At 40.4% G+C, this 68,690-nt stretch overlaps 1 protein-coding gene across 1 annotated transcript; it reads left to right on the top strand.

Annotated features, from left to right (window-relative positions):
- Positions 1–13,536: 13,536 nt before the first annotated feature.
- On the top strand, positions 13,537–58,564 carry mtnr1bb (melatonin receptor 1Bb; the record flags this gene model as incomplete). The annotated part of the gene is made up of 4 exons (XM_080435526.1): positions 13,537–13,826; positions 52,217–52,335; positions 55,908–56,252; positions 58,142–58,564. Exons 1-4 carry the CDS (start codon positions 13,625–13,627, stop codon positions 58,562–58,564), a joined length of 1,089 nt encoding a protein of 362 aa, XP_080291652.1. The 5' UTR covers positions 13,537–13,624.
- Positions 58,565–68,690: the final 10,126 nt, after the last annotated feature.

The following is a 68,690-nucleotide window of genomic DNA, read 5'->3' as shown; positions in this document are numbered from 1 at the left end:
GCTTCAAACATTACACAATCCCCTATTTGTTGCTAAGAAGAGCCAGGCAATAACAGGGCTTGATTTTCTGTGCCTCGAGATGTAATCAGGAGTGAGAGTGTCTGTCGCTGATTGTAAACATACCTGTGTGTTTGTGTGTGTGTGTGTGTGTGTGTGTGTGTGTGTGTGTGTGTGTGTGTGTGTGTGTGTGTGTGTGTGTGTGTGTGTGTGTGTGTGTGTGTGTGTGTGTGTGTGTGTGTGTGTGTGTGTGTGTGTGTGACTGTGTGTGTGTGTGTGTGTGTGTGTGTGTGTGTGTGTGTGTGTGTGTGTGTGTGTGTGTGTGTGTGTGTGTGTGTGTGTGTGTTTGATTGATGTAGTTTATTTAGAAAGACATGAGAATAGTACAAGACAGTACATAACAGTACATGGAGTGTATGTGTGTGTGTGTGTGTGTGTGTGTGTGTGTGTGTGTGTGTGTGTGTGTGTGTGTGTGTGTGTGTGTGTGTGTGTGTGCGTACGTACGTGCAGTTACAAGCTCACAATGCATAGCGATGCAATGCGTTGTGAGCTTGTAGATTGGCTATTTTTGAATAGCAGAAATATGAAATACGGCTTAAGCGGTTAATGAAATCTAAATGTGCAAAGTAACTACTAAAGCTGTCAAATAGTTGTAACTTTGAGATAGTGGAGTAGAAGTGTAAAGTATTGAAAAATGAAAATACTAAAGTAAAAGGACCTAAAAGTTAAGTACAGTGCTTGAGTAAATATACTTTCCACCTTTTCCACTATACTGTCTACTTTCCACCACTGGACACAATGAGAAGGAGGAAGAGAGGGGCTAGTTCTACACAGTTTGGATACTCCGTTTGGACACACCAAGACTGCTGTTCCCAATGATGCAGACTGTGTCTTACTTCCCATTCTACTACACTGAGCGAGCATTAATACTGGTCAATTGGTTAATGCAAGCCAGGTGCGCCTCATCACCAGGTTGTCTGTATTCATGAATGGTCTGCATTTCTAGCACCAGCTGTGCCACCTTTATCCAAAAGGCTTTACATTCTCCCACTCTCGCTCTCTCTCTCTCTCTCTCTCTCTCTCTCACACACACACACACACACACACACACACACACACACACACGTACAGACCGATGATGGATGCTACCACGCAAGGTACCAACCTGCTCATCGGGAGTGTGTGTACGTGTGTGTCTATTCAGCTCCATGCTACGCAGATTAATCTACTGTAGGCATTCCTCAGTCACTAGCTGGCTTATTTAGTGTGCAAAATGCAAAAGGCAACTGTAACCAATCTGAATAGAATCTGAAAAAGCTGACAGATACATCTTGATCAAGTGACCACAGACATAATGTGTACCGATTTGTGTGAGTTATGGTTATGGAGTTACAACTTTGTGTGTAGACAGACAGACAGACAGACCTTTGGTGATCCCATTACCAAGGGAAATTCAGTTGCCATTGCAGTATTGCAGTAAGGATGAAACAAAATTGTGCGTGCGTGCGTGTGGTGCGAGCGTGTGTGTGCAGGCTTATGTGCATGATTCAGCATACAGTATGCTGTGGGTGTACTGAGTATGTAGCTGTACTGTATTGTATATCTATTTGGTCACGCCTGTCTGTGCCACTAACATGATGCGTGCAGCTGGATGACCTTGCATTCAGAAGTTGCCCTCATCCATCTGCTGGTACCCATAGCTTCATCCACAGCACTCATACCACACATTCTTCTGCTTTACTGCTCAAATTCATAAAAAACTGATCAACCAGTTTAATGAAGATTGACCACATCTCTGTAACATCCTGTGTTCGTTTCCTGCCTGAGGATATGTTCCATGTAATGTGTCCTCTCAGCCTCTCAGTCCTGTCGCTGTTTTCTGACCTGCCCCAGTAAAATGCTTAAAACCTCATTTTAAAATAATTGTAAAAAAAGTGCTGTTAATGGTTCCATCTAATATGTATGCTTTATACAGCCTTATCATAAACCAGTGGTAAAACAGCTGAGTAACTCAATGATGCTGATCTCAACTCAAACTCAAACTTTATTTATATAGCACATTTTACATGACCAGGTCAACCAAAGTGCTGTACAGGTTAAAGACAAAAAGAAAAACAATGCAATATAAACAGACATTAGCATACAATGAAATAAACACGAACAAACATTAGCTCCAGTAAGGGAAAACAGGGCTCCATCAGCTGTCACTGAAGGCCAGGGAGAATAAATTAGTCACCACTGATATTGACAGTATTGAGGACATAATGAAATCTACTGTATTTCTACTGTATCCAGAGCGTGGCTGCACTGCTGTGAGTGAACTCTGTCTTTGAACCTAAGTAATAATACACTTCATCAAACAATAAATGACACCCTTAGTTCAATGAATCTACTGCATCTAATAATAACACTACATTTATATAACAAAATTGTACGCACTGTAGGCTACAGTAAGCCAGTCAGTCTTCAACCCTCATCATCAAGTTGGTTACCATACTGGGAAATACATTTGAAGGGATAGTTCACCCCCAAAATGACTTTTTTTCCTATCGATTAGTCACCCCATGGAGACTTGAATTCATGCATATCTTTTTCTTTTGTTGCATTCCTAAGCCAATAATTTCATGACAGGCAGCGGTTCCGGTAGGAGACACAAAGAGTCTCCTTTGTGTCTCCTACCGGAAACGCTGCCTACTGGTCCACTGGTCATCAGATTATTGGCTTAGGAATGCGAAAAAAATAATAATCATGAATTCAACACTCCATGGGGTGAATAATCGATAGGAAAAAAAACTATCCCTTTAATTCAGGTGGTCATATTTGCTGTCTAGTGGTGGACTAGCCCTGGTTCAGAGCGTTAGTGAGTTCCCTCTAACGCCCTGGAAGACCCCTCGCTCTGCGCATGTACAAGGAATTCCACTGCCCTAAGAGCGCTCAAGAGTAGTGAAAATAAACAAAACCATTTCGCTACTCAGCGAAGCAAAGGCTGTTTTGTGTTGTTGAAAGACTATTCTCCGCACTGGGGAGCCTCTCAGCACCCCACCTACTCTGTAAAATACACTTTTTGGGAAGAAAATAAAATATGTCAGCGAGACGGAAATAAATTGTATTTACTCCACAGTGCCCTCTAGGTAGGTGGGGTGCTGAGAGGCTCCCCAGTGCGGAGAATAGACTTTCAACAACACAAAACAGCCTTTGCTTCGGTGAGTAGCGAAATGGTTTTGTTTATTTTCACTACTCTTGAGCGCTCTTAGGGCAGTGGAATTCCTTGTACGTGCGCAGGGCGAGGGGTCTTCCAGGGCGTTAGAGGGAACTCACTAACGCTCTGAACCAGGGCTAGTGGTGGACCTGCGATACCAGGTGAAATCAATTAGCCTAACCACAACCAACCAGGGCCTCTTAAGTGCTCCACTTACTCTGACAGAACAATCAAGCAATCGACAACCTGATGGAGTCATAAATTCTATACATAGATTCTATAGATGGGTTTCCTGTTTGTAAACATGAGAGGATGATGCGCGCGCAGTGGAGGGTTGAGCAGTAGAGGGCGCTATTACCCACAGCAGCTCTAGTCAAATGTACGTCCATAAAAGAAATGGTCTTCACCGGGTTTAATGAAAGTAGATTAAATGATGCAGTTTGTAATATCTTCTTTACTCAATAAAAATGATTTGTCGGAAGTTGGATCTGTTTGTATATAATAGCAGCATTATGCCTATTATGCCTAAAATAGCAGCATTATGCCTATCTAAATCCCGAAAATAACAACAGAGTGAATGGCGCTTCCGGTTCGTTCTACCACCCGCATGCGCAGATTGCGCACTCTGCTCTGTGATGACGTCGCGCGGAAACCCATCTATACAACACTGTGGTGGTTGAGACCTTTCCACTGCACAATCATTTTGCGTAAGTGTGAAATAATGGCTATTGGTGTGTCAGCGACTAATTATGTCTACTTGTTTTGTACTGACTGGTCTGTGAGGTCGGCTATATTAGCTGCCTGCCTATATACAGTAGAAGGCTATGACCAGACACTGGATTTAACTCCAGAAAGTGTACTGTACACATGTCATGATGGGTCAATTTGGTTCCATTTGTACACTCATTTGAATTAAATTAACTCTAAGACTTTTACCGTGTATGAATTCATAATTTTAATTGACTAAATGAAAACCACACCTGGTTGTTTATTAATGCAGTTAAGCTCCAAACAAAGTCCTAGGCCAATAAGGCCATATACTGTATGAGGTCAACATGTGCCAGTGCATTTCAATGCAATCCAAAAATATGCATATTAGCATAACAAGTTTGTCACAGACTGAAATAAATGACACAATAATATAAAACTTTTCCTCTGAAAAACACATTTCTATATGACTGGCCATTGAAAGCATCAGTCAGGAGGACTCACAACACAAAACATGTAGCTTCAAACTGAAAATATAATAAATAAATCAAAGGTGTGCATACAGCAACCAGATAAACAGCAAATAATAGGCCCATAGTAGGCATCCACAGAGCATGCTAACTAAGCCTACAGAATGTGTGTACTTTTCATAAAGTGCTTCATTTCCTTGTAAACAAAAATACATTCTGACAGAATGTAAGATTAAATGTAGTTAATGTAAACGTTTCCTGTAGGGAAAAAAATCATTCTGTATGACTGCTATTTAGTGCATCATGCAGGACACAAAACATTGCCCTTATCAGACAAAGACATCAAAAGTGTGTTTTGATTTCATGGGAGTCACAAGGAGTACCAATTCCCACAGTACCACCAAGGCTTGTCAAAATAGTAATGAGTTACTTTTGGAAAATAGTAACTGTAATATTTATTACTCAAAACTTGAAAGTAATTAGTTATATAGGCTACTAGTTACTGGAAAAAGCCAAGGTAATACTATTACATTTTTCGTTAAGTTACTTTAGTTACTTTCCAAAACTGTTCAGACTCAGAGGGAAGAAGGGGACCGGGGTATAATTAAACAGTGGTGGAAAAAGTACTCAATTTTTTTACCTAAGTAAAAGTATCAATACTGCAATGTAGAAATACTCTGTTACAGGTAAAAGTCCGGAATAAAAACTTGAGTAAAAGTTACTTGAGTAAAAGTTGAAGTTTTCAAATGTATAAAAATCGTTTGAAAATAGCAAATCTACAAGCTCACAATGCGTCGCATCGCAAAATTGTACTTAAGTACAGTATGAGTAAATGTACTTCATTACTTCACATGAGACTGACTGACCCACAGGTGGAATCTCCGAGAACTTGATGTTCAGTGTTGCCATATTTTGTGAGAGAAATAAGCAACCAGGTCTAAGAAAACAAGCCCAAAAGAAGCCACATGAGCACTTTAAACCTATTACGCATGAATCGGCATGATAACGCATCGGCTATTTAAAAATAGCCAATCTACAAGCTCACAACGCGCTTTTAGATCTGCTATTTCCAAAAACTCTTGCAATAAAATATGGAATATTTGGAATATTTTTGAAACATTCTAACACAAATGCTCCCTGTGGCACAAAACGTTTTTATGAAAATATTTGAGAACCACTGGTTTAAATAATAATATTTTCTTTTGTGGAAACAAGCCTAAATAGGCAAGTAGTACAAAGTACACTTTAGGAACAAGCCCAAAAAAACGCAACCCGCAACAACTACCAATTTTGACAAGCAACTTTACAGAAAAAGAAGCCCAAAGTCGCTTATAATATCCCGACATGGCAACACTGCTTGACGTTCAGCGTGTGCCCAAAGCGCGACGCACACAGCACCCGACCGTTGCCCTGCATCGCTGTGTTTTAATTCCAGGTTTGGCGAAATGTAAAACAGGGATCAGCTTAAAGGGAAGATATGATATGATATGATAGTCTGCATGGCAGGTTAACCGATAGTAACATTTTAAGTGTCCAACAGGTAACCGGAAGACTCACCCCAAGACACGCTCGCCCAGCTCCGTTCCGGTAGCAAATATAACACATCCGGTTTCTGAGCTAGCAAATATAAGGTTTCCGGTTGCCTTCAAAGTAAGAGCATCGAATTTAATGTTTTATGAAAGACATACATGCATTTCGAAAAAGACATTTATACAGTGGTGGAAAGTAACTAAGTACATGTAATCAATTACTGTACTATGCATTTTGAAAAATACACGTATACAGTGGTGGAAAGTAACTAAGTACTACTCCACTACATTTCAGAGGCAGATATTATACTAGTTACTTGTTACTTTGTATATTTTTGATTATAATTACAAGACCACTTCAGCCCTATTTAAACTTTGGAAATTTGAAAATAGCCGATCTACAAGCAAAATATTTTTATATTTATACAAGACCACTTCAGCCCTATTTAAACTTTGGCAATTTGAAAATAGCCGATCTACAAGCAAATATTTGTATATTTAATTACATTTTGATACCAGTACTTTTACTTAATTACATTTAGAATTCAGGACTTTTACTTTTGCAGAGTATTTCTACATTGCAGTATTGATACTTTTACTTAAGTAAAACATTTTAGTACTTTTTCCACCACTGCATTGATGGATGTATTTATAAGAATTAGCCTACGCCCTAACAGGTCGTTATTGAAATTGGCCTTTGATCCACATTCAATGGGCACTTAGCACATTTTCCATACACCCATGTTTAACCACTGTGATTAGACTGTAAACAGGTTTCAGATTTAAATTGGAATGCCAAAGATGGCAATCCCCTTTCTATAAATAATAATAGTAGCTTGTACAGGTGTAACATGTGGGGGGTTTATAAACATATTTAACAATACAATACAATACAGTGTGTGTGTGTGTGTGTGTGTGTGTGTGTGTGTGTGTGTGTGTGTGTGTGTGTGTGTGTGTGTGTGTGTGTGTGTGACTGTGTGTGTGTGTGTGTGTGTGTGTGTGTGTGTGTGTGTGTGTGTGTGTGTGTGTGTGTGTGTGTGTGTTTGATTGATGTAGTTTATTTAGAAAGACATGAGAATAGTACAAGACAGTACATAACAGTACATGGAGTGTATGTGTGTGTGTGTGTGTGTGTGTGTGTGTGTGTGTGTGTGTGTGTGTGTGTGTGTGTGTGTGTGTGTGTGTGTGTCAATGCAACAACTACAGTTGTTAAAAAACAGTTTTGTCTGAATCCAGCCACTGTAGTCCACACACTAAACCTATATTTTCTACAGAGGTTGTGAATATTTGATTGTTAGGTTAGTGCATCAATGATCTTGTTGTACAGTATGTTAAAATGTTTTGTTGAAATGTATATACAAAAAATCTGTTATTTCTAATTATGCTGCCGGTATCGTGTCTGTGATTATAATGAGCAGGGGATTTGAGCAGGTCACAGCTGATTAGAAGGTTGTAAAGTAAGGGTTTTTTTTAGGCAAACTTTGCAGCATTGGGTAAAGAGTAAATAATATATATATATGTGAGTGTGTGTGTGTGTGTGTGTGTGTGTGTGTGTGTGTGTGTGTGTGTGTGTGTGTGTGTGTGTGTGTGTGTGTGTGTGTGTGTGTGTGTGTGTGTGCGTGCGTGCGTGCGTGTGTGTGTGTGTGTAAAAAATTAAGCACATTAAAATGGAAATGGTCATTTTCACTAAATGTCACTACATTTCAAAGTAAAAATGTTAAATTATAAAGAAAAACATTACTTAGTGATGTGGTATTAGTAATTAGGGCACATATATATGTTTCTTAAAACAAAAGATGACTAATATATTTCAAGTGTGTGTATGTACACATATATATATATATATACAAATCACAATCACATCACAGAAATAGATCACCATTCCCCTGCACTTCTTGACGAAGACGAAGAGCCTTTTGTGGAAATAAATAACTCTCCTGCACTTCATGAGAGCCCTGTAGATGAAGTTCTTGTTGTGGAAATACCGGTAGATCACGCCTATGCACTTAGTGAGAGCCCTTTAGATGAACAGGATGACATACAAATGCAGACTCTAGATATTAGTACTGTTCAGAGTGTCATGGGACCTGGTGCAACATTAGGACCCTTCAAACACGATGCCCTTGAACCTGCTAGCTTTACTTTGCAGGCTTCTGATTGGAAAATGTTTCACTCCTACAGACCCAAAGGAAGTAAACATTTTACGAGGTTTGAATGGCAAGAGTTATTTGCCAGAAAGCTGAAGGAATCAAATCCTTACTGTATAATACGTTTTGCTAATCACAACTTTTCTATTGCTACCACCAGAAAAACATACAAGCCATGTCTCACGATCAATGGCTCCTGCCGGCATACTTCATGTGAGATGACTTTCAAAATACTTCTCCATTCAGTCGAAGAGGGCATATTTCATATAGTTTACACTGGCAACCTATATCACACAAAGGACAGATTGAGAAGTAGATATATTAGGGGCCAAGAACGTAAGGAGTTAGGGATATCAATGAAGGACAAATCGCCATATTGTGCTTACGTCGATGCAGTAGGAAAGGCAGATCCTAGGTCTTTAATAGCTGGTAATCGAAGTGGAGTGGGTAGAGACTCCGCTCCGTTTAGAAAGGTCAAACATGAACATCGCAAACTAAGCTGGATGAATGATGATGAGATTACAGCTCTGCGCCTACTGAAAGCTGACTGGGAAGATGAAGACACAGAAAGTGTAGTTGTAAAAGGATTCATTCAACTTATTAAAGTTAGTCCCCTTAAGGTTATATGTTTTAGTGAAGCAGGAGTGAGACTGTGGCACGATGTGATTAAGGACAGCGCTGCATCATGGGATGCCACTGGGGGAATCATTAAGAGTAAACTAACAAAGAAAAGGATTTTGTATTATGAGATTGTAGTAAGTTCATCCACTTCGTCCGCTTCAACTCCTGTAGCATTTATGATCAGTGAACAACACACCCAGACTGCTGTAGAGGAGCTCCTCACGGAATTGAGGTGCAAAGAGAAGGAGATATTTGGTGCCAACACAACACCCATGCAGATTAATAGTGATAGGTCCATAGTGCTTTTGAAAGCCAGTATGCATATCTTCAATGGAGATAGCATGAAAATGTACTTGTTACGCTGCTGGAGAATAGTGAATGGAAAGGCAGATAGCAAAGATTTGAATTTTTGTACCATAAGAGCATGTAAGAGTCATCTGATGAAACAGGCAAGTCACATTTGCAAACAACAGTACAATACTAGAGATTGTAGGTTTAAGTTGGCTATGTTCATCTTCAGCGCTTTAGTTAATGCCAAAACACTGAAACAAGCAGGTAATATAGTATCTGCTGCTTGTATTGTACTTGGTAGCAAAAGGAACTCCAGCGAGGTGGCAGCTAGTCTTGGCCGCATTGAGGATGAAACACAGAAGCTGCCAGGAATTGCAGGAATTATTGATAAAGAGCATGATCGACAAGACAATTCATATGACACTGCGGTTGATGATATATTTGACTTGACTGCTGATGTTTGTGAAGGTACATCTCCCTTCAAAGACTATTTTGAACAACTAAGGGCTACAGCCAATAATACAATTAAAACCAGCAATGACACAGGTGAAAATCAATACCATGGAGAAACTATTTTAAACAAACTGTTCTCAAACTTCCTCCCAACTATTCCAATATGGTCAGATCTACTCTCAGGTGATTTGCAGCGATTCTCTGGAGCCTATGCTGCACAAATAAACCATGGTAAGAAAAGCACAGCTATTAGTGAGGCCATGTTCAAAAACACAAAAGTGTTGCTTTTACGAAATGAGAAACACAGAATTGACGAATGTATACAGCGCATACGCTCACTATACAAGCAGTCAGCCATAGATTTCATTGCCAAAGTAGGCTACAGGATATCACAGGCATCACAGCGTCCACACCCACCACCTGTAGAAGAGTGGAACAAAAAGAGAACTCTGCCGCCACAGCTGAGACGCTCTTATCAAAATAAGCCACAAGCAAATTCAAAGATTTTCTTACAAAATGACAGCTCAGCAAGTGTGCCAGACAAAACAAAGGCACAAAACAGAGGCACAAATGAGGAAATATGCAATAGTATATGCAGGTTTGCAAATAATGAGAGTAATTGTTGGCTAAATGCAACCCTACAATCGATACTGCATCTGCAAGTAGTACAAGATAAATTGAAACAGTTGACACCTACTTATATGGTTGCGATGTCATCAATGCCAGGGAATTTAGCAGCTCTCATCCAAGCGTTTTTTCAAAATCCAGGGCACACATTTGATGCTAAAACAATCCATGGTGTCACTCAAGAATTAGTCAAGAGCATCCCAGCGTTGTCCTTGTCAATGCACAATGACCCACTAGATTTGATACACAAATTATTAATCTGGTTGCATGATTGTAGTGTCCAAACAACTGCTATGGCAAAACATACAGACATCTGTAAAAAATGTGCATCGAAAGTTGAAAGCATTTCATGCGCGCCTACTGTTTTTGCATTACCGCTGACACAGAAATGTGAGTCCCTCAATTCTCTTTTCGAACACACAATCATGGAAGGTGAAGGTCAACAGAGATGTACAGCATGTGGTTCAGAAATGAAGAGACAAATATGTTGGATTGATGCTCCTGATGTCATTACTCTTTCTGTGTCCCGTGTTGATAATGGTGGGACGGTGCTCCACACGCCTGTAGTCCCATCTGATATAATCGAAATTCCCATTCGTGACAGCAGTAAAATTAAGTATAAGTTGGGCTCAATCATTTGTCATGTAGGCTCAGTGGCCAAAGCCGGACACTTCTGGGCACATTTGCTTTATGACAATGTTGTAATTAGAGCAGATGATACAAATATAGACATCCTTCAACCAGCAAATGCATTGCAATTGGCAAAACCACATGGGTACATTTATTTCTATGTGAAATGTAATGATGCATCACTTAATGCTGTTATCACAATAGAGGACAATTTGGAAGATATTGGCCATGGTGTGGATGTGTTTTTTTGCAATGAAAGACCAAATCACAATATGTGTGAAGCCATACCATTACCAATACTAACATTTCTAAAACAGACATCTGCTTTCCAAAAATGTCACACACGGCTTGCAGCAGCAGCAGCAGCAGCGCAGTCCCCAGCATTGTTTAACTCTCTCAGTGCCACGCCCCGACATATCCCGAGTTTTTCCCGAGTACCCTCAGTGCCAGCACGAGAAATCCCGAGTTTTTACTTTTGACTGTGGTCGCGTTATTCTGTTTATTTTTCATGATCACTTTCGCTTCCTGACTCCTTCAGACTCACCCGGAACCGGATGTAAAAAAAAAAATCATTTCCGGGTCACGTTGTTTTTCTCCGGTGATTTTCGGCCAGAATAAGGAAAGCCACGGTTTTTCACACGGTATAAAAAGCGAACGGAGAGGTCCACGTCTACTCTCTTTGGTCTGGGTGACGATCAGTCATCGTAGTCGTGTATCGCATCGTAATTTAGCGCGATCAACGATTGTCGAAAATGTCAACATCCGGTTCTGACCGGATATGACGTGAGCCTGTTTGGGAGGGGGCGAGTGAGCCAGCGAGATCATCAATGTGTAAGAGTAATTAAAAGGTCTTTTTTTAAACTTTCAAAGCCTGTCTGTATTCTTTTATGGTGTGGGGTTGTGTGGCCACTTGTATACACTATTGGGTTAGGGTATGGCCACTTGTATACACTATTGTCTGAAAAGGGCCCTTTTCTGACCCCTGACCTCACTGGACGGCCCGCCACTTTTTTCTACACCTTAGTGCCGCTTAGCGGAGAGTGTGGCTGTGTAGAGGGGGTCTCCCCGAACGCGTGCGTACCTCAGAAGTTCCGGCACTAAGCACCGTCTCCTGTCCAGTGTCCAATTTGTATAGGCTATGCACTGAAAAGGGCCCTTTTCTGACCCTTGACCTCACTGGACGGCCCGCCACTTTTTTTTACACCTTAGTGCCGCTTAGCGGAGAGTGTGGCTGTGTAGAGGGGGTCTCCCCGAACGCGTGCGTACCTCAGAAGTTCCGGCACTAAGCACCGTCTCCTGTCCAGTGTCCAATTTGTATAGGCTATGCACTGAAAAGGGCCCTTTTCTGACCCTTGACCTCACTGGACGGCCCGCCACTTTTTTTTACACCTTAGTGCCGCTTAGCGGAGAGTGTGGCTGTGTAGAGGGGGTCTCCCCGAACGCGTGCGTACCTCAGAAGTTCCGGCACTAAGCACCGTCTCCTGTCCAGTGTCCAATTTGTATAGGCTATGCACTGAAAAGGGCCCTTTTCTGACCCTTGACCTCACTGGACGGCCCGCCACTTTTTTTTACACCTTAGTGCCGCTTAGCGGAGAGTGTGGCTGTGTAGAGGGGGTCTCCCCGAACGCGTGCGTACCTCAGAAGTTCCGGCACTAAGCACCGTCTCCTGTCCAGTGTCCAATTTGTATAGGCTATGCACTGAAAAGGGCCCTTTTCTGACCCTTGACCTCACTGGACGGCTAGCCACTTTTTTTTACACCTTAGTGCCGCTTAGCGGAGAGTGTGGCTGTGTAGAGGGGGTCTCCCCGAACGCGTGCGTACCTCAGAAGTTCCGGCACTAAGCACCGTCTCCTGTCCAGTGTCCAATTTGTATAGGCTATGCACTCCTTTGAACAGCATCTATCAATTTAGATAAATAATTAATGTTTTAAATCCGTTTTTGTTACACAGAAACATAATATGGGATATATAGCTTCGTTTAAATGCTTAATTTATAGTTTTAATGTGCAAATGAACCGTTTTTCAATGGTTTTCAATGGTTTCTTTTTACTCTAGAGGGTACTCTTATTCTGAAGAGATCGTCCACCGGAAGTCTTATATTTGCTCCGTTATATTTGCTGACTGAACACTGCTCGCTCGCCCCCATTTTTTGGTTCTTGTATTCGTTTTTACTGGGGATGAGGTTAGAAATAAGTTTAGGGTTAGGCATAGTTTTAACCGAGGTTATAGTTTAGGAATTAGGTTCGGTTTTGCCACCGTTTCACTGAGGCTATGTTCAGGAATAAGGTTAGGTTTAGGCATATAGTTTACGGAGTTATGTTTAGCAATACCAGGTGAATACCGCCGGATTTGTCCCGGGGCGACTGTGTTCTGGGGCGAGCGTTTTGGTTCAAAAAGCCAACAAAAAGTGTCAGCCACTCGGAGTGGACGAACAGCAGCATGCCCATCCATTGCATCGAAAACGTGCGCATCAAGACCGTCGCCGCTGACATCGGCAACTGTTACCAACGCGCAACAACCGCTGATTTGTCGGAGCTATAGAGGATGAATACGGAATATTAACAGTATAGGCTATGGACTAAATATTTAGAGAATCATTTATTCTCTTAAAAGATATCTCATCAACGTAAATATTTAACCTTTCCTCACGAAGTAGCCTAATATAGGCACTGGCCATGCGCTCGCGCGCTTTTGGTCCGCCTATGCCTGGCATTACTAGTTGGATGATATGGATGATGTGGGGAGTTAGATTAAAACAGGCAGGCTACGAGTTTAATTAAGGAACCTTAGGGTTCAAGTCAAATATTAACCATCAATAACACTTTGGCGCATTGATGTGCGCCAGGGAAGCACTGCTGGGGTGTCCCATGTTTGAGTGAGACGACACTGTTACCGGCGGTCTTTCTCCTGGGACCTATAACGTCTAGCCTATGCTGTTGGGTTTGGCCAGTAATGCCTGACCCATCTTCACTCTTAAAGAACCGGACTGAGCCTCACGGGCTGGAGCAGCTGCTGACAGAGGAGGGGAACCGCCGGCCTGCCTGGGTCATCGCTGTCCTGGCCAGCGTGCTGATCTTCACCACGGTGGTGGACGTGCTCGGTAACCTGCTGGTCATCGGCTCTGTGTTCAGGAACCGAAAGCTGAGGAACTCGGGTAAGAACTGATATGGTAAAAGCCTAATACCAGTGAGTTTTCAACCGTTTTCATATCAAGGTCCATTATTTATTGGGCATTTGAGCCATCCACCGTTTGATGAGATTTAACCTCTCAGACCCCAAGTCTTAAAATATTTTGTTATCGTTGTATAAGATGTTATCCTCAATTCCATGCTGTATTGACGTTGGTTCCATAGAGAGATATCTGTTATATAACAGCAGGCAAACGTTGATCAAAATAACAATTCTTCTACATTCTCTAATTGTGTAGACTTCTTGTAAATTAAGTCATCATGCAGATGTTTAACAATAACTTAACTCTTGAGAGCGTAAATTGAAATCGTTTTATGCTCTCAAGAGTTAAAGATCTATAAGGGTCCATTTGGTTACCAACTCTCCATCATGTATGCATATGCATACGCATATATGCATGCATATATATAATATATATATATATATATATATATATATATATATATATATATATATATATATATATATATATATATATATATATATATATATATATATATATATATGATTTTACCATGCTTGGTACATCATTATCAGACCTACATTTATCCTACTAGTTGTTGTTTAGGCCCAAAATTAGTGAAAATACAGGTTGTAGCAAGTTGTAGCATTTGTAGAAACGGGCCTTAAATGTACTGTAATTAAGAAATAAAGAGTATTGTATGTATCTGGGCCCTCATTTGTAAAACAAATGTAGGCTACATATAAAATAAAAGATAAATAAATAGTACAATAAAACAGTTGGGCAGTGTTGTCAGGGGCTGACTGTCTTTCATCACGGCTGGACTGGGACAAAACATTTGGCGCTGGCATTGAATTGCCTCAAATCAAGTATAGTCAGGGGCCAGGGCTGCACCTGGTAAATTGCTGAATGTAGGTGAAGTGAATGGGCTCTCCAAATCCGCTTTACGAATAAGAACTTATGTGGCGTGCTCTCCTAAATGTAGTTTAATTTGACTGAGACGCAGGCAGTCACTCGCACACACACACACACACACACACACACACACACACACACACACACACACACACACACACACACACACACACACACACACACCCCCCCCCCCCCACACACACACACACACACACACACACACACACACACACACACACACACACACACACACACACACACACACACACACACACAAACAAGCCAATGGCTTTCTTGGGTTTTTTAATTCCTATTAGCTGACCTTGTATTGAACTGTACTTTCATGTGCTTTTTCTGCAAACTTCTAATAAAGTGCTCGATCATTCAAACACACACACACACACACACACACACACACACACACACACACACACACACACACACACACACACACACACACACACACACACACACACACACACACACACACACACACACACACACACACACACACACACACACACACACACACACACGCTGTTACACCGTATTTGTTAAACGTCCTATTCTGTGACTTCCGTCATTGCAGTGATGGCAGGACGCAACCGACATGCACAGAATTCGATAGGTAACCTGGTGTAACGCGTGACCGGGCCTGCCGATCGCCGCCAAAAACTAATTATTTATTTCACAACAGCTCACAAATCATACTGCTGTGCTATATCCTACTTCACCAAGCAGATATACTGTAGATGTTTTCTGCAAGATGATTTCAAAATCTTTTTGTGTGTTTTGTAATCTGTGGGAAATGTCTCTGTCTTGGTACAGTTGGCAGGTAGTTAAAACATTTCAGCTTGGTTTCCACCTGTGGGTGCACAGTCTGTCTTCTCATGGGAGCCAGGTCTACCAGTGGTGGGCTCTCTCATGGGGAGACTGTGCTCACAGAGTCTGTACTTAGACTCAGGTATTCTCATTCTGCCACTGTGTATTCTCTGTTTAGGGCCAAATAGCATTCCAATTTGCTCAGGTTTTTGGTTGATGATGTCAGATAGTTTTATTTTAGTTTTCTGATTTGGTTTAGTGTAGTAGGGTTTCTGGCTGTACTTTTGTTTGTGAACAGTGTCCCAGAACTAGCTGGCCGAGGCGGTATCTCTTGAGTCTCTTTCATATTTTGATAATTAGCTAATCGTATCACACAATAGTTTTTTTTCTCTTTTGGGATGCAGGGAATGCATTTGCAGAACTGCATGCAGTCTCAATTTGACATTTGTCCCACTTTGTAAAGTGGCCCTCAGGCCTCTAACCATTAAGGGAATTGTGTTCAATAGTGGCGTCCAATATTTTGAGCCAAGTTGTCCAACTTGGGCTTCATTTTAATGGCATGCCTTACTCAAGACATCCACAGCTTTGTTCAAGTATTCTGTGGTGCTGATGCTGAGGTAGTTTTAGTAAATTATGTTCTAGGGCATATATAGAAATAATGTATATTTATGGTGCTGGAGGCAATCTATATTGTTGTGCTGTAGTCTCTCTTTCTCTCTCTCTCATCTCGGTCTCCACTTCTTGCGTTCAATAATGCTATTCAAGCAGAAAACTTTAACGGAAGCAAAACACTTGGACAATACTAACAGAAGCTAATTAGTTGTTTAACATCCGCAGGGGATTCCATTGGAAATGCTGATATATTGGTCTACTGCAATTTAAATGGCATGGGTGTGAATGTGTGACTTGGGCATCTTCATGTATAATTATTGACTGTATTTCATTAAATCTGGTGTGGACGTACTATAGGGGATGTGTAGCCTACTAAAGGTAAATGTTCTCAGGGAAGTGGTGACCAATTGGACCTTTCTGACCTAGCAGAATACATTAACTCATTGTGGTGGTGATATACTGTATATGTTATTCCAGAACCCCCAATAACTATCCCTGTTTTTATGAACTTTGGACAGTGAAAACATAAATGGATTTAAAATACTGAGCAGATAGGCCTATATTTCTGTCAAGTTATGAAACTTGACGATCAAAGAAGCTTTTCAGTCAACATACTGTGTAAAAACGTGTGAAAGGTAGTGCATTGTAACAAGCCTTGTCTCAGGTACAAGAATACTTGTATATAAAGCCCGCCCACAGAGTACAGTATTCTACTGTGATCACAAAAAAAGGAGAAAATGGGCTAGTAATCTTTATTGACACAGTTCATTCGCAGTCTGGGTACTAGCATGACAAATATGTATACTCTTTTATAGTATTTGTAAACATGTTTTATACGCATGTATTTATACTATTATGATTGTATAATAATAGGTGAGGTTCTCTATAAGCCCTATGGGCTTCTAACTTGTCTTGCACAGTATCTGTTCATGTATTGTTTTTATTTTGAAATTGCTGTGCTAATAAATAAAACTCAAATAAAACTCAAACAGTTGTATGTACAGTCACCCCACACAGATTGTCCAACCCCTTAGGGCAGTGTAATTTACCATTGCACTGCAACTAACACCAGAATTAAATCCCCTCAGAGCACAACACTTATTGCACTCCAAGAGTAATCGCTCTTCACCACAAATGTACCCATAACATAAGGGCACACATGTAACACCTGAGGATCTAGCCGGCTACCACCGCTGCTTTCCCCAACCCGGTACTATGGCCTTTTCATATTGGCCTATTATAGCGCCACCAGGAGGCCACAATAACCTACCTGACCTGGCGGAGACCTGTGCTCCGAGGAGCACGTTTTCTAGTTTATTATAATTTTTAGTGATGCATGCACCTTCTTATAGTTGATGATGCCCTTCTATAAATGTGCGAAATCTCTGGGTGTGTGCATGTCCCGTCCGTGTATATCGCAGAGGACACGAGGGAGTGCAGAACAGTAGGAAGTCAGTCAGATCGTGGTTGAACAGAACTAAACTGCCCTCAAAATTTTCGGAAACTTAACTTTGTCAATTATTTCTCCCATTCAGCTTGTAAGGATCGGACATTCGTGGAATGGGCAACACAGCTAAACGTGTGGGTCTGTAATCGCTCTCGTTTTGAGCAACCTGCCAGCACACACTTGCTGAGAGGTTTGTGCCAGTCACAGGTGTGTGACTGGCACAACCTTGGACCAAGTTCTGTGAGGCTGGTGAAGTCAAAGGAAGACAACGACCCAAGAAGACCGGGGGAACCATAGGTTTTCTTCCAGAGATTTACAGGCAAGATTTGCACAACAGTACCAAAGAGAGATGTCAAAGTTGCAGGACCCATGCTCAGGCGACTGGCACACACCTGTGACAGGCACACACCTGTGATTGGCACACACCTGCCTGCAAATGGTACCAGGGCTGACACCAAATAATGCGTAATCTGTGTAACGGAACACCAGCTTCACTTGCCCTATTGCACGGGCCTTATCCTGAACGGACAGACGTGCCATCTTTCCATGGGGGCAGTGTTGCTGCTTGGAGCATACACAAACTAAAAAAAAAATAAAAAAAAATTGCAGAACCCATGCTCAGGGGGTCACACACTTGTGACTGGCACACACCTCTCAGCAAGTGTGGGCTGGCAGGTCACTCAAAACAAGAGCGATTACCAACAGAAGCATATTGAGGGATTTTGGCAAATGTTTGGGGGGCACTACCCACACGTTTAGCTGTGTTGCTCATTCCAGGAATGCCCGATCCTTACAAGCTGTACCTTGTTGTAAAGGTGACTAATCAACGATAAAAATGATATAAAAGTCAATACCAATTGGTATTATTGAAGGGGAGAAATGATCGACTGAAGTTAAGTTTCCGAACTTTTTGTGGGCAGTTTTATATAGATCCACAAATCTCCATAAATGTGCGTCTGTGTCCATTTTTTGCCCATGGAGATCTCTATCTAATTATATGTCTGTCTGTGACATCTCTTCGTCCTGAGCCACTACATCTAGTGCAGTGGTCACTGGTCACCAACCCTAGTCTCCCTGTCCCTGTACTGTTGGTTTTCTAGCCTATATGGAAGTTAACTGCTCCGAACTTTCTTGTCATTTGCACTGTCCAGGGACTAATTAAACCTGGAGCATGAACAACCTGGTAGGATATAGACCAGCTGAACAAGTTGTCCCCGAGGGCCAGGGCCAGGGTCAGTGACCACTTATTTAGAGAGTAAAAGATGGGGTTCGGGGATAGGGGATTTGCAGTAAAGCACATTGAATTGTCTTGCTGTTTAAATGTGCTATACAAATAAACTTGCCTTGTCTTGTACTTAGAGCCATGATTGCTGACTTGAATGAGTGTTGTGTAAATTTAGAATTTGTTAGCATTAATAATAATATAATGACAATATTAAATAACACTATAATGAATGACAAAACACAAAAGTAAAGTGTGTTCAACCACTGATTAGTTCCGTTGTTTGAGACTTGTCAATAAACCAGAGGCGTCATTTCATTAAAAACTAGAGGGTGGCAAAAAAGTGACCACTTACACCGATTTCAAATATAGCAAAAATAGACAATCTAAAAGTTTGATGCGTGCAAAACGGGCCCCTCCCGCAAACTTTGAAAGCCAATTGTAGTCAAACAGAATGGAATCCGAAAAATCGGACAGATATATCTTGATCACATGACTACAGAGATATGGTGTACCAATTTGAGTAAGGTTTAGACAAAATCGGTAAAAAGAAAAAAATCACACCCTGTGTGAAGTGGGCGGTGTCTTGCTAGCTAATCACAATACTGAATGGAGTCAACCAATCATGTACAATACATAAATACATTTATTGAAACACTCTTTATGAAAGTCATGAAAGTCATATTCCGATGGAAGTGATGGAAGAAACCATAACTTAAAAAAAACAAATTTATGGGTTTTTTTAAGTTATGGTTTCTTATATAAGGCTATGCACATGTGTCATGTGACACTGGCCAATCACAGTCCTGAATAGACTGTGATTGGCCAATCACGGTGCAGGGTTAGGCGGGGTACATTTTTGGCCAATCACAGCGCAGGATTTGCTGTACAAATATCCAAACCTCACATATAGGGGCGGTTTCACCGCCCAAAAACGCAACATGGTGAAAGACTTGTCAGGTGGAAATGGACGTGGCTTATTTGGGTAGTTGCATAATGATCCAAGAGTCCAAGGGGAAAATAATTTTGATTGTATGACCTACGGTTCAAGAGTTATAGGTCAAAACGTGGATCTGCCTATAGCACCTTTTATAGCAAAGTGCAAAGTTTCACGCTAATCGGCTTTGGAAGCCAATCTTAGCCAATCAGGATGGAATATGAAAGATCGGACATATCCGTGTTTTCTATGGAGATAATGTATAGGAGTAATTTCTATACTATAACAGGCCGATGTGGGCAGAGGTCCTGTTCTGGCCTCCAGGGAGTGTGCATGCAGAGTTTCACGCCGATCGGTCCAACGGTGCCGGAGTTTAGCTGCTCACAGACGGACGGACGGACGGACAGGGGCGAAAACATGTCTCGGCCACGCCTTCGGCCTGACGGAGACAAAACTAGGGAGTTTTTAAAGTGATTTATGTCTGGTTGCTAGTAGGGGTGTGCCGATATATCGTCCCGCGATATATCGCGATACGTTTTCGTGACGATATGTATCGTTTTGAAGAAAAACAAATCGTTGTTTTTTTTACAATAATAATAATCAGGCATGCAAACAGCCCCGAGGTGAAAAGGGTGACAACATGTTGTTTTTTTCAGGTCAGGTGTCACACTATTGTAAAAACAGAATTATTTGTTTGCATTTTTTCTCCCCCATATATTTTCATAATAAAAAAGTGCGTATCGAAATCGTATCGAAGTTGTGAGCCAAATATCGTATCGTATCGTTTGGTGAAATTAGTGTATCGGCACACCCCTAGTTGCTAGGGTGACCACCCGTCCCGAAATTCGCGGAACAGTCCCGAAGATATGAAAAAAAAAAAAAAAAAAAAAAGGTAAAATCAGGCAAAAATAAGAATTAAATAACATAACCCTAACCTAACCCTAATCCTAACCCTAAAACCGAAATAAAGAAACCAAAAACTGGAAAAAAAACGAACCCAATCCGCCCAGAACCGCGCGTGCGCGAAGGTGGTCCTCATGCACACGCGCTGCGCGCGCGTGCATGTGTCCCGCGGTGTCCCGCGAAACGGGTTCATCTGTCCACTCAATGGACCTGTTTGAAGGTGGTCACCCTACTGGTTGCAGAAAGAAAACAAGTCTCTAAGGGTGGATTCAGACTGGGTCCGATTGATTCGAACCATTCCCGAGTACGATTGGCCTCTCCCAGCTGGCCAGCATTCACATTGGCCAATATTCTTCCGTACCCGAGAACAGATCATTCAACAGTAATGGTAAATATGTGCCTCATGGGGGCGCTGTTGACTATGGGGCTTTGGGAGATAGAGAATGTCATTCACAGAAGAAGAGTCACTTGTCAGAGTTTAGAGTGAATAATAAAGTTTGACTGTGTTCCTGACGTTGTCTTGAGTTATAATAACTGAACAACAATACACAACCAAAGCAGTGTGTGCGTTGGTCTTCGAAACCTCAAAATGCAACGTTGTCTCTGTTATTATCAGATATGATAGTGACGTCACTGACGCACCCTTGGTATTTTGGCAGTGACGTCACAGACTAATCCTTGGTATATTCATCCTAGAGGCAGCGTTACGCTACGCATGTGTTTTTTGTTTATGTTTTTTCACGGCTCGCGCTACTCAAACACTAGCGGGATTATTACTTCTTGTCAACATTCAAGTAGAACTATGAGAAGGTATAACCCAGCTAAAATAATGTGTCATTATAAAAATATATAAAGCATATATGATTAGAAGTCCACTTCCTTCTGTTGGTACGGATGGCTTCACATTGCATCGTTCCGTACCCGAGTACGCATGATCCGGATCCGAGACTACCTCCGGAGGCGGTCTCGGGTACGGTACGGTGATCCGTTCCGGGGAACGATACGCACACCAACCCAAGTGGTCCGGGGTGCGCACTCTGGACCATAGTCTGAATCCGCCCTAAGTGTTGATCTAAAATCAGATTCATTTGCAAAAAACGGTGGGGGAAATATGTAATATGTAAAATATATAAAAGACCTGGATTTTTAGGTTAAATGTGAACGAGGGGTGGCAATTGCCGATGCCATCCCATGGAACCCCAAATGACGCCCCTGTGTTAAACACTCGATAAACATCTTGTTTAGAGTAGCGCTCCTTTTCGTCCTGTGTATGCGCAAGGTTTTGAAAAAATAGGCAGAAGGTTTGTTACCTTCCATACATTTGCACAGCAACTTCCTTGTTTGTGCAGGCAGTTGTGGGGACTACTTTCTTGCAGAAATTATTCTTGTAGTGAAATAGTTGTTAAACATGGTTTTAATTGGGACATGTCTATGATTTCAAGTTGTCATATTTGGTAACTGTTGAACACAATATGAGTTGTGCCTCACAATGCCCCTTAGCTGTTCTAAAATCCACATGAAACCACCGCCTAGTGTGGCTTATTGCTTTAATATAGCCACAACTGAGAAACCACTGCCTATTGTGGCTTATTGCTTTAATTTAGCTGCAACTGAGAAACTGATCTGATGATGACACTATATTAACCATTGTGTGTAGATTTAGTTTTCGCCTGGATGATTTCCCCTTGCACATTGTCTTTCATACTGTGTGTGTGCAGTCTCCAGATCACTTATTTCATGTGACCACAGTTGGTTCTGAAGTTCAGCAATTCTTCCTAGTGCAGTGCCTACCTGAAAAATCTCTACTCACAAGTAATTTCCATGAGTAATTCCCTCACAGGTATCATTGGTTTATTGAACAGATGTTGAGACTTCCATAATTTACACAAATCAAAACTGATGCAAGGAGACCCTGTAGACATAAACATCTTAGAGATGGCAGAACAGCTGCCATGCAGTTTTATCCTAACGCTTTATACATGTTCCCCCACATGTTTTCCCCAGCTTCCTCTGCTAAAACATGGTTGTATAAATATGGTGTTCGCTTTGACACGGGCTCCTTTCTTTCATGTTGCATTGCATTGCGTTGTACAATACACAAGTTAGTTACCCTTGCTCACATGTGTGTGCGTTGGTGCGTTGCTTTTGAAGTTCATTCACACATAATGCAATCTCTAACATTGCTTTGTGTGTGAAACAGTGCTAGGTCTATTGTGTGTGGGCGAAGAAGACAGGGTTGTTTCCCCTGAGATTGTCTTTGAAGGGTAGCCTATTACTGAAGGTGTTGCAAAACTTACAAAAGATCATTGCACATCACAGCAATTCTCTTTACAGACATTCTATCGCCCCCATCTCTCTGTGCCTTAATAACGTTTTTTTGTTTTATTATTACTAGACCATACCCGTCGGGGGAGATGAGCACCCAAAGTGCCTCATGGTCCGCTCACGGATGGTCCGCTTGTTTCACGGGTGTGGCAACACCGGCGCTTGTTTCACGCACATGATTTGGCAATCCGGGAGCCAGCGAACACAAAAACGCAAATAAACAGCTGACATTTGGGGAAAGCGAAAAACAGGCTTCGCTGTTCCATGCACATGGTAATGGTAAATGGCTGTGTGCAAATGCAGAGCAATTGCTCCAGCCACTGAGGAGAACCGGGCAGAAGAGATTTTGGGGACGCACGCATGCACAGAGCTTTCTAGAATTATAGGATGATTATTATTATTATTATCATTGCAACAGCTCTTTCAAGTTTACACCATGAAAAATAAGAGTCAAAGGAGGATCATCCCTTACAACCATTTCCGATTTGTACATACAAAGAGTATTATATAATTTGATATAAGTTAGTCCAGGTGGTTCAAGAAAAAACAAATCGTTCCACCACGCAGCTGTAGACTCTACAGCATACCATAAATAAGCATACCATCAAAAAGTGGGGGAAAAAATGTACTGTAGGATCTTAAGCGCCACAAATATTTGCTCATGAGCCTGATGGAACTCTTAAGTGAAATGTGTTGGTTAAGCCATCTTGAATAAAATATACTATTTGCATTAAATCATTTATGGACCTGAGTATGCAGTTACTACAAATATTTTTGGCTAATTTTACATTGGTTTACTTTCTTGCACTTGCTTGCACATTTTGTCCCACAGAACATTAAGCTGTCTAAGCATGGCTACGATGGCTGGCCCATCTTTTCATCCGTCCGTCATACGCTTTTATCCCAAACAAGATATCTCAAAAACTACACGCTGGATTGCCATGGAATTTACTGTGCACCTTCACGCCCCCCAGAGAGTCAAACCTACTGATTTTAGTGACCCCATGGCCTTTCCTTTAGTACCACCATTAGACCAAAATCTTAACTCGTAAACAATATATATATATTTTTTTTCAATTAAATTCAATTTTATTACAATGTTATTAATGTTGTTAAGTTGTCTCAAGACACTTTACATGAGCAGGCAATTTTGCGACAGTGGCAACGAAAAACTCCCCCTTAACTGGAAGAAACGTCAGGCAGACCCAGCCTCTAGGGTGGGCGGCCATCTGCCTCGACCGAGAGGCATAGAGAGAGAGAGAAGGAGAGACAGAGAGGGACGTACAAGCAAAGACAAGTAGTAGAAATAACAATAATACTAAATACTAGTCAATACCCGGGAATGTTAAAAACGCATGGTACTGCAATGCACTCATAAAACGCAGTGTGTGTGGACACAGGCCCTAAATGAATGTCCTTTATTATAAGTTTGCAGCGTATTTTGTGTTCTCTCTGTTTGGCAGACTGGCAGTGTAGCCAACAAGCAGTGTGTAGCCAGCGGCTAGAGATGATCATCCTATAGCTTGCTGGGCTGTAACCCATACGCTGAACTGCCAATCTCCGGTGTTTACACAAAAACACTAATAAACAGCTTACATTTTGGGAAAGTGAAAAACGGGTGTTGTCATTTTGTGCATATGCTAATGGTCAATGCCTGTGTGCAATTGCTCAACCTACAATTTAAGTATACAAGTTAAGTATATAATAATATAATATAGTATAACAATGTTTGATAGTATATAATGGCATTGTATAAGAATGTTAAGATAATATACAGTATAATGGTATAGTATTATAAAGTAGCAATACACAGTCGTGCTCCATGGAGAGGCCTGCTACACAATCATACCCTTGATCTGCAGCTGAGGGTCCGTAATACTAAAAAAAGCATTTATTTTGTGTTATTAATTTGTATTAATTCAAACTGTTGTTTGAGTACATCCATAATGTGAATATTACACGGCAGTAAAGAGATGTCATTTTTTCTTTATTCTTTCAAAATGGCCTGTATGAATGAGGCATCAAACTATGGGAAATATTTGCAGACGCATTTATTCACATTTATTCATCACTCTCCCGGTGGACCATTCCCGATGGACATGCTTTCATTCTCTTTTTCCCACAAAAACAAATGTTCTGTGCTGATTATTGAGAGGACAATTTAGCAATTAGCACTTTCTGTGTTTTGCAATAAAATAAAATGTTCATACTGTACAGCATACTGTTCATCATTTTATAGACAGTGAAAGTGAAACTCTCATACAGTTTTGTTGTAATAGGGTCAAGAGGTCAATCACTGGGGCTGAAGGGGCACTCACACCAAAAACAAGCTCCAAAGCGACGGGCAGCCATTCATTTCGAATCGATACTGGCTACATTGAGCTACACTGAGCAATGGGATGCCTGGCGACAACCTTGCAGGCATTTTTGCAACCACGGGCGACATACGAAAGCCAAAAATGTAAATATATAATATAAAAATAGAAAGAGTGAGTTTATAAAAGAGTAAATTATAGATAATACATTAAGTTGGAAGCCACATATAAAATATATCAAAAAAAAAAATATCAAAGTCATTATCAGCATTATATAAAGTAAAAGATTCTATAAACCAGTCATCATTATATACCTTGTACTGTTACTTCAAACTCCCATACATTACCTACTGTGTGGAGGTGTGGGTAAAAACAAACACAGACCCAATTTTCATTCTAAAAAAAAAAGCAATAAGAATTGTAAACAAAACTGTTTACAGAGAACCAACAAACCCACTCTTTATTTTATTTTTTTACTTTGTTTTTATTCTTTTTTCTTTTTTAGAACAGGTAGGTCATGTTGGGCATCACATTACATTAAATGAGTACATTTCAGTTATATTTAACACTCTTATGTTGCGGGCTATTCAGTCCAGAGGAGAGGGATCCTAAGCTGAAGTAACTTCAGTTCTTTTGTTGAGAGATCTCAGTCTGATTGTCTTTGTTGTTAAAGTCCATGATAATTTGCCAGTAGATATTCCAATGATACACTCCTGAGTCTTGGAGCAGGTTTCCAAATATTGCAGAAAGAAATGTATATAGGAAAGAAAATATATCAAACCCACTCTTTATTAAACTGAATACACTGAAATATAAGGACCTCAGTGTTCTGTTCGTTGAGTCAATGATGACCATGCCCTTTAATTCCAAGGCTTCCTTATTTATATCAACCACATGTGTACAATGTTTGTCAGATGCATGAACTCTATATGAACTCACTTCCAGTCTCTGTGCTTTCATTATATAGGTACTGACACACTACTGACACTACTGACACCTTGTGGCTACAGACAATAGATCATGATCATAGATAATCATCACACTCAGGACCTGGTTGATTTCAAAACTATCCAACTCATGTACAAAGTAAAAAACTGTCATTTACCAAATAGTATCCAGAAGTTGTTTCAATGGAGGGAAAGTAAATATGACTTAAGAGGAAAGTATGTTTAAAAAACTAAAAGTAAGAACAAATTCAAAGCTTCACTGTGTTACAGTTAAAGGTGTGGAATTATGGAACACCGGTAGTGAAGAACTGAAGAACAACATATTGAAAGGATATTGTAATGAGCTCTGAAGATGAACACAAGAAGCTGTTTTTTGTTCGTTTGTTTCTTGTTTCCATAGTATTTTCATTACATAGATTTTGAATCTTTAATTGTATTTCTAAATGTCATTTGATTGGGGTAGGACTAGATAAGTTATAAACGTCTTCCTATGCCCTTTTCGAGCACTCTAGAGTACTACATGTATTTGTTTTTATATTTTCATATTTTTTATTATTTTATAATATTAAGAGTTTACTATGTTTATTTTATGTATTCTTTGTCTTTTAACAGTGTCCGAAATAAACCAATCAATCAATCAATCAATCAATCAATCAATCAATCAATCAATCAATCAAACCCTTCAGAGAACTTCATAGGGATGCAGAGCCGCTGCCTAACGCTGCTCAGTCTGTTTACCGTACACAGAATGCTGCTCAGTCTGTTTACCGTACACAGGATGCTGCTCAGTCTATTCACCGTACAAATAATTCTGCTCAATCTGTTTACCATACACAGGATGCAAGTCTATTTCCATCCAATCACAACCTTAAGGCACCCTTCAGGGTTCAGGTGCCTACATTTTAAGTAAACATTTGATGTCTTTTATAAGGGAAAATAAGTGTCAATGCGTATCAAGAATACTGTTATAATCCAACAAGCAGTGCCAAAATCCATATAGTATATATATATATATATATATATATATATATATATATATATATATATATATATATATATATATATATATAATTTTGATATACATTTTTGATAAGAACATTTGTGCATGAACCTGTGGCTGAGTACAATTGAAAGCAGAAGAAGTCAATGAAAAGTTAGTCAGAGATCTCTGCCTACTGTAACGTCTGGTAACATCTAAATCAATTCAGCCCATAAATTGAGGTAAAGATCTCTGATCGTCTGGTTACGTGAGACCAATAAGTTAACATGCGTGGTTCTTGTTTTCCTCTTAGCAGGGTAGCTGTAGCTCCACTCCCGTCACTCCCCTCTTTGCCCTGTAGGCAAACTGTATGTCCAACATACATTCCAAATTATATTCAAATGTCTGCGTAACAAGGGATGTAAGGGCCACAGGGCATCACAGATCATATCATATGTGTCCTCCAGTGAATATTGTACAATAGAGTTCAAACTACTGTGGCCTGGTCAGGTGCAAGGAGCAGCACAGCTGCCTCTAAGGGAATCAATAACAGGGATTTTAGACTCCCTAGGGTAGGGCTCTATTTTCGGCCGAAGTTTCTATACCCACTATTTGGGGATTTAACATGGCGCAACCCATGCAAAATCTTCTGTCACCAGCCTTATCCCTAAAACACCTGCGCTACCCGTTACATTATGCATAGGTGTCGTTTGGGTGTTGCCAAAGGTCTTGCTCTGTCAAGATGACCCATTAGGCCAGGTATATTAAGTCATTGACTTATTTCAGTGCATTGCCTCATCCTGTTGTCAGTCATACACTTTCTATTCCACCTCCATGCTGAAAATAATTCAAGTAGTCAATGAGATTGCGGAACAGTGAATAGGGTGAGAGGAACAGTATTGCCATCCTTGGATGGGCATCAAACCACTCCCCGATAAGAGCATACCGGCGAAATCTGACATTTGTCCCAAATTACTGTGTGCAGTGGCACATCAGCCCTCACCAACCCACTGTTATCCTCAGGAATTAAATTGCCAAGAAAGTCTGGCACATCATTATGGCCATGTTGTCATCAAAATCAGTAGGGCTAATCATGCAATGTGCCGAATACATTGACATATCTTGTATGTAAAGGAGACATTTTGGCCTGAGGTTGACACAATTGGAAAGGCTATGGGAAGCTCCACTCCAGTCAGTTCAGGTGGAAATGTGTTACCAAGTTAAAATGACTACTACTACTACAAATTTTGAACATTGCTGGCGCATAATAACCTACCTGACCTGGCGGAGACCTGTGCTCCGAGGAGCACTTTTTCTACTTTTTATAAATTCTTTGCAACTCTCAGTCCCTTTCATCCATCACAAAAAGGGTTATCCAGAGTTTAGACAAGACAACTGCAGGAATAGCTACCAGCCATTTGCATGAATCCTCTAAGATTTTCCTTTACTTTAAAGAGCTGGTGCCATGTTTTTGCACTTTTTCTGTTTTTCATGTGTCTATGAGGTTGATAGAACTTCATAAAGCCCCCCGGTGGTGTTTTTATGGTGTTTTATGTCTTCTCTGACTATTTGGAGTTTCTTCCTGGAGGCTGAAACCTTGAGGGTCAAACGTGCCAATATAGAAACAGCGCTTTAGTGACATCACAAAGCCATACCCTCCCCCTCATTATCATAACACAACAGGTGTGGGCATGAGGAGGAGGAGGGACTAGGACAGGTGGGTGGTGCTAAGGTGGTGGAGGAGGTGCTAAGGTGAGAACCAGGTATACTTAATGAACTGGAGGCGTGTCCACATAAAAACATAATTTTAACAATTTCTGTACACTTTTTTTTTGTTGAAAAAAATCCTTACATAATAATAATACCTTATGATCAGGTTTTAGGGTTGAAAAATATCATGGCACCCCATCTTTAAAGCATTCACTTTCCTTTTATTAAAAACAAAGGGGGTTTGTGCAACTGAAACTGACCATGTTTTTATGTAGAACACAGAGGCTGATCAGACAGGACAGAGGGAGAAAAATAGTTGATGTTTTTTTCATCAAAGAAAAAGAGACATTTGTTTTCGCCCTCTGACTTGATTTCTGTTTGTCAATTTGAAGTGTAATCACTTTAATGAAATCCGCATGTGGTGATCCTTTTAATAAATATCCCAATGTTCCATAAAGAATATAAGTCATGTTTGTGTACGTATCCAACTAGGAGACCATGGTGCGCTGGGTTTCTATTGATCCATTATATATAGGCTGAGAGAGTCTGTCTACAGTATCTATGGGGCTTTGCTGGATGTTCTATGTGTAGGGTATGTGCTTTATTTCTTTCATCTCTGGTTGGACTGGATTATCTTTTTCAATGCGGTATTGAGGCAGACACAGGTTGAACATGACTGCCGGAGATGTTTTTGCAGTTTTAAATTGCAGTGGGACTCTTCTCAAAACCGAGCTATAGGCTTGTTTTGTACATATGAGATGATTTATCCTACATTAGGTTTGAGTGTTTGCTCCGTATCTCTATTGGATATATTATGTGTACAATAGGACAGATAATGGAAAGACAAAGGGAAGAGACAGATGGAAAGATGGGCCACCGTGGAGAAGTGAAGAGCAGAGTGAGTGAAACTGTTGCAAAGGGGTGAACACATGGAGGATGATGGCAATGCAAAATAGAAAAGAACATTGTGCAGTATAGAAACGGGAGGAGGGAAAGGATTTGAATTTTGTCTGTGCCAGTAAGATAAGTGTGATGAGCTCCTGTTATGTCAAGAGGCACAGATGGACCGACGGCTGTCATATGCCATCACAATCACGTAACGTTAGCTATAATTACTATGGGTGCTAAGACTAGTGTGACCCAGTAGTAAACAAAACACACACACACACACACACACACACACACACACACACGAACACACTGGGTCAAATGTTATTTCATTGGATGTGTGTGTGTGCACATACTGTACATCTATATGACTCTGCAATTTCATCTTCACCTAGCCATATAGATGTCCGATGGACCATTCCAGCTAAAGATCAGTCATTGTTGTGCTTTATTCCTTACCAAATCCCCTTGCCCATGCTAGAACCCCCTGTCTACCATCACCATGCATTATACATGCGCTGAGATAAGCTGAAGCTCCTTATGTAACCATTTCTCAGGCCCTTGGGCTTGCAGGGTATAGAGGTGAAAGGAGCGAGGGATCTTTCAAGCAGGAAGAGGAGGAAATAATAGACAAAAGAGGAGAGATGATAAAATAAAGAATGTGAATGGAGGATAAGAAAAAAAATGAATGAGAGCACGGCGTGGAGGAGGTGGCTTAAGTATCTTTATCTACGCCATTGAGAAGATTAGAACAGTGATCAAAAGGCTAGAGTGCTGACAGACAGATAGGCAGGCAGGCAGACAAGCAGGCAGGCAGACAAGCAGGCAGGCAGGCAGGCAGGCAGGCAGAGAAGATGGACAAGCCGTTTATCTCTCGAACTGGACATGGCCTTATACAAAAATGCAGAGATGTAGAGGCTGCAGATAAAAGTTGAGGGAAATAAGTAGAAAGATAAGATGAGAGCATTTAACAAGAAAGAAAGTCAGGCAGACAGACAAGTATGCAGAATAAAACACTTGTTAACTCCTTTGAACTTCAGACCTGCAAAGTTGGAGTTGAGAAGATCCAACAGAGACAGATGGTCTGGAAAGCAATGGAAGAGTTTGTTAACCTACTCCTGAATAGAGTAGCCTATATTACAGAGACGTACTGTAAGATCAAGGTGTGTTATCTTTTTTCCCTTCTTTTTTTCTATCTTTTTTTAAATCAGAATAGGCTTAGTTGCTTAGATTCGTGGACAATGAAATATCTGCTTAAGTGCTCTGATTCAGGTGAAATATTAGGTGGTAGAGTTTGAATAGACAAAAGGTCAGCAGTTATGTTGGACATTTTAGCCCTTTCAGGAGTAACGTGTATACTGTACATGTTACTCTATACTGTATACAGTAGCACATCATTTACTGTAATATGTTACTCCCAAACACCTCCAGACAGGAGGCATGGCTATTGTATTGTTAAATATGATAAAAGTGTTATTTATGTATGTAAAACTTGCATACAGTAGCCTGCAGTTACTAATCCCAAGCGTGAGACATTATGTTATGGCTCATTGTCATGTGACTCAAATATATGAACACTTCCAATGCCATGAATGGAAATTTAACGGATAATTTGGGAAATAAATGAAGAAAATTGTATATGCAGTGCACTGTAAATACGGTCATCTATAATATGTCTGTATGATATGTCTTCGTTTGTCTGTAATGAATGTACGAATGTAGTCGATCAATCACTGTTCACGTCACCACATTAGGGCATACACACAAGCAGCCAGTCTGTATAGTGTGGTTTTGTCACTGATAGCAAAAGATAGCAAAAGCATATTTTGCTATCCACCCAGGTTCAGGTTACCACCCTGAACCTGGGTGGTAACCTGGTGCACTCTGTCGCAAAAAATTTAAGGCATGGCACTGACCTTCACGATGTGCCAAGCTCCACACACCACTGCACCCACCACTTAATGCCAGCTGTGACAATACCGCTGCTGTGTGTCAAACTAGAGCCCTGTAGCTTGTTTTAAAACAAAAAAAAGTTAATATACTTTATTGAGTCAAGACTAGAAAGACAATTTATACCATACATCATTAATACATTTCCTGTTGTTAAGACCTTTTGACACAACCTTTTATTCTAACCCTAACCCCAAGTCATGTTTAATTAACAGACTTGGGAAGTCGTCAGTTCTTTCTTCCAGCTTTGAAAATGTAGATTGAAAGGGTTGTTTGTAAAGGGAACATCTATTCCCTATTTATTTCATAAATCCTCTATAGTGCTCTTCATCAAAACATTATTTATTGATACCCCCACCATGTCCGATTGTTTGAACTCATATTGACGATTTACACGGCCTGTCAAAGTACCCGACATGGAATATTATATTACTGCATGAAAAGAGAGAGAGAGAGAGAACAAGGCTTATTTTACAAGACTTTTACATGGGCATAAAATGCCTCTCATTTTCTCTTTACCCTGTCTAAGGATGAGTGAGCGACGGAGGGAGGGGATCAGCAGGTTAGTCAGTGAGCGGGTGCAGCTGAAAGTCTTATAAGGCCAGGGAAAGTGTTCTTCTGTAGGTTTGCATTAACACTTTACTGTGTTATGTAATTCACCACGGGATGACTCATCTGATACGCTGGTCATGGGAAATAACCCATTCCAAAGGAAGTCATGAGAGGAAAGTAACTGATCCTGAGGGAATGCCCATGATTGATGATGATGAAGAACCTTCCTCTTAACCCATTAATTTTTTGAGCTAAAAAGCATTATTTTACACTTTGGCTAATCAAAAATAGCAGATATACAAGCTCATATTTGAAAAATCAAGAAAATGTGTGGAAATTAATATATTTATATTCTTTTCAAGCGAACATTTTTAACTCAAATCTTTGCTTCTGGGGGTCCCTTGAACAAAATATTTTGAGATGGGGATCATTTTGGGGGTCCTTGACATGAAAAGGTTTGAGAACCACTGAAATAGAAACATACGTTTTTCAGAAAACTGTTAGGCTTTAGAAGACGTAAGTAAGAATCGGCCTCAGGTCTTGATGGGTTAAAACTGAGCACATTTTCTAAACTTTTCCCAAAAATTCATACATTTTCAAAAATAGTGAAAATTGATCTACAAGCTTGTCATGATGTGATGTGTTCAGAGTTTTTGCTAGTTGTTGTATGATGTGTGAAGTGTATATAGGGCTTTGTTCTGTATTTAAATGTACTCTCCTCTTCCAGAGAGGTAGATGGCTGTGAGCTATGGATTACTGAGGGTATCTAATTCCTATATTGTCACACTTTACACTTGTATTCATGTGGTCCTCCTGGCAGGATCAATGCGCAAATGTTGCACATGGTACAGTAAATGCCACGCTTCTTGATTCAAAGACACGAATGGCCCAGAGCCATATATACTGTACATGCCATTATAAGGCTGCACATGGAAGGGTGAACTGGAATATCATTATATATGATGCTAGTTTTCAGTAATTGTTTTTGTCATATAAAATACACAATTGTATGTAATGAAAGAGTAATGCTGTGCATTACTGTGCAGTACATGGGCACACAAAGAATATGGAGTGTTTTTTGTGAAACTGAAAAAGAATCATATCTCTGCTATAGCAGAGATGGCACAATTTCAGAGGAAAGTGTGATGGGGGGGGGGTCTCATAAGAATCAGAGACTCACTGGACCAGTTGCAAATACATGTATGATTCTTCAACACGTGACACATGACACAATCGCCTCCAGAGAATAAAAACATGTCTCCACTGCTATTTGTTATTTTTGGTGGTGGTGATAAATACAGTGAATCTATCTATCTATCTATCTATCTATCTATCTATCTATCTATCTATCTATCTATCTATCTATCTATCTATCTATCTATCTATCTATCTATCTATCTATCTGTCTGTCTGTCTGTCTGTCTGTCTGTCTGTCTGTCTGTCTGTCTGTCTGTCTGTCTGTCTGTCTGTCTCGCTCGCTCTATCTCCCTCTCTCTCTCTCTCTCTCTCTCTCTCTCTCTCTCTCTCTATCAGAGCTTGTGAGTGGAGCGCGAGCGGAGCGACACGATTTTGACGTGAGCGCGGAGCTGGTTTATAAAAAGGTTGGAGGCGCGCTACTCAGAACGAGGACCGCCTGCCGCTCCAAGCCGCCCGGCGGGGGCCGCGCACCGAATGTTTGAGCATGCCCGGTCAGACGGACTCAGAGACATACAGACATCCAGCAGTGCACAGCGCACCGAGATTTCATTAGATTTCTACTTTCTTTGTCTTTTCTTTTTTTTTTACTGTTGAGCGACTGTTGAGCAACTGTTGAGCATGGAGCGAGAGGTGCGCAAATCAACGTGAGCGACGGAGCGACGGGGAGCGGAGCGCGGGGGAGTCAACGTGAGCGAATAGCGAGCGTGAAACCAGCCCCCTGGAGCGCCGAGCGGCATTTCCACCCGCTCCGCTCCACTCACGTGCTCTGATAGATATATATATAGATATATATATATATATAATCGCAATTAGCTTGATGCACATCAAATGAGTAGTCACACCTAGCTCAGAGTTTTACTCAGCTGTCACCCACCCTATTATCATTTCACCGCGCATGATTAATAAACACATTAAGGCAAAGAATATTGATATATTGAGGAGGAAGGGTTCATCCTTCCTATCTCGTACCCACCATTCCTGATTCATGCAGCATTCCCTCACCAAAGCCTTTGGTTGAACCCCAAAGGACTGCTTTAATGCACACTCTTTGATCTCATCTCAGCTCAACCCTCTAACAGAGAGTAGTAAGTGAGTTGCAGAGATTTGAGTTGTGGTGAGACACAGACGGAAGGGAGGGGAGAGAGAGAGAGATAAAGAGAGAGAGACACTTTGTTTTAAGAGCAGGCTTTTGTGATGAAAATCCTTGATATCACTATGTAAGTCAAAGGGCGAACTGTCAAAATCAAGGCAGTTTGTCTGACATAGGGGGGCGGAGCTTAGTGAACGTTCTACTGTTAATGCATGCAACTGCTGAGCATAGCATTCAGGTTAGGCTAATGTCGGAAAGGCAGGTTGTCGTCATTGGCGGACGAGTGTGATCCGGTCGAGAGTCAGATTGCCGTGTCCAGTGATTTGCGTGCACACACATACAATGCACACATTGTTTCCGTATCCGCTTTAGACACAGACTGGACAAGGGGTAAAAAAAAGAAGAAAATAAAACAACTCGAGGTTCCACCTACATCACACCGCCAAGGGTACCCGTTGTACCCGTCTGTGCCCCTTTTGTGCCCATATATGGAGATCTCTGTATCTATCTGCACCTGTGTCCCTTTTATGCTCATGTATGGAGATTTCTGTATCTGTCAGTCCATGTCCCTTTTATGCCCATATATGGAGAACTCTGATGTTATCAGTATATTCCCATATATCGACAATTCTGGACAACCGCATATCCGAACGACTCGACCATGGGCACCACACTCCATCGGGTCCTTGCCGATGGACATATATGTGTATGACCATAATATAGGCATAGTGGTTGGATCTGGATCTGTGGCTCTGGACAACCGGATCTCCATATATGTATATATATTGGGCTTGTTTATGGTCATGTTTGAGTCATGACGTGGCCGTGGTCCTCCCAATGTTAGACAATTTTAAAGCAGCGCTCTGTAACTTCTTTTAATGAATAAAATGTAATTTTGTCCAATGAGTATGTTAATAGCCTACAATATAATTGGGGTGGTTGTATTTTGTCTCCCTGCTCTTCTATTGAGACATTTGGATCGTGTCAAAGGTCACGTCTCACCTAGACACAGGATCTGACACGAATTTTGACCTGGTCAAGATTCAATTTGTCCCCTGAGCAAGCAGGCAGGCTCTATTAGCTCAATGGTAAAGATGTCAGCACTTGCGCAGGAAACAGGGTTCAAATCCGGGGTAGAAGAGGAAAGTTACATAGTGCTGCTTTAATATAGGACAGTCAAAACAGCACATATGCATGAGTTGCCTGCTCTAAATGAGATGTTTAATCTCTGTCTTCATGTGTTTTGCTGCTACCCTTAACAGAGCTGCCTCGTAAAAGAGATCTTGTTGTAGATAAAGGTCAAATAAAAATAGATAAATGTGTCAATCTAATGTATACACTCACACGATTCATGTCAACTGCACATGGGAAGAGAGCCAAAACAACATTGAATGCTGAATGCCACAATTATTCTATGGTATACGGCGCGTTCTCGTGTTCATCTCTCTTGTCTGGACGTGAGCAATGTAAAACAGGCACTTGTACAAAGCTGTTTACATGTAAATTCGATGTCTCTGTTGTTTTTTTTATACTGAATGCTAGGAAGAATAGTGCTTGTGCAGCAGGGGATATGCTGCACTTTGAAATTAGACATCTGAGACATTACTCTCTTGATTTTTACACAAAATTCTAACTTTTTATCTAAAACATGGGGCTTTGTTTGGATTTCCTTTAAGTTATATACGGTAGGTTAAATATTATGCTAGAATCGTTTATGTCGTTTCTTGCCTCATACATGTTAAAATAGGTGTCTATATTCTGATAGTACTCATTGCTATAGAGTGTTTGTTCAGTAACGGGAGTCTTCACGTCTCTCCAGCTCTTTATTAAACAGAAAAAGCATTTTCAGGTCGGGATACCAATTTTATTCAATCAGGATGGAGAACTCAGACAGGACACAGATTAAACTAGAAAATGTGCTCCTCGGAGCACAAGTCTCCGCCAGCGGACCCGTGCTATTTTAATCAAATGAAATCACCTACCCTATCTTTAACCATAGTTCTCTAGGAATGTTCTAATTTCATAATATCATCATCATAATGCAAAAGGCGTTGGTTAAAATATTTTCTCTGTGTGATGTCTTTTTCTCTTTCTGTTTTTAAACCACCACGGCCATAAGGGTACTTTGATGGATTTGCCAATTCTTCAAACTTGTCGTCTAGATAGAATGCGCGTGGTTTTTGGTGTTCTGCAGGGGCGACTGAATATGTAGTGTCTTTCAGATTTACTGATGGCGTTCTCATCCTTAGAAGCGGTCAGTTGACACACCTATTTATAGAATTGTATTTCGTCATGCTTCCCTCATGCATCCCTCTAGCCAATCAAAGGCATTGGTGTCAACATATTAACACGTATTAAGACTTCGGCCTTGTTGTGGGATCAATTCAACTCTAGCCCTCTTCTGTGTTACTGTTGTAGATGAGTATGCTTTCTTAGCTTTGGCCTTCTGCACCTTTGCTTGACCAATGTTAGGTGTTCTCAGAGGGACACACACACGCACGGACGGGTGATTTGGACTAGAAGATACTGTTCCAATCAAGACTGATTGATCCTGTCTTACCTCGCTTCAAAAACGTAAACGGCTTTTTGAAGTGACACACCTATTTATAGGATTGTATTTCGTCATGCGTCCCTCTAGCCAATCAGAGACATTGATGTCAACATATTGACACGTATTAAGAGTTCGGCTTTGTTGTGGGATCATTTCAACTCTAGTCCTCTTCTGTGTTACAATTGTAGATGAGTATGCTTTCTTAGCTTTGGCCTTCTGCGCCTTTGCTTGACCAATGTTAGGTGTTCTCAGAGGGAAACACACACGCACAGACGGGTGACTTGGACTTACTGAAGGTACTGTTCCAATCAAGTCTGATTGATCCTGTTTTACCTCACTTCAAAAAGTAGGGGCTTTTTGAAGTGACACACCTATTTATAGAATTTTATTTCGTCACGCGTCCCTCTAGCCAATCAGAGGCATTGGTGTCAACAAATTGACACGTGTCACGTGGAGCTTGCCCAATGTTAGCTTGGCTAACAATGTTTGCTCACACAAAGCGAAAACATATTCTCCACCTTCGGCGGAGACAACAAGTGAAATTGGAAGTGATGACACAGAAATGAGCAGACAAGATTGGAACTGGAACACTATAACAATGAAGCTGATAAATGAGTACTCTCTCCTGATTGAGAGTACCCATGGAATTTATTGAATGCATGTGAAAATAAAAAACAACTTAATACTTCCTAAGGTTAACATGAGCATCAAATCAATATTTTAAATGTGTTTTTGCACATGCATTCCATAAATTCCATGGGGCATTGATGATGTCATGGACAAATGACATCATCAACTTGCGACGGGCATTCATAAAAGAGTAAAAGATTAACCGTTTCTAAAATAAATAAACTATTTAATGTGTTTAAAAATATATATTTTAGTTTTAGAGGGCAATTATAATGTATTTCAGGGATTCTCCTGTTACTCTATATGATTACTACAGATGTGACGGCCAGAGTCACAATTGACTCTAATTAATGGGCCAATTGACCAATTTCCAATGATTGACACCTGGCAATCTCCCTGCTCAGTACTGAAATTGCCACAGATGTGTGATTGAGTGAGTGATTTTCAGTTTGTATGCTGGCAGCAGCACCCAAGGACAGTTGTCCAGCATTCTTCATCCAGTCTATTTTGTTTTACCTGAAGTGGCTCGAGTTGGAGCAAAGTTATTCACTTCAATTTTACTAAAGGCATTTCACTAAACTGCATAAGCAGGCCTGCAGATTTCAACCTCACCTCCACTGCGCTTGAATCCAGGGAGGAGAATTGAACTGAGGAGGGGAATTGTTTAGAGAAGAGGAGTCCATTACTGTAGGATTCTTTCTGTGTCTGGAGTGGCCATATGTGGGAATTCAACACCAAGGTAACAACAGAACAATATACATTACAATTGAGGATGGAAAAGCTTCACTGACAGCAAGAGGAATAATTCAAACACTTGACTGACAGCAAGAGGACTTTATAATTATCAACAGCAAGAGGATTTTTGTTTTGTTTTGAACCGAACTGAACTGTGTGTTTGGACCACATTATTTTGTGTGTGAACAGGGACTATTGAGTTGCTTATTTTAGGTGTGTTTACTTGCATTAATAACCCCCATTTGTAACTCCAGGTCTTGAGTTGAAAAATACATTTGATTGCATTTATTTTGTTTTGGGGTTGATGATTTTTGTTATTTCCTTAATGCAATTTGTTGTAACCCATCCCTGGTTTACCAATACACGGCTGTTCCAAAACAATGTAAGGGTTCTTTATTTTTTATTGAGTCCTTTGTTCGCTTTCCTTGACACCACCTGGCTACACAACCAGAGCCTTCTATTAGAGAGTTGCGCCAATGAGGGGTCAGAAACAGCGTCGGTCACGTGGTTCATGTAGCTGGAAATAGTGACAAGGAGCCGTCGACTTCAATGCATTCCATGAACTTCCGGTTTAGGGATTTGTCACTATTCGCCAATGTATGTGTACGTAGAAGACCTGGCCCGAAGAAGTGAACGGAGTTGGCGTAACTCTCTAATAGATGGCACTGACTGTACACAACTAAAGGAGAGACTAACTGCTCTCTAGTAGGTACACGCCTACCTGGCACCCCAAAGCAGCTATTGAGGAAACCGTTACACAGATCATAGAGCTTTAACCTTTTAACAAAAAACGTTTTGTTTCTCCAAAAAAAATCACTTACTCTACCTTTTAAATTGAGAAATAAAATATAAGCGCAAAAGAGCGACAGACACATTTTGCAGACCCCTTGCTGTCCAGTAAGGAAGCCCCAATAGAGGTTCTATTCTCTGAATAGAGTTGTAAATCCCCCAAGGCTGCTACACGCATCAGCCATGAAACCGTGTTACTGTATGAAGCTGAAATAGAAGCAGTCACACTGTTACAGTACATAATTGCATAAGCATCACATGAACGGCTAAAGAGAGCTTGCATAAGACTTTTGATGCTTTCCATGGCATTAGGCTATACCACGATTGCAAATTATAAAACTGAATGTCATGTTGATATTGTATATTATATGTAGTTAGTGATTTTGCGTGCTTTTTGTTTCATTTCATTATTTAACATTATATAAGTGGTTGATTAGTAGGTTATTACCCGGCATTTATTACCATATATTAAACAAAGCTTTTGTCAAGCACACCATGTCCTCTCCATTGAGATAATTATGCAGGTGTAAGTCCATTATATCAGATTTTATTTATTTATTTCTAACCCTTTCAGAGGTAGAATTTAACATAACATTCTGAAACAATTGAGTTACTGTAAAACTGTCACACATTATTACATAATTAGGTAATTAGGCACACATGCACACACACACAACCCAATTATGGCTAGATTAATTAGTAAAGCTTTCTCAGCGAGAATACAGTTCCTGCTTATAAACATTTGATTGGCCATGCTTTGCGTGAAGTAGAGTAGAGTAGATGTTCAGGCCGCGATGCGGCAACTGAAAAAGAGGACACGTTTTAATAATGTTTTTTAGGACAGCTGTCTCGATAAAAAGATTAAAAAAGAAAAGACAGAAAACATTTTAAAAAGACAATACAGGAGCACCCCAGATGACAAGTACAATACATTACAATAACACTTTGTGTTTAAAGTTTTGTTTTGCAGGTCAACTGCACTAGCCTTTTTCCTCTGCAAAATGTGTTACTTGTGTCAAAGCCTATTGTGCTTCAAGCCTTGTTCGTGTGCTTTATTTTATTTATTTTTAAATATTTATCTGGCACCATCAAGAGCAGACTGCCATGTCCCCAGTCCATTTTGAGTTGGCATTTTATGAAACAAGCATATTATGCTGTCATCCTGAATGTTTAAAATGATTAATGTATCTATAGTTGTGGGTGTCTGTGTGAGAGAGAGAGAAAGAGAGAGCAAGTGAATTGAATTGATTTTGTAACCTTACTTACAACTGAGTGGGTAACAGGTTATACAACTTTAGCATAGACTTATTTTGAATTGGAGGAAAATGCTTCAGTACCAGTTTCTGTCCCTGCGGTCTATCTAAAGTATGTCCTCAGTCCAACTTATGTCAGTATTTTGTGAAATAACTTTGTAGCGTATCATTGAAAATGCATAAACAGCTGTCATCTCAGGTTTGTGTGTGAGAGAGAGAGGGGGGAGAGACAGACAGAAAGAGAGCAACAGAGGAAGTGAGAGCATAACAATGTTACCATTGAGACGGTCGGAGCAGGAGTGGGAAGAGGCCGTCTGGTAATCAGAACGTTGGCTCACCCACTCTACGTGTCAAGGTTCCCGAGCTCATTTGAGCTAAATGTCCCCTTTAAGTTAATTTTGTAACTTAGTATGCTGTACTTGGGTTATACAACTTTAGCATGACCTGTTGGGGTTATACATCTTTACCCATTAAAACCGGGAACGCATTTGTGTAACCACTAAAGCCATTACTTTATACTTTGGCTATTCAAAAATAGCAGATCTACAAGCTCATAGCGCGGCACCGAGTGCCGCGCTTTGAGCTTGTAGATCTGCTATTTTCGAAAAATCGTGAAAATGTGTGCATATCTTTGAATATATTTATATATATACATTTTTAACTAAAATCTTTGCTTCTCGGGGTCCCTGGAACAAAATATTTTCAGATGGTGCTCGTCGGCCAAATACATATAATTTTGGAGGTTTGAGAACCACTGATATAGTAACATACGTTTTTCAGAAAACTGTTAGGATTTAGAAGACATTTTGTAGAATCGGAACCTCAAGTCTTAATGGGTTAAGCATGCTCTGACTGGGTTATACAACTTAATATGCTCTGACTATGTTATACAACTTAATATGCCCTGACTGGGTTATACGACTTTAGAATGCTCTTCTTGCTTGGAAAAACAGCCTTTGCGGTGCTCTGTGAAGGAAAAGGCTTCTGTAGGCCACCATGGTGTTGCCTTGACTGTGATATCTCTCCATCATGCTGTATCTGCTGTACTTATTTCCTTGCCCTGTAATCTGTTTTTAACTGCTGTACTGTCTTATCTTATCTCTGGAGCAAGCGACTTCACTATATAGCCTATCACTGCGTGGCCGAGGGCAATTTCCTTTTTTGCAATGACAGATTTGTCTGGAACCAGGCTACGACTTTACTGCATCTCTCCTACAAACAGACGAGAAGAATGTTGATCGGCTATTTATCTATTTATTCGTCATCGTCCATGTTTCAACCAATCCAATAATGCATTGAGCCAGACTGAAAAGCTACCCTACCTCGGTCACTGCATCAAGGGGTGCATGTATCATTAAAATAATAATTAAAATAATTTACAATCCTTAGGCCCAGGGGTCACCAACGTGTCCGTACACGGACAGACCTGTCCACGTCCGGGACAATTTTTGGATTTTGAGAAAGAAATTATGAAAGATATATACATTTATTTCATTATAATGTAAATAGAAATACATCTTCTATAAATATTCACAATCTAATATTTCCTGAAAGTGTATGAATTAATTTGGTAAAGTGGTGGGATGACCGCACCAGCATCAAAGCACCTGTCAAAGGCAACTCAAAGCCCCATGCCCTATGTGCTCACTGGAGGAAGTGGAGAGAATGAAGTCCATCTTACGTAATCTCGAGTGAAAGTGGAGATATTTGACTAAATGCACGCTTTCTGTCAAATGGATATGAAACTAGAGGACAATTAGCTGACCCCAAGTTAATTATTGGATGAGTACAAGCAAGCATTACAACTTTGAATGTAGTCACGATGAGTCCCCTCCGCAGGAGGGCATGGACATGTTCTATGGCTGATGTAGGTTTGCTTTACATAAATGTAGCCTACTGCCGCTGGCTATTGTGCACATAGTAATTTAGTAATATGTATTATTAAGAGAGAGAGAGAGAGAGAGAGAGAGAGAGAGAGAGAGAGAGAGAGAGAGAGAGAGAGAGAGAGAGAGAGGGGATAGGTGGGCATGATTAGAACAGGCTGAAACATTCTACAAATTGCTACAAAACCTGTAACATTCTACAAATTGCTACAAAACCTGTATATCCAGTTTTGGGGCATAAACAAGAAGCTGAAGAATAAAATTAAATCTGATTGTGATGTACTGTGCATGTTCACACCATGTGTATACTTTAAACATTACTTAAAGGGATATTTCACTTTCAAAAAAACTTTTGGTCATTTTATCGTCTACTCAGGCTTTTGTGAGCCCCCCAGACCGTTTTTAAGTTGCTTGATTCAGTATTTAGATATTTGATATTCATTTTATCAGACACGCCCCCTTCCTATACAAACCCATTATAACTTCAAACTCCATTTTTAACATGTTAGATTCATCAAAAACACCCGTCCTTGGTTCTGGTGACTCACCCTGCCCTCCTAATACGCGAGGGGGCCGTGTTTTTTCGATAACATTTTTCATTTATTTGTAATATTTCTTTTGGAAAATGAAAAAAAAAAAATACAATAAAAAAATCAAATAAAATAAATGAAAAAAGTAATCGAAAAAACACGGTCCCCTCACGTATTAGGAGGGCAGGGTGAGTCAGCAGAACCAAGGACGGGTGTTTTTGATGAATCTAACAGGTTAAAAATTGAGTTTGAAGTTATAATGGGTTTGTATAGGAAGGGGGCGTGTCTGATAACATTATTATCAAATATCTAAATACTAAATCAAGCAACTTAAAAGCGGTCTGGGGGGCTCACAAAAGCCTGAGTAGACGATAAAATGACCAAAAGTTTTTTTGAAAGTGAAATAACCCTTTAAGTACATTTAATTTTTTAACATTTTGGACAAAATAGCCAATTTTACATTGAGGTGCCCAGATGTCCCTAGTGCTCACCTATCCTGTATCCGTCAGTGTTTTACTGTGTTTGCATCATTAGCTGTGCATTATTATTTACCCCCATTCTGTGCCTATGGTTTCTGGTAATATTGACCACTTATTTTGTATGTCCGTGGCAAAACATTTTAGAAAATGTCCACCACAAGCTGGCATGGTGGTGACCCCACATTCACGTTGGACATTCTTAAACATGTATTACATTTTCATACTATTAAATCCTATCATTTTGCAAAAGCAGCACTTTTTGATTTATTGCACAACGTTAGGGTTAAGTTAGTCCATTGCATTGTGCACTTTAGCTACACAAATTTAATGTAATCCTTTGCACTATTACTTTGGATGACTATTTTGGGATATTTTGTTTTACCTTTCCTGGGCCAAGTAAGAACTGATTAATCAATTATATTTTAAACAACCAAAACGAGGTAGGTGGAATGAACGCTTAACATACTTCCTGAGTGTCCAGTACCAACCACTGTTGTACAAAGTGGTGCTTTAGAGTACATTTTACTTTCTATGAAATACATTGACTAAATAAACAACATATTGTTATATTACAGAGGGATTGGTCGTGACACAGTGCTTAGTAACATTGTGGACCCGTGGTTTTATCAGCAGGCCTGTTAGGTGCGGGTCAAATAGGCAACGAACATACACAACGTATATACTTGTGTGTGTATTGTGTATTATACTTTAAATTATGTCGTAAACTTCTCCAGGTCTATTCCAATCAGGAGAGAGAGTTGCAATAGTTGACCATTTATTTCTTTAACTGCTTCCTTACAGTACGCAATAAGTAAGTGGTCCTCGATCTTTTCTGGATCAGGACCCACTTTGAAAATCTCAAAAGTGTTTGCAGCCCACCCATCTGACCACTTAACACGGCAGCCATACAGCTGCCATGTTAAGTGGCCAGATGCCTTTTCAGAGCACTTTTATTTTAATGATCATACAATCGATTGTGTTCCGGCTTGAATCAATATAACTAACATAGTATACTTCGGTACATTGGTATCACAATTAAAACTTTTTTTTTTTTAAACGTACTGTTTTGCCAATTATTTGGTTGCCCACTTGCAATGCCCTCCAGTGGGCCCCTCCCCGCAGGTTGAGAATCACTGCAGTAGGTTATGTACCGAATGTTTTTGTGCCTCTCACCGTTTCAATATGTCTCACCTTGGGCTATTACTCAAGCCCCCTGCTCCAACATAAATAAGCCAGGTTAGTGTAAGTTTCACTCACTAGAAATGTATTTATTTATTATTATAGTAGAAAATTGGAACAGTCACAATACTGACTAAGCTTATAACACAGGTTAATACAATGCAGTGAGACATGTTTGTGATACAGCAGTTGGGTGGGCTTTCTTCCAATCTATCAGACATGGGAAACAATATGAAAGAAGGATTACATGGACCTTCAGCACCCCCTGGGGACATGATGTGACACCAAGAAGTCGGCAGATAGAAGTTTTCAGTGGTTCCCAAACCACTTTGTTTTGGGATTTTGTGTCTTGGGATTTTGTGACAACCACACATTACTGCAATAGATACTGCGCAACTATACCAAAACCAAAACGTGTATATATATATATATATATATATATATATATATATATATATATATATATATATATATATATGTGTGTGTGTGTGTGTGTGTGTGTGTGTGTGTGTGTGTGTGTGTGTGTGTGTGTGTGTGTGTGTGTGTGTGTGTGTGTATATATATATACACACACATACAAAACAATATATACTTTTTTTATTTACCATATCAGTACTTTGTGTGCACTCATTAACTAATACAGAAGCCAATTCTATACCTCCCAAAATATGTGTTAACATTTTCTTTTTATTTTCTTTTTAAAAAAACATTTTCTAAAATATCGGGGAAAAATTTAGATCTAAAGATTCACAACACATCACAAGTCGTTGCGTTGTGAGGGTTGTAGGTCAACTGTTTTCTCTATGAATATATGTGTGCCTTGAGATAGGGACGTTCCAAGAAGGGCATTCAAGGGTATAGCATTTAAAAGCATTGCTGAAAAGACTCCAAAGTAGTCCTCTGTGAAAACAGATTATCTGCATTATGCATAATATTGTTGCATTTAACAGAAGAGAGAAAATGAGTCATTGCTAATTTCAAAACACGGAGCCTCTTAATCATGTTTGTGACTTTTACTCTAAATGGAATTGGCTTGGTAATTTTTCTCTAAATGGATTTGGCTTGGTAATCTCTCTTTAGCTGACAACACCCTTTCAAAGCAAACAAGCCCAAACTTCATACTGTCCTCACTGAGCTCATCATGAAAATATATTTAAAAGCAAATGAGGAGAATTAAATTTGAATTAAACAATTCAGCTTATTGTTTGTTTATAATAGTAATCAGGGTCTGAGGGAGGAGTATAAGCAGAATAAAGAGGAGCTACTGTATACACAGCACTGGAACAACAGGAGCCGACCCGAAAGCTCAGGGAGGTTGAAGAGGCTCATGTTACCCAAAGGGAGAACCAGAACTGTAAGCTCAGCAATGACATCTCCAGCTGAAACCTTTCTGTCTGCCAAGATCCCGGGGAGTAAATGCAGAGGAACGTATGGAAACTTGGTCCTTACACATTTCCAAAAAGCTCCTGGGAAATAATTCTGCAACCAAGCAGGAGAATGACATGATATCTCCAGGCTTCCATGACCTACCCATACTTGAGGGACTGTGGGGGGGGGGGGGGGTGGAGTGACATGTGAGGTTCTAAAGTATGTGCCAATTGATGAGGAAGCGCTGAACTTTATCCATCAAGCATACATGCCTGGCTGAGCTACCCGAGCTGTGGCATACAATGATCGTTGTTCAGGACAGGCACCAAAGTCAGGTGACCTCATCAAGACGGACAACTACCGAGGCATCAGCTTAAGCTCACTAGTCGCCAAGGCAGCTAACCGGATGATCCTCAGTGGTTCTCAACCAGTGGTCTGGGGACCACCAGAGGTCCTTGAGGGGGTTCCAGGTGGTCCCCAGCTAAGTGATGATGAGTTGGACCCTTATAGATCTTTAACTCTTGAGAGTGTAAAATGAAACGGTTCAGGGCCGGATACAGAAATTATTAACTGGGGGGGCATTAATAAATGCTGGGGGGGGCGGCTTCCTCGGCGAATTTTTTTTTTGGGGGGCCTAAAACCATTTGGGGGGTTTTCGGGGGCCCCAAACCCCCCAAATGCGTAGGAAAATATGCATAGGAAAATATGCATTTTGGCACAGTTAGACCTATATAGACCTAGGTATTACTGCTTCCTATTGTTCTTTTGGGCTTGTTTTCCTAGGCTTCTTTCTCTCGCAATATCTGGCAACAATGCCCATGGAAAATCAGGGCAGAGGATTATTTGAATTGTGCAATGATACATGATGGAATATGATTAAGGATTATTTTGATTATGGTAAGCTCACATTTCATATCATGACATAAATGTAACTTTTTTTTTTTTTTAAAGATTTTTTTTGGGGGGGCAGTCAGGGCATTTGGGGGGGCACTGCCCCCCCTTGCCCATGCCTAGATCCGGCCCTGAAACGGTTTCATTTTACGCTCTCAAGAGTTTCTTTTTCCTTTATTTATTCAGGGAAGCCCATTGAGAGCAAGCTCTCTTTTTCAAGGGCACCCTGATAAGAGATCTGCATTACTTAATTAAAGAATTGTTATTTTGATCAACATTTGCCTGTTATTATCTCTCCTATGCCAACATCAATACAGCTCGGAATTGTGGACAAAATCTTATCCAACGATAACAAAATAGTCAGAGCACTTGGGTCTGATAGGCTAAATCGCATCAAACGGTGGTCCGCGGCTCAAATGTCCAATAAATAATGCACCTTGATATGAAAAGGGTTGAAAACCACTGTCTTAGACCATTTGCTGAGAAACTCACAGAATGGCTTTGGCGCTGAGGGCAAACAGTGGGGCAGATAGTGGCTCTGAGGAGGATTCTGAAAGGTGTCGGAGAGCGGAACCTATCAGCGGAGATCACCTTCAAAAAAGCTTTTGATACCATACGTCGGGGGAAATTAGTGACCATTCTCCGGAGCTATGGTGATCCTGAGAAGACAAGAAGGCAGATGATAGTGGCAAACTGTAGTCGGATTTGAGTCAACAAGGCTGGCTGCGTGGCTGGGCACTGTGTCAGGCACCTGGAATTGATGGCGAGCAAACTGACAATGTGGGAGCCAATCCAAGGCACAGCTGTAGGATTGGAAGGGGCGCAGCACCTTTCTGGACACATAAGAGTGACATACTGTACTGTAAGAGCCAGCAACACTGCAGAGATCCAGAGTAGGAGTTAGTGGAGGGCAGTGATTCAGATGAGTCCACACCCTCACATCGCATCACATAGGAATCGTATTAGCCAGTGTGAGTGGCCACAGTTTGAGTTGTATGTGCAACAGTATGAATATGTAGCTACAGAGAGCAAATGTTGCATTTGGGTCTATTTTCTCAGAGTTAAATTAAACCCTGAGGAATTTATGTTGAAAATCCACAAGATCAATCTGTGTATCAGATACGGTCCATCTAGTTCAACTGAAAATTGTTCTGTTGCGTTTAATAGCGCAATTGCGAGCACGTTCTGTTAATTTGAGCCAACTTTCCCAAATTACCTTCACAAAGGGTATGTGAGGCTCTGCTGTAATCTAATTTAGTCAGAGATGTTTACCTTGGATCCTTACCCTGGAACATGATTAACCCAATTGAGCTTAAAATTGTAACTGTGAATAATTATAAAATGTGATCATCATAAACATGATCACAGGTGTGTGTGTGTGTGTGTGTGTGTGTGTGTGTGTGTGTGTGTGTGTGTGTGTGTGTGTGTGTGTGTGTGTGTGTGTGTGTGTGTGTGTGTGTGTGTGTGTGTGTGTGTGTGTGTGTGTGTGTGTGTGTGCGTCGTGACTGTTTGGTTGACAACCTGCGGCACACATGTACTTTGATCTTAATGTTTGGTTGTATTTCCTCTATCCATCTGCCTGTCTTTGCACGTCTCAGCTTGTAAAGCACTTTGAGATATATTCTGTTTATGAAAGATACTTTATACCTGTCCTCCCAATGAAATGATTGATGTAAAACATCAGCATGCTTTGTTCCCCTTTAAACAATAAAAATGTAGTTAGTAGTCCTAGTACAGCATCTTGAAAGTGACAGATAAAGCCTGATTTATACCTGTAAGATGGTGCCCCGCATGAAAAATAGCCGATCTGCAAGCTCACAACGTGCCACATGTATCAACAGCAGACCAAAAAGGCAGGCATCTCATTGCTAATGCAGCAGACATGCATTAATCCATTAAGACCGGAAGACCGGGAATTGTGTCATTTTACGATTTCTTTGGTTATTCAAAAATAACAGATATACAAGCTCATAGTGAGTGTATCACGAGTGCCCCGCTATGAGCTTGCAGATCTGCTATTTTTTAGTTAAATCCTAACAGTATGTGCTCCAACTTTTTTCCATGTCAAGGACTCCCAAAATGATATTTATCTGGCCGCGGACCCCGATCTCAAAATATGTTGTTCCAGGGACCCCCAGAAGCACATATTGGCGTTAAAAATGTTCGCTTTAAAACATAAAATATATATTCAAAGATTTGCACAAATTTTCATTTTTTTTCAAAAGAATTGCAGATCAACAAGCTTGTAGCGCTATGAGCTTGTATATCTGCTATTTTTTAATAGCCAAAGAAATCTAAAATGACACAGAATGCTTTCCCCAGTGGATTAACAGCACTGTTTGGTCCAGTGACACACACAAACCCACACAAACACAGCTACTGGCTCTATCATTGAAATTAATCTTGCTTTGCACTTTTAGCTACATAGACATGTTTTGGCCTCTTTAACATTCTCTCTGTGAAATCCAGCTATCATAAAGTTGTCCTTTTTGACAATCTTTGGTGCTCTTTGTAAGCACTACTCACATGTCCGGCGTAGGCGTACGTTGCACTTAATTCATGAGGCTTCTAGTACTTTATGCAACAGAGAAATAAGTTGTGATGTTCTTCATTAACCCATTCAATTAGGGAAAGCATCTGTGTCGTTTTCGATTTTAGCTATATACTGTATAGCAACATACGTTTTAGACAGCATTTTTAGAATCGGCCTCAGGTCTAAATAAAATTTGTATTTTTCATGATTTTTACATCATGGCTGGGGGACAGTGTTGATTTTGACAGCAAATTTGGGTTTAGTTTTAGTCATAGTTTTTTGCATGAAGGCATCGAATGGATTTTCACTTAGCTGCATACCGAAAATAGCCGATCTACAAGCTCACAAGTCACAATGCCTCGCAGCACGACACGTTGTGAGCTTGTACATCAACTATTTTCTATCAACTATAGTTCTACTCTGGATCTCTTCTCCACTAGTCCCTCCCAAAGATTTTAGTCTAGTTTTTATTTGTTGAAGAAATTGTCAGTATATTTAGTCATAGCTTTAGTCATCATAGCTCAGTTTTTATTTAGTTTTCGTAAGTGAAAAAAGGTAGTCAACCGACATTTGTCGTCATAGTTTTAGTCGACGAAATCAGCACTGCTGGGGGAGGTACAGTACATGTATTTATCAAGCCACCTTATGCTACAGAAACAGGAGATAGGCTCCTTTCTCTGTGAGCCACTTGGCTCGGGAACATTGTTCCTGAGGCTACTTACTTATTTATATAAGGATAATTCCTTTTAACAGGACGTTCATGAAAGTCATGAAAGTCCTTGCGGGCTTGTTTCTTCAAATGAAATGAGCTGGCCTCGCCGGCAAGGTCGGGGTAGACTCACCTTCCCTTTTACTCCTAAATGAAAAATGTATTGAAGTTCACATTTGCACGATGGTGTGAACTTTCCCAATTATTTCTTTAGATATTGGATAAGGAATCTCTTAGCACATCATGTCCAGTTTTGGACATCTGTAAAGTATTCACCTGCTGAATTAATTGGATTTAAAATGATTTCAACTCTCCCTGATCGTCTCTGAGTATAACCTTGGAGAACTAGCATTTATTTAACGTGTGCATGGAATAATTTAGTGTGTGTGTGTATGTGTGTGTGGGTGTGTGTGTGTGTGTGTGTCTGCGTGTGGGTGGTTAACAGTTGTCCATTTTAGTACTATAGGATGCCAACACACATGCACTCTCTCACGCACGCACGCACGCGCACACATTCACACACACACATACACACACACACACACACACACACACACACACACACACACACACACACACACACACACACACACACACACACACACACACACACACACACACACACACACACACACACACTCAACTCAAGTGCAGTTTTGAGTTTTTAATGAGCGTTACTCTATCCAAGGCACAAAGACATTTTGACCTCATCATTCTGGAGGAGACCTGTAATGAGAAAGTCCCTAATAAGGATTTTAAAATTGATATAGCAATTTGCCACCCCATGTATTTATGTGCTCCTTGCACATAAAGTACTGTATCATCCAATTTATATGCAAATACAAGACAAGTATACCTATGGAGCTGAGTGGTGTCAGATTGACAGGCCTTTTTGTTCTTATTGTGTGTTAAGTCCAATGATCACAATCACAGGACATTTAACTAAAGTCTAATTCATAGGCTTTAGTTAACTGCTGGTTAATAGCTGGTTCCTGCTGTCCGGCAGGAAAATGTTCATTTTTCAGGAAATGAAAAAAAGTGGTTAGGAGGTTTTGTTCATCATTGATAAGAACAGCTGAATGGACCTCCAAGCTCACAATGAGGTTGGAGGTGAAAAGGGGGTGGAGCCTGGAGTCAGCAAAACCAGCTAACTCCAGCAGAAAGTTTGAGGATCCAATGGAGTTAGCTGGTTTTGTCAGAAGCGCTTTTTAATGCTTTTCATTGGTTCAATATTTGTTTTACCAACACACACCCTGATTTATGGAAAAAAATGCAAAAGCATCATAATGGAGTTAGCTGGTTTCTGCCATACAGCAACGATATACTCTATGCAGATTGATAGATGCAGGATTGAGTTTTGTTAGATGGTCCTCAAACTGGGGTCTGGGGACCCCCAGGGGTCCTTGAGGGGTTCCAGGGTCCCCAGTAAAATGGGTTAATATAGTATAATATATATACTGTATGTAATTATGCATTATGTTTTTGTTAGACAGTAAGTAATTAAGATTGGACTTTTGATACAAATACACTATCACAAATCTACGTCTTTTGCCATTTATTCTTAAATATGTATTAAAGTGTAAATCTTTCCACATTTTACCCAATGTTTTTAACTTTTTTGGTTCAGAAATATCCCATCTACAAGCTCACAACACATCATGGCATGTTGGCGTGTGATCTTGTTTGTCTCACAACGAAGTATATAGGGCTTAAAGGGATACTTCACTTTCACATAAAATAAACATTAAAAAAAAATATTTAAAAAAAATTAAAGAAGTTATGGCAAAATAAAGGCCCCCTCACACATTAGTAGGACACTCTAATGCGTGAGGGGGCCGTGATTTTTCCATTACTTTCTTCATTTATTTTTTATATATTTTTTAAATGTTTATTTTATGTGAAAGTGAAGTATCCCTTTAAGTGGTTAATGCGCTGTCTGTGTTTCAAGTCCACGCTTGCAATGTCATCCCGTCTTTCTGCCCTCACTTTCCTGTCTCTTCACACACAGTCCTGCCTAATGGAAAGCATGCCTTCTCCCTCTCTTCCTCACAGGTAACGTCTTCGTGGTGAGCTTGGCGTTTGCGGACCTTGTGGCAGCGTTCTACCCATACCCTCTGGTTCTCTATGCTGTCTTTCATGATGGATGGTCACTGGGGAACACACAATGCATGGTGAGATGCCCTCCATCATTCTAACTATTGTCTGCTGTGTGGATGTGCTTATTGCACGCACGCACGCACGCACGCACACACACACACACACACACACACACACCACACACCACATACACACACATACACACACATACACACACATACACACACATACACACACATACACACACATACACACACATACATACACACACACACACACACACACACACACACACACACACACACACACACACATTTGCCAATGTGAGTGGTTGCAGTAGGAAAATGCTCTCTTCACAGCCCATCTTGTGTGCTGTGTATGGCCTCATTTTGGGGCAGGCAAACCTGTGTCAGGCACAACACCAGATAAAGCAAAAGGACACATTCCAGAGGGATATTTATTTGCAAATGAGCAGTTTTGGTGTCAGTGAAGAAAACAATTTGTGTGTGCTGTCCACTGCCCAGTGCCCGCATGCGTGGACAAAGGTCAACTGGCATATAATGAGGCACGCACTCAGATAGACAACATACAATTCCGCTTTATATTTGTTCTGCTTGTCTGTTTCATTTTGATTCTGTACAAATCCCTGGAAAATATATTTTAGTAGAACTTAATACAGTCTCACCCACACAATTGTTAAATGCCTGTATCCAACAAAACTGTTGTGCGTCATCATGACCCACAGAGAATACTGAAGGCATAACTATATAAAAGTCATAAAAGACTCACTGATAGCTCATTAGGACATTAGGCTTTTCTTCCATTGCAATGTGGAATTACCCCAATTTAGTTATTGTGCCAATTCTCACTTTGTGTTTCAGCCTTACCGCCTTTAGTTGGTCATGTGGGAGGGTGTAGATGAGCATGTGTCTGGTATAGTACCTCGATTAGCTCTATTGTTACAGTAACTTCAAGTCCATAAAGAGCTGAATACTGACCTAATTATAACCATTCATTTGTTGAGTTGTAGGTTCCATATACCTATGCTGTTTTTGTTATTTGTGTTGTCTTTTAGACTGGATATTGTATGAATGTATTTATTATTGACAACAATTATTATTTTTTTTCTGTATGTCTTTGCTAACCTCTCAGTTTACACACAAACTTCAGGGGTGCCTGACTTTGATCTGGGGTGGGGGGCGCACTTTTTTTTTTTTGTTGCACTCGTGCATTAGATGCAAGTCCGGAGGAATCAAGCAGGCTGGACTGTCCGACTGACGGCCAGATTCCAATTCCTCACATTCCTCCTGCATGCTGTATTAGGGACAGATTGTTTTTTAAATAAAGGATGGTATGGCTCAGAACGGGGGGGGGGGGGCGGGGGGTCATCAAATATTTGTTTAGGCACTAGAGGGGGGGGCTGCAGTTTCTGCTGAGGAAACCATCCATTTACACTAGGGATGTTCCCAACAATTAATTTCCCCACAACATTTCTGAAATGTTTATACTATTGGAATCTTACACAGATGCTTCCAGATAATTAATTAGTCTACATCATGCCAGCTGTGCAAAAGGGGCCCTTCGTAGTCGATTGATGTGCTTTCACCTGGTGAGTGGAAGTAATTGTAGCAGCCAGAGACATTGTAAAATTAAGAATTAAACATTTGAAAACATAAACCAGACTGTATTCATCACCTCACGTGAATTAATGTATCCCCTAGCTGCCAGATTAATATTTAGATCTTAGTTGTGTGTGTGTGTGTGTGTGTGTGTGTGTGTGTGTGTGTGTGTGTGTGTGTGTGTGTGTGTGTGTGTGTGTGTGTGTGTGTGTGTGTGTGTGTGTGTGTGTGTGTGAGAGAGAGAGAGATCTGGCAACCCTGCGCCGTCCTGCCGGCTGGGAAGGAGGTAAAGGAGAGAGACAGAGAGAGCGAGAGAGAAAACAACTCACACCCGACTCAGTGTTTTTGACAGCTTGATTGTAAACGAGTAGTAGTTAATATGAAAAATAGAACATAGTTGCTCCAAATTTATCGTTTGGGGTTTTTGTAACCCCAAGAGGGCACATATGGAACCAAATGGAAGTGCAAGTGAAATAGGGCACTAAATTCGCCTATAATAAACGTCTGAAAAGATCAGCATTCTTTTTATTTCCTCCTCCTACTGTTGGTGTGAATATAAAAAATATGGTTTATAAATATGCATTTTCCTCCAGTCACATAAAAATTAAAATAAACAAAATCACACCAGGACCACCCCATCTGGTAACTAAAAAAACGTACAGTCCCTTAGATGCTGCTGTATTTCTCATATATGCTGTCTGACATGCATTGTAGCCCACACCATGCACATTAAACAGCACGATTGCATAAATAAAGATCAATCCATTTAATTTGTTGCTTCAGGAGCTTTGATCAGCGTTCATATATAAATGCACTTCAGTATCTCTGCAGTTTAATCAGTTCAACACACGCATGCAGGCACGTTATGTTTACGTTTTAGGATACGAGCACACAGATCAAAGTTTTGTCGGCTCTAAAACATCCCTTTGAAGTTCGCCACACGGCACAGCTTCTTCTTTTTGACCCCATGTCCCAGACAGCGTAGTCATGGTTTCCATAGCCAGAAGAGACGGTCCATCCAATAACAGAACAGATTGGCGATCAACACTTCCGGCGGTGACTGCTGTGAGTGTAGAATGAATGGAACAGAGGGGGCCTGGGGTGTAGAAAACGTGGCTTTGGAGGGTAGCAGGGTACAAGCTCTCAAACATGTCACACTACAACGCGTTGTGGGATTGTAGATCAGCTATTTTGATTAACTAAATTAATTAATAAAAAAATCATAAAAGTCATAAAAGAGTGTGTGTGTGTGTGTGGGGGGGGGGGGTTGGGCGCAGTACCCACCTCGCCCTATGGGCTAGGCGCCTATGACTTACACTGAAAGGACCAGAATGGAAATTGTATTTTGTATTGTATTTGATCCTTTTGACAGATATGTACAAATATATGTTTATATGCATTTTTGTCAATCAATCAATCAATCCTCCAATGCACAGGAAGTCGCGAGCTATTTTCTTTTCACCAGTGAGGAGTTTCACCGGGCAGAGGAACACGTAATCTGTCCCAGTTCCTCTCCCTGCTGAACAGATGCCCTGACCAACCTTTAGGAGACACTAGTGCAGCGACCCAAACACACATTACCCCAACATGTGCCATCAGTTTACACACATGTACTGTATATGTTCATGTATATACATTTTGTGAATTCAAACTTGAATCTATCAAAAGACGATGTTGCCCTCCTCCCCGCCTGGCTTCCCACCCTCGGCTAGAACGCAGCCAATTGTGTTTGTTGGAGCACCCAGCCAAGCCAGAGGCACCACAGAGGATTCAAACCCGTAGTCTCCTACTACTGATTTTAAAAGTAATGAAAAGTGGTAATTTGACTGGTTACGATTGAATCCACCTGCAGCACACCCTATATATTCAGCCTAATTCAACCCATCTTGCGACTGCGCCACAGACACTCCATCCTTCTCTGGTCCCGAATATACCAAAGTCTGTCTCCATGGCACACGTTGACTGCACTTCTACAAAACACACACACACACACACACACACTCACCATGTCCTATCTCTCTCCACAGATCAGCGGCTTCCTGATGGGGCTGAGCGTCATCGGCTCCATCTTCAACATCACAGGGATCGCCGTGAACCGCTACTGCTACATCTGCCACTCCTTCTCCTACAGCCGCCTGTACAGCTACCGCAACACCCTGCTGTTCGTCGCCCTCATCTGGCTCCTCACGGTAGTGGCCATCCTCCCCAATTACTTTGTGGGCTCCCTGCAGTACGACCCTCGCGTCTACTCCTGCACGTTCTCCCAGACCGTCAGCAGCTCCTACACGGTGGCCGTGGTGGTCGTTCACTTCCTGGTGCCCATTGGCGTGGTGACCTTTTGCTACCTGCGTATCTGGGTGCTAGTGATTCAGGTGGGCCTGATACTGTATGTTTTTCCACCCCACAGTGTAATTGAGTGGCACCTTATGCATTGAGATTTTCAATTGTCAATAGAACGATAGGATTCAGGTAAATACTTACAAAATGGTGAAGTTGCACTTTAAACAGTGCTTCAGTTATCTAACTTGACTTTTAAGGGGGGGGAAAGAAATCCTAACAAAACACTGTAGTGGGCGTGCTTATTAAGTTGTTTTGTGGTCAATTAACTGTCACAGTTCTGTATGTGGGTGGGTGGCTGCATATACTGTACAACACAAGTGTACGTGAGAACATTTTGAAACGATTTTGTTTTAGGCCTCCCACGCAGAGGGTCAAGACCTCTGTCCAAAAGTGATCGATCATTTACCTCTGCATCCAAATTATTTGGAACAAATTATTAGTTTTCTATCTAAAAGATACAACATATAATAATAATAATAATAATAATAATAATAATAATAATAATAACAACAACAACAACAACAACAACAACAACAACAACAACAACAACAACAACAACAACAACAACAACAACAACAACAACAATGATATACATATGAACAGCTCATCTAGTTAGTTGGTTGGGTTGTACATTAATTACTGTAACAATGCAATGCAAAATTGTGCCAGTTCAAACATTTGCAGCTGCATTCTGGACAAGTGGTTTTGCTAATGACACAGAGTAAAGAATTGAAATAATTGCAATAATTGGCAGGATCTAATCAAGGCATGTATGACGGTTTCCAGATGTTTTGAAGAGAGTTGATTTAATCTTCAAGATTTTCCTAAATTGAAAATAGCACGATTGTGGAACTGTTTTTCACATGTTTATCCAAGCTAAGGTTGCTATGGACTCAGTAAATTGGAAATCTGGGTGTTTAACCACTTCCAGCCTGTCGTCCCTATTTGGGTATGTCATTACCGTAGGTTAAAAAATCACACCCAGTGTGAAGTGGGCGGTGTGGTCATCACAGTGGTCATCACAGTGATGGAAGCTCACTTTTTTTTTTAATGGTTTTTGCCAGACCCAAGGGGTCGGGCTTACATAAGGCTTTGTACCTGTTTCGTCCATACATGGGCATGGTCACTTTGTCCTCCGGCCCCAGCCAAAAAAAAGTCTGTCACTTTGTCCTCCGGCCCCAGCCTCCAGTGGTGGAAAATAGCAGATCTACAAGCTCACAATGCCTTGCGCTTGTAGATCTGCTATTTTCACATGGTTACATGGTATGATTTATAATAATATGAAATCTACAAAGTAACTAATAATTTTTCAAATAATTGTAGTGGAGTAAAAAGTACAATATTTGCCTCTGAGATATAGTGGAGTTACTGGAGTAGAAGTAAAAGTATTAGAAATTGGAAATACTCGAGAGTCAAGTGCAAATACCTCAAAATTGCACTTAAATACAGTTCTTGAGTACATGTACTTAAAGACATATGCCAAAATCCATTTTAAAAAAAATGCTTTTCACTGTTCTCAGGTCAAATATTGATATGCGATTAAAATGCGATTAATTGCGATTAATTAATTACAAAGCCTCTAATTAATAGAGATTAATTTCTTTAATCGAGTCCCAGCCCTAATATTATTTTCAAAAAAGTTAAAAAAAATAATAGAATCCTATATTTGGCTTAGGGGTCGACAGGGCAGTGTTCTGGCGGACATCTGACGTCACACTCATTTCACTACGTTGTCACGCTCATGTCACCATGACACAGCCATAACCATAATGAGTTCCCAATGCAGCTACACCGACAGACACACAGAGAGAGACAGACTGAGAGAGACAGAGAGAGAGAGAGCATGTAACTGTGAGTAATGTACACCTTCTGGAATCATTTAAAGTCTAATCTCCATTTTCTCTATTTTCATATTGTCCAGGTACGCCGCAAAGTGAAAATTGATGAAAGTCCCCACCTCAAGCCCAGTGACTTAAGGAACTTCATCACTATGTTTGTGGTGTTTGTGCTCTTTGCCATCTGCTGGGCTCCCCTGAACCTGATTGGCTTGGCAGTCGCCATAGACCCGATTCGTGTGGGGCCGCGCATTCCCGAGTGGCTGTTTGTGGTCAGCTACTTCATGGCGTACTTCAACAGCTGTCTAAATGCCATCATCTATGGGCTGCTCAACAGGAACTTCAGGAATGAGTACAAACGCATCATCACCTCCGTCTGGGCCTCTCGGCTGTTGATGACGGAGACGTCGCGAGGCGCCACGGACTGCAAGAGTGTGAGGAGCAAGCAGTCACCTCCTCCACCACTCAACAACAACGAGTCTCTCAGAGATCAAATGAACGCTGAGTAAAGCCTAATTCATCCTTTACAAAAAGAACTGATCCGTTCTTTTATCTTTAAGTGACGTGCGTATGAATTAAGCTTATAAAGTGTCTTTCTAGACTTTCCAATGCTTCAAAGCGCGTTACAATGTATTCCACTTTCACTCATTCCACACACACACACCGATGGACGAGGAAACCATGCAAGGCACCAACCTGCTCATCGGGAGCACTTAGGGATTAAAGTGCCTTGCACAAGGACACTTCAACACGCAGCCAAGGAGGAGCCTGGTATTTAATCGGGAAACTGCTGATTCCAAGATGGACAACTCCTTAGCCACTGCTACTCCAGAACATGGTGGTTGCAATGTGGAACAAAAATGCACAAACAAAACTTGTTTTGGTTCTTAATCTTGTTTCTTGTATTTTTTTGGAAAAGTCATGATCAATAATGTTGGTTATACTATGTTATGTTACATATGTATGTTTTTTTTTTTCTGAAACGTTTTGGTTTTTGTTGTGTATTTCTTGAAAGAAATCAAAGAAAGAATCAAATTGTTAATGCAGTGAGTAATCTTGACTGCAAAAGTAATTGTGTTTGTGAATACCATTTTGACCAAACTTTTATACAAATCTCCGATTCACTGTTGTTTGTATGACTTTCATACCCTTAGCATCCCTTTAGAAATAGGCTACAATTTAGGGTTATAAACTAAATCATCCTGTCAACCAGTTTCATCTTGAAGAACAATCTTCTCTCTGTATGTTATATCAAAATCATTTGTATGGCTGCTCTGGGCCAGAACTGAACCACTCTAGATAAAGGCTAAGGGCCCTATTTAGGAGATCTACAGTATGGCACAAGGTAGCGCATGGTCTAAAGTGCATGGCGCAAATGCTTTGGGAGCGTGTCCAACTCCAATCTCCATTGCGTTTAGAATAGACATGACTTTAGACCAGGTCCAAGGCGCAATGGCTTTCTGACTTTTCTCACTCCACCTAAGATAGCGAATGACCACACCTCATGTTAAGGCCAACACACCCATGGGTGCACAGATGGGCACCCATGGGCAATGACATTTGTGCTGCATTTTGTGCCACTTTGCACGGGTTGTAATATAACACCCTTTTCAGATTTCAACATTCCTTACAGGGATCAAATCAAAATATTTCCATGCCTCATTCTTCTTAAAGCCTCAACTTTCTGTGGATCACCTCACCTGAATGCTGGGCAGATTCTGAGGATAGAAAAGTAGATAGATTGTAATGTCTGTACTGTAACTAACCTTTTATATACTACTTTGTATGATATTTTGACTTTTCTTTTTTTTTTACCCACACCGAGCCTCAAAGGGGGTAATACTTTACATACAGTACTGCCTCACTGGACCCTTTCAACTAATTATACTTAGTATGAGTTTAGAGCACTCCTAGGTGTTGGTACAGTAATGGAGTATACAAAGACAACTCAAATTGAGCTAGTATCCAAAAAGAGATACAGTACTGTATGTACAGTAAGTAGCTAGTGAGCTGTTGTACCATGTTTTAATGTATTATAACTATTATTAATTTAGTCAGCTATACTTTTCTATGACCAACTACTGTACTAACATAGCTGAATCACAAATGTCAATGTCCTGCCATCTTGTTATCTGTTACATACGGTACAATTAGTTTACTTACAGCTACAACAAAGCTAGATTTATGGGACTCTTTGGCAGCAGTAATACTTCTACATTTTGTACATGCATGTATAATTATCCATATTTTCTATTTTGTACTTCATATCAAGTTATGCTGTTGCAATTTCTCTTAAAAAAGTATGTGAGAGAGTAGAGGTGTCTATAAGAGGTCACACTGTCATAAACTATTGTGGCTGTACTGTACAGTATGTCTGTCTATGTACTGTATATACCGTATATCACTGGTTCTCAACATCAGGTCTGGAAACCACCTGGTTCAAATCAACCCTTACGGATGTAAATGGAATCAAGAGTTAAATGAACAATAGGAATGTTACCGTGTACATTGGGTCCTAAAGATTTCTAAAAAATCAATTTGTACACCCTCAGAGTTGTGGACCCCTGGCCCCCGACCAGACGTTGAGAAACAGTGCTGTATATCATTCTGTCCACATATGTGTACACCAGAGGATGCTGCGGCTCAACTATGCACATCTCTAGGTAGGGCTGTAGTTCCGTCACAAGACCACATTCTAATGGTCTCCGTCACATCTTGATCTTGCCTGCAAATGTAGGCTACTCAGTCTTCTTGACTCAGTCTTGGACCAAGACGACTCAGGATTTTCTTTCTGCGCATTTCTCCATAGTTAGCTATTGCAGTTTTAAGAGATTTACTGTCAATACAGTATAAGGGTGCTGTTTAGGTTCATTTTTCAGATTTATTATTGTATTAATTACATCATTACTTGAATAATTACTTAATTATATGAGTAATTTATGCACACAAATATTTTGCTTATACATACAGAAGGCCTCATTTTCTCATTATTATAGCAACAGTACGGTGTTTGGCATTCTTCTGACTTGTTATACGATACGTAATTATGATCAGTAAAATATAATTGCAGTATTTCAGATCGAAAGATTGTCTTCTGTTATATAGTAACTTGTATCTGTAACGGAAAACTGCCCCGCCACGCCCCCCACCCCGCTTTACATGGTCTTGAATACAGCACTACCTCTAGGTTGCCTTGTTGTATTATTATTTGTAAGCCGACTGTCTTTTTTTGTTTTGAAGTCACTCATATCTAAATCCACAGCTCAGGGTGTCTGCCAAACGTTTATTTTTTGTGATGAAAACAAGGTCACAAACGTTAAGTTCAGTTATCTATTTTGACTGAGTGAAATGGGACTGCATGGAATGGGATGACGCTTAAGCTTTGCTTTTGTAAATTAACATCATGGACGTTTTTTAATTGTGTACTGTCATCTGAAATGTATCCAAGAAAACTAAGCTTCTTTTTCATCTTTCTGCCTATCTTCCCATCTCATCTGGAATACTTACATATTACAGACTTTATTTAACATTATTTTAAAAGGTCTATACACATTTCCAGCCCTATTATCAAAATTTTACATTTACATTTTTATTATTTAAATCAGATTATCAGATTAGGTAAACAGCTCTTATCTTGCTAGCTGTCCTATGAATCAGTTTGATGACAGTACCCACTGTTATTAAAAGATACCCATCCTAATTACCACCATAGCGTTAAATATATTATAAATCACTCTTCTAATTAACTCTTCTAATGTTGCTGTCATTGTGTAATTTATTCAATCCTTTTCTTAAATACACAAGTGGCCTCAACCTTAATGAACGTTGCATAATTACTCCATTTCTCCATCCATAATGTATTATAGACAAGTGCTGGTACGTGACTTTAATGTAACTGTGTGCGGTTTCCTACTGTAACAATACCTGCAGCGAAAAGTCCCTTGAAACCTCTCTGGGTATATTTGTGTGTATCATTGAAAATACCATTGTTTTTTTATGCTGTATGACCTTTTTATTCATACTGTGTTAAGTGGAAGAAACAGGGTGCTCTTAACATGAGTTAAAAATGGACCTGAAGCAGCTTCAAATCATGTTCAACACTTTGTCTGAAAGGGCAACGCTTGATAGATTGTTCACTTCTAGTAAAGGACAGCTATGTTGAAAAGCAATCCACAAGTGTTTGGTATAGGGAAAAAAATAAAAGCAGTTGCTGTTTTGTCTCTATTGAGGGGAAGGAGGAACCCTTTCATTGGGATTTCACAGGTGTGCTAAACATAAATAAAACAAAGTAACAAATCCCATTGAAGTCTTGTCACAAGACTATGCCTAATACAAAAAAAAAGTCTCGAAAGACTATACACAATACAGTCTAACAATCACAGGCATTAACAACAGCAACATAAAACGTGGGTTTTACCGACAATACACTGGCAATCTGGTGATGGGTGGAACCTGAGTCAAAACAAAGATACCGCAGAGAGCAGAGCAAAAAGAAAACACATACCCACACAGAAGGACGTGAAAGTCACATTGTCTGAACAAATGCAGGTCTCCTGAAAATAGTTTTAAATGTACATTGCAGAAGTTTAATTTAAAGCATTGGATGAAGCTTAATGTGTTTGGGATATTGTTAGGGTGAGTTATTACTGGTCTTTGGAGATGTGAAAAACATTATATGCCTACTATTGGCATGATGCATTACGTCTTATTTCATACGGAGTTCATACGTGTGGAAATACTGCCTTACACATAGGCTACTATAATAGGCCACCAGGAAGTGCCACATTTTGAACTTAGTGAAGTTAGTATTTCATTGTCCTTGTTAGGATAATGGTAAAAAAAAACATTTGAAACTGAACATTGTGTTACACTATTTTATACTGTATATCACTTATCACTTTTCCAGTTTCTGTTTTTGTGTCATAGATCGCTGTTGTGTGTGTGTGTGTGTGTGTGTGTGTGTGTGTGTGGGGGGGGGGGGGGGGGGGGGATTTCTGTTATTATTCTGGTGCATTACACTGGACAATGATCGAAATTCGGCTTTTAATAAGTGGACTTCTATGGAACCACCTTTATATTTAGCTTTGTGGTTGTGGTGGCCAGGTAAATGTCTGTTATAAAGCCTGCGCAAACAGTGATGAATGTGCATGCTTTCATTTCTGTTGTTATTTATGACCAGTGTTATAGTGTATATTGAGAACAAACCACTGGACAGAAGTATTTTGTCATTGAGGTTAGTCTTGGTAATAATATGTATCAATCAAGGTGGAATGTAACTGAATTTGACATTTCAAACTTCAGTCGGCTTGTTTTGTCAATTCAAAAAAGAACTGTGTCGTATGTGTTTTCTTCTGAAACTGTGAATAATAAAAGTTATTATGTTAAATACTATACTGTCTTCAGCTACATTAAACTTCTGTACTTTTATTTAAATTATTGTCTCAGCCAGGGGGGGACGAGGATTACGTTTTTGCACCTGCGTTCAGTGCGTTGTACCTTGAGTTACATTTGATAACGTCTGTGTTTGGAGAAAATGTATGTATTTACGTACTCTTTGGTTAAATTAGTAGGCTACTTTTTCACCGTCAGTTGATGCTTCATATCCATATGAGTAAAATCGCAGGGATGATTTCTGATTGGCTACGATTGGCTTCCAAAATTTGCGGGAAGTGCACGTTTTGAAAAATGTGCCACAAATTATGAACAGTGTCCGATCTGCCCAATTTTTTTTGGCAAATATTGAGGGACCACTAAGCAACGCAGAGCCAAAAGTGATTTCACTTCCACCCATAGGGGTTGCCACAAATGCAACAAATCACTGTTTGTTGCAGAAATGTGATTTATTCCCACCAACTATCACACAAATGCACAAATGTCTCATGTGACAATGACCGTCATACAGGGTTTTGATACACGATACCATTTTCACATAATTAAATTGTCGCAATTGTCTGAGCACCAAATATCTGCAGCCAATTTACTGTCGCAGACACATTTTGAACATTGTAAAGTGTTTTAGCCTGTTTGATTTCTGCCCCTGCCTTTAACACTGGTTTAATGTGAGACAGTCACAGACACAGTGGCTTCAGCTGACGAATTATTGGTCATTATGACAAGATCAATACTGCATCATTGTTGGTCTAGACTTTTTTGTGCTGTGCTCAATGCTTAGTAACCAAAATTCCAAGCTGTCAACTGCCAATGACTGCCAAGTTTCTTAACTTTGACATGCATGTAGTAGACTGATGCTGCAATTGATAGTAAGTCACAAATAATTTGTTTTATAAAACAGCACTCTAAATCAGTGTTCAGGGGCTCAGACATGTTTTCCCTAACCCCAGTTTGTTACTCAGAATTATCTGACATATCAACATAGAAGTGCACACCATCAACAATAAATCGTATTACTGTTTTTTTTTGTTTTTTTTCAGTATGGTATGCATTTAGATCAGTGTTTTTCAACCGGTGTGCCGCGAGTTGACTGGGTGTGCCGTGTAAAAAGACCCCCCAGGATTCCATGATCGCGGTGATTCCATGATTGATTCCATGATTTCTTGTCCGCCCGCGGATTTCTCTGTATATTGGTATTCTTTTCAGCATGTTTGAATATGGATGCATACAAATCATATTCAATGATGATGTTGTATAGTAGTGCCAATTAAATTATGCATGCTCAAGGAGGTTATGCAACTGCAAGGGGTATGAATGAATAGGAAATGGTACTTTGGCTGTCACGATCCAAGTACAGGTACCATCGGCTATTCTCAGTAGGTGCAGGAATATTCAATGAAAAGAAAAGATAGTGAAATGATGAGTCCTTCCATGTTTTAAGAAAATAAATCAGCCTATTCTTTCTCAAATGATCTTGCTAACACACACACACACACACACACACACACACACACACACACACGCGTACGCACGTGCACGCACACACACACACACACACACACGGGCACGCATGCACACACACACACACACACACACACACACACACACACACACACACACACACACACACACACACACACACACACACACACACACACACACACACACACACACACACACACACACACACACTTTCCTACTGTTTTCCCTTATGTGTCTGGTCTGTCTTGTGTGTGGGCGTGTGTGTGTCTGCCTGGGCGTGGCGTTCAATTACCCTCATGTGGAGCTGCCTGTACACCTGTGTTTCATCTACTCAGCATTTAAAAGCCCTGGTTCTTCACATGAGACTCTTTTCCTGGTGATTCACCCAGGTCGACGTGGTTTTCAGGTGAGATTTGGGCATAATTTCTGTGAGGTTAGGGTTAGGGTTAAGGTTAGGGTTATAGGCATAGTGTTTGTGAGGTTAAGGTTAAGGTTAGGTTTGGGCATAGTTTTTGTGAACTTAAAGGTTAAGGTTTAGGCACAACCTGGGCAACACACCAATGAAAGAGGGAGTCCCGGTTCTTCACTCCTGCAAGTTTGATCAGTTGCCAAAGGGTGTTGATGCAGTAGCAGTAGTGGCAGAGCCTCTGCCTGATCATCTAAGGCAGCTGGTGGGCAACATTTCTTTTCCAGAGGGCCACACTGACTTTTATAAAGTGAATGAAGGGCAGCTCTATTTGTCACTCTGGTGTACTCTGAAGTTGCAATGAAAAGATAAACATCCACTTCAGTGCATTATCAACTTTTAAATTAGCCTACTAATTTATATCTTTCCAGTTGTTTGATATTCACCACTTCATACTGTAGGTCACTGATGAAACACATTGCAATTATAAATATGGGCTCAAGGCTGACTGTTTCACAATTATAAACCTTTATTTAATATTTTGAGTACATACCTGCAATGCATCAATGAATTGAGACATTTGTAATATTCACAGGCACAACTTCATGAATATAAACATGAATTAACTGTACTCAAATACATTGTTTATCTGTTATTACTTGTATGACTGTTTTCACTTTTAATACCAATCAGATCTGCTTCACTGAATAACAGCAAAAAAACGTTTACCGTTCTTTATGAAAAAAACTGTTTTGAAGTGAGAGAACCGGAAGTGAGTCTATAGAACATGCATAGCAAAGAAAGACACACATGACGTTAAAATAATACCTTTAGGCCATGCTGCATTTTCAAAACCCTTCACATGATGAACTCATACTGATGCTTTCAGTGAAAAAGCATCAAATTACGAGCGCTTGAAGAAATTGCTTGAGAGTCCTTTGCTGAGTAATCCCAATTATGTAATTTGCTACATTACTTTAGCTAGATTAGCTAGATTACTTTATTAGACAGAAATGTAAACAGCACAGGGTACAGTCATACATTCGGGCCAAAAATGTACCCATGTTCGTTATAGGTGGGTGGTACCAGATCGTTGTTGTCGCTCCCTCTAGTATTGTGGCTGTGGGTGTCGCTCACTTTTGTGATGTAGTTAGTCAGATATGAGGGTATTGAGGGCATTTAGGGCAGAGCCCCTTTGACTATTTTGAAAGCCAATCCCATTTTTAATTGCTTCTACCCTGAGCCATCCTAGGCTAGCAAAATGTAAACCTACATGCCGTGACCTAGATTCTGCCACCAACCTGGTTCTTCAACCAAAACATATTTTTGTCAACTTGATCTCTATGACTCAGTGGGGAATCAATATATTCATTCCTAGTGGCCCATTTCTTTCTCCCCACTGTGGGGGGAGACGAGTAAGTGTCATTACATTGAGTTTGCAGTCATATTCTCCTCCTGGATGATTTTGCAGCACAGCAATTTGCCGTCATAAATTCAGAAATCTCAATAACCTCTGCACAGCTCCTTCGGTGGATGATCTTCTATTCCAAGAGATTAGAGAAAAAGTGTACCAGAGACATGACATAGACATGTCATGTCTATGACATAGACGTGTCATTGATGGCTATTCTAGTCATCGTGTGAACTATTCACCGCCACAGAGGTTGACATCTAGAAAAAATGGATTTGAAACAGTATGCAACCTGTGTTTTAAAACATTTATTAACATGGTAAATAAGGTTTGCGAGCTGACACTCCCTACCAAATTGAAATATTAAATGTGGATAAAGTTAAAATTATGTATTTCATGTCAAACAAACTGAATAACTTCTGAATGTCAGTCACATTGCCATGCCACTTTGAAAAGGTACTTACACACTAGGAAGCAGGGTGAATGGGTAGACAACCACAGAGTACTTTAAGTAATGTAATGATTTCTTATTCATGCACATCCTAGTTGACATAACAAGGATCCCATTATTATATTATTGGCAAGTACCTAGTCCCCCTCCCCCTCCCTCTTTCTCCTCCTGTGCCTGATTCTTGAATGAATTTCAATCCTATATCATGGAAATCCTTCTCACTCGACCCTCATCTATATTTGATTATGGGGAAACAGTGGCTCAGGACGTAGAGCTTGGAATCGGAAGCTTCCAGGTTTGATCCCCGGCTCCTACTGTCTGCGTGCTGAAAGTGTCCTTGAGCAAGACACTGAAGCCCTAACTGCTCCTGATGAGCTGCATGGTTTCCTCTGCCGTCGATGAATGGGTGAATGTGAAACACATCGTAAAGCGCTTTGGAGAAAGACGCTATAATCCTGTAAAGCCCACCCTAAGAAATGGGCTCTAATTCTTTGAAATCGGGTTGCTCATTAGGCCTTTTTGACTAGATGTAAAAATAAATTGGTCAATTTGTTTTGCATATTTGATACATCGGGTATTGCCAATTTATGGATCACAACATTATATAATATATATGTATATATAGATATGTATTATTAAAATGTTTTGGTTTTTAATGTCCTAATTATGACCCTGGGTATGCTCTAAAAGTGTGAAAATTTATTTTTAATTTCACCAGGTCTTTACTCTCATAATGCCATCGCCACTTGCCCTATTGTTGCTTGATAAAATGTGCAATCAAACCTTGCACTTTTTTAAGTAACTTTGGAAAGGAGTGCCCTGCTAAAACAAGGGAACCAGGGGACCTGGTACTGCCAGACCCCTAATGGCCGACAGAGCACTACGTCACGCTAAGCTTGGCCAATCAAAAAGAGGGACATGTAAGCACCATATATGCACCATATATGGACGAAAACGTTGAACCGTTTTCGTCCATATATGGACGAAAGAGGGACCGACAAAGCCTCATGTAGGCCTGACCCCCTGGGTCTGGCAAACATAAATTGTGAATTGTATAACATTACATACATGTATGTTTTTATGGCCTTACAACCCAGATATTTTGGCGACTACAGAGCCTTTCACACTGATTCTCTTTCACCTTCTAGTACTCCGTCATCTTGTGAACTACTTGGGTTGAACAACTCGGTTTAAGTTCTGCTTGAACACCATTGCAGCGGGTTTTAGCTCAGGTTTAGATAACCAGTCGAGCCTTTGGTCTTTTACAATTTACAATGATGATAATGGGTACTGCATTAAGTACTCTGTCTGGCATAGGCCGTGCGTGAGTGTGTGCGTGCGTGTGTTTCTTACAATAATTTATTTAACCAGAACAAGAACATTTTTGACTCATATGTACTTGACCTTTATAAGTATGTGGCCTCCAAGTACTCAGTCTGGAGCCTGTGGCACTCCATATTTGGAATGGCTGACCTGTTCGGTGCCCGTAATTTA

The sequence above is a fragment of the Gymnoscopelus braueri genome (assembly GCF_963280865.1).
Source record: "Gymnoscopelus braueri genome assembly, chromosome: 8".
NCBI lineage: Eukaryota > Metazoa > Chordata > Actinopteri > Myctophiformes > Myctophidae > Gymnoscopelus > Gymnoscopelus braueri.
The sequence above is the reverse complement of the archived record's forward strand: the minus strand, read 5'-3'. Positions and strand labels throughout refer to the sequence as shown.